This window comes from Lissotriton helveticus, chromosome 4_1, assembly GCF_964261635.1.
Source record: "Lissotriton helveticus chromosome 4_1, aLisHel1.1, whole genome shotgun sequence".
Classification (NCBI taxonomy): Eukaryota; Metazoa; Chordata; class Amphibia; order Caudata; family Salamandridae; genus Lissotriton; species Lissotriton helveticus.
Window position 1 is genome coordinate 625,135,392 of NC_136063.1, and position 72,089 is coordinate 625,207,480.

The following is a 72,089-nucleotide window of genomic DNA, read 5'->3' on the forward strand; positions in this document are numbered from 1 at the left end:
TTTTTTATATATGGTGCCCCTAGTCCCATTCTGTGTTGTGACTTAGAAAAAGTTCAATGAGAAAACGTCAAAGCTGTTGAGCTCCAGCGAGACCAACCTGCTTCAGATATCTGGGTTTCACGGTTGGTGGCTACAGTTTCAGCAGTGCTCTGTTTACTTAAGCCTTTAAAATTCACATCTCCGGTACCCTTAACATATTTTTGTTGATTTGGTGTAATTTTGTTTATTAAATCTTACTCTAGTTTTCCAACTAGAATTGGGATTTTTATTGGTTGGTGTTTTACTTAATTATTGTTTTAGTACTGCATACATATACATTTTCCCAAGTTAAGCCTGTCTACTCTGTGCTATAGCTACCAGGGGTAGAGCTCCAGCCAATTTTGTGACTTTGGTGTTACCCTGTCAAGTTAGTGTTAATATTCCTTGAGGTGGGCGACTACCAACCTCAAATTATATTCCATCTTTTTAAATGTAGCCATTTGATGAAGGTGACCCCACAATAAAATCCAGGGAGCTCATATACATGGTTGTTTTGGTGTGGAAAGTGGTTGCAAAACTCCTGCAACAAGAGCCGAAGGAGCCTTGGCTTTGATGCACACATTGATTAATCTATTCTTTAACTGATGTACATAGATTAGGCCACAAAAAGATTCTACCATCAATTCCATAGTTTTCCTTTTCCCAAGGTGCACTGTAATTGGTGAATTGTGAACTCACTTCAACACAATGGTTTGTGTTTGGTGACAGGGAAGAAGCAATATGTGTCAGTTTCGAAGATAAAGGAAGTAGTTTGTTGGGATGCATTAATATAAGAGTGGAGGTGAAGATGTCTTGGTTGTTTTCCCAGCAAAATGTCACTTCTTTTATCATTAATTGGACTATAGATTGAAATATACTAGAGAAATAATGAATCAACTGCCAATAAAAATCTGTGAAGTCAATAAATTGTTGCACCTCCTTCACAATCTTCAGTGAGGAACATTCCAGAACCACTCTCACCTCTGTTGGATCCTCACTAATGCCGTCTCATGAGATCTCAAAATCTAAGAAAGGTACACTAGGTTACAACAGTTAGTGTAAGTGGAGTCCATCAATGAGGTATTACCCAAAAGAAGGAGAGACAAATCAAAAAACGCACCTGTGATTACATGAACATGCAGCTACTGTAGAGGAATGGCCCACATAAATAGTGACTGCCCTGCAAAAAGGAATACATTTTCCTCATGTGGCAAATACAATCGCTTTGCAAGAGACTGCCGGTCCTCCAAGAACCCCCCAAAAAATGGGGATCGCCATTTGGACATAGAGGAGCCACTGCTTGCCTTGTATCGCTCGTGGGAGGAGATTGCTGCTCGAACCCCACATCTCGCCGCACCCGCTTTGCGGGTGCCGCTTCGCGGGTTCCGCTTCGCGCTGGTGGACACCAGAGGGAGCACCCTTTCCAGCAGGGGACCTGTGTGCAAGTGCTCTAGGGCGTGTGGGCTCTGAAAAGAACTCGCCGAACGCTAGTAGGGACTCCGAGTACCAGGAGTCCCTGCCCGACCTGGTCCAGCTGGTCCCGCATTCGGCGGATAGCCCCGCCCACACCTGCTCGCTATAAACTCCCCTGAGTTGCTTAAGAAGGTGGGATCGCCATTTGGACATAGAGGAGCCACTACTTGCCTTGTATCGCTCGTGGGAGGAGATTCCTGCTCGAACCCCACATCTCGCCGCACCCGCTTCGCGAGTGCCGCTTCGCGGGTGCCGCTTCGCGCTGGTGGACACCAGAGGGAGCACCCTTTCCAGCAGGGGACCTGTGTGCAAGTGCTCTAGGGCATGTGGGCTCTGAAAAGAACTCGCCGAACGCTAGCAGGGACTCCGAGTACCAGGAGTCCCTGCCCGACCTGGTCCAGCTGGTCCCGCGTTCGGCGGATAGCTCCGCCCATGGTCACCTGACGCACTATATCATTGTTTCAGACGCCCGCTGCGCGGGAGCGTCCCGGGAGAAGCCCGGGACAAGGGCGGGGCCGTCTGTGTTCATTGGAGGCCGGAGCAGGCCGGGCTGGGCCACCCCGCTAACATTTTGACTTTTTGGGCTTTCATTTTGACTTGCTAGTACTGTCTATCATTCCTATAGCCCATTGTCTTTGTTGGGGGGTGGTTGGTCTACTCAGGTTGTTTTGTTTCGTTGCCCATGCCCATGTCAACAAGGTCTGGAAAGGTTAGGAGGGTGGGGGGGGGAGTGTAAATGGGACCCTGGATAATTTTATAACTCGAGCATATTCTGTGCTAGAGAAGGAAATCGCTTTTACGGAACGCAGACTGTCAAATGAACTTCTCAATCATAAGCGTTCCTCCCTAGGGGCCCTAGCATTAGTAACATCACCAGCAAGAAACATTGTGTGTGGAGAAGGAGTGCCCCCGGCCCCAGATCGCGATAGTATAGGTGCCATTAGGGCCAGCTTGGATAGGCTGAATGGGGTAGTTGGCTTTAGGTTAGTGCCCCCTTTTCCCTTTGAGTCGCCAGAGCTTCCTCTCTCCTCTGAGCCGTCCGGGGTTCCTGCGGCTGCTATTATCCACCATCATAACTGTAACGCCGCCAGTACCATCCACCCAACAGGGAAGATGGCGGGTGGTGGGGGCCCTAGTTACCCCGCACTCAAAAGGAAAAGATTTACCAACAGATCAAGGGGTGGGCAGGTCAAACCCTCAAAAAAGTTTAAAGCTAAACACTCCAGGGGTGGCGAGGAATTTGTGGAGTCAGGGAGGGTTCAATCATTGATACCTCCTCTAGGAAACACTGTGACCGATCAGCCCAATCTAGCCAAACATCTGGAGGGTCCGGCAGCGTGCACTCCAGCTACCGGCCCACTCTCACCCATTCCCCCCATAGAGCAGATCGAGAAGTTGCTAAGGTCCCTGATCCTCCCTGTGTTGCAAAGGGTCAAGGATGTTGCGGAGAGGCTAGACAGATTTGAGCAGACAACCCTGGACAACTTCTTTTCGCTCAAATCTCTGTTGAAACTACAGGCTAAGAACACCTTGGTAGAGAATGAGCAGGATAGAACTCATGCGAAAGCCTTAGCTCCTGATGCAGTACAGGTGCAGCCAACCCCTGCAGCGGTTTGCACTTCCGGGTCTGAGCAGCAGGCTGTATTACCAGTTGGCTTTTCTGCTGGTATGCTGCCTCCCAGCACCAGTGCCCCGAATTTAATGGGGCAACAGCCAGCCAGCCAGCTCTGCTCCCTTGGCTTCAAACCCAAAGGGGCCCAATAACACGTGGCCGAAGGGCCCGAGACATAGGAAGAATCCTAAAGGGCTCCAAGACCAATCTAGTAGGAACAACATTAATCCAGCACCAATCACCCAGCAGACCCTGCAACCACCCAATGAGGTCCTTAGACCCCCCCCGTAAATCTTCCACCGGACTGTCAGCCTTATGTTGCTGTGCTTATCAATGTCCCGCCCCTGAAGGCTGACCAGTATGAATCTTACCAGGCGCTCAAAAATAAATCCATGCACTGGTTAAGAGAGAATAGACCTCTCCCTAGCGAGCTGGATGGCCAGATACTTACTGTTAGAAGGGTAGGGTGGGTAGGAAATGGACACAAGCAATTCCAGGGGGATTGTGTGGTGGTGAACTTTAAGGATGCTAGGGTTGCCCAATTCATCTGCAACCAGCAGCCAGGTTATGGAGGTACAGGTATTGGCGTAGTAGACTTGAGCTATTTTTATGCTAGACCACTAGGCACATCAAGGGTGGGGAGGGAGGCAAAACTCCCTTTTTACTGAGAATCATTATAACCCTTTATCCTTCTTATCGACTGCATGGCCAGGGAACTACAGGAGGGTGTGTGGTTACTGATATGATACCTGTTCCTGGGACTCATTCTTGTGCTTGAGTCCAGGTGATGTCCCTATGACCTGTGTTCTGGGAGCGAACAGTGCTAACCTTCCACAACAGCTTGATTTAGGTAGTTCCCCCATTTCCAGAAATTTTAGCCCCAGGCAGTTACTGGACTTAGCACCTACTCCTGTTGATACCAGCATTGGGAGGTCTGTGAGGGAGGGCTCACCACTAGCTATACCTGGGAGGGTGGGTACACCCAGGTCCGAGTCCCGCAGGGGGCCGGCTGTGGCGGATCCAGTCCTTAGGATTCTCAGCTGGAACGTTGCGGGTGCTCCAGGAAGTTGGATCTACCCGATTGGAATACCCTAGTGGAGGCTTATTCAATCTGCATCTTCCAAGAAACCTGGAGCAGGGAGCCCTGCCACAAGGTGGGGTATTGATAGTTTTTAATACCAGCAGTTCCCCCCTCCTCAGGGAAGGGTCGCCCTTCAGGAGGCCTTCTCATATGGGTTGATGGCTCGCTTGGGTGCCAAATTGTGCAGCACGAGACCAATTCCCCTGATCTACTTAGAATTTCACTTAAGGGGCCTAGGAGAGGGCTTACCCTGGATATCATCAACATTTATGCTAGGGGCACAAAAGGAGGTGCTCAGTCACCCATAGTTGCAGGTTTGGAGGATCTTCTCAGGCAGTGCCCGGATAGAACACATGTCCTGGTCGCCGGGGACTTTAATTGTACGTTTGAGCCCCTTGCGAAGGAGGACATCCTGGGCACTGCCGACGAAGACGCTAGGAGAGGAATACCCACATTAACCATCCCACCTATTAGGAGGTGGTCCCAACGGGTTGTACAATTTAACTCCCTGGCCCTGGAATTTGGTTTGAGGGCAGTGAATGGGAGGGCGACCTCAGATCCCTATGGAGCCCACACTTACAACAGGGTAAACCACACGTCGAGGATAGATTATATTCTCCTCGACGTTAAGCTCTGGAGCTTTGTGCAGGATATGGAGGTTCTTCCCTCAGTCGATAGCGACCATAACCCCCTCTCTTTGGCTCTGCTCCCCTTGTGGGTTGGGGTGCAGGGTGCGCCCATGCCCCTAAAATCGGTTTCTACTTCAGAAGTACGTACCTCCAACTGTGGGAGGCGCCTGAAGTGGAGCAAGGTTGCTAAGGATGGGGAGAAAATGGTAGCTATAGGGGCTCTTCTAGCAACAGCTCAGTCTATTTTGGATTCGTCCATCCAGACAAATAGTGAAGTGACAGCTCTCTTTTGTAATATAAGCAAGGCTTTGGGTAATCTCTTCCTACTTTCAAGTAGTGATCCTCCAGTGGGGGGAGACAAGAGATCCAAGAGCCAACCAGGCTGGTTCACCAAGAAATGTAGGGGGAAAAAATCTGCTTTGATTGCTGCCGTTAAAGGCAAATCCCCCGTTGAGATCAGCCTTCCCAGGAAGGAGTACACACAGACCATCAATGCAGCTAAGAAAGAATGGGAGGACAGGTACTGGACTGATCTCAAGGAAGCAAGTGCGGGTAGAGACTCTAGAGGGTTCTGGAATTTAATAAGTACTAGGAACAGACCAGATAGTACCCTGATCACGTGCAATATTCCAGCCCAAATTTGGCATAATCATTTCCTGTCCCTCTACACCTCCATTGAGGTACATACCCAGACGTTCGCCTATAGTAGTCTTTTTCCAGTTGAATCCTCGGGGGACATATTGGGTGATCCCTTCACCCCAAGTGAAGTTGAAAGCGTAATAAAATCCCTGGTACCCCTCAAAGCAGCTGGGCCTGATGGGATACCAGGTGATCTATTGCGCGCTGACATCAAGGAGTGGGGGAAGTTGGTCTCATCTCTGCTAAACGCTATTAACAACGGTGCACCAGTCCCCGAATCCTGGAAAGGGGCGGAGGTTGTGCCGATATTCAAAAAGGGGTGTCGGGACGACCCCGCCAATTATAGGCCTATAAGCCTAATTGATTCAACTCAAAAGGTAGCGGGGAAAGTGATCCTGGGGAGGGTGCTCCAGTGGGTGGACGATAATGACATTCTATCGGACTTTCAAGCCGGCTTCCATTCCGGAACAGGGACCATAGAACAGGCCTTCAGACTGGTCCTTCTCTATTGGAAAGTGGTGGTGCTGGGCAAGGGTAGTCTCTATTTGGCCTTTATAGACCTGAAGACTGCCTTTGACCTAGTACCTCGGGAGGGGCTATGGAAGGTCCTGTCTGAGATGGGGTTGCCCCGTACATCTTGTCCCTACTGGTGAGGCTCCACGCTGACAACTTTGCGCAGGTGCGGTGGGGCAAGCACGGTGAAAAAACCAACAGGATCCCAGTGGAAAGGGGCATCCGCCAGGGATGTGTGCTCGCTCCCACTCTGTTCTCTCTTTATGTGAACGGAGTGGTTGAGCATCTGCTAAAAAATCCTGCAGATGCACCATCCCTGGCGGCAAGCGCATCCCCACCTTGCTTTTCGCTGACGACACCCTCCTTATTTCAAAGACCCCGTGGGCTTGCAGAGCCTTCTGAATAGCTTCCAGGAGTTTTGCTCACAAAGGGGTTTGATAATTAACACCAATAAAACTAAGTATTTGGTCTGAACCCGCCCAAAAAAGTGGGCCGCCCCCCGGTGCTGAATTCCGTGCCCCTGGAGAGGGTGTCTGAATTTGATTATTTAGGCATCCGTCTTACGGATTCAACGCACTGGAATTCGCACATTCAAAAGATGCTACTGAGCCAAAAAAGGGTGGGGGCGACCTACTCAAGGAGCAATGCTCCTCTACAACTAAGCCTATTGCCCCAGTCATGGAGATTTATAAAGCAAGAGGGGTCAGCGCTGCTTTGTATGGGGCGGAGCTGTGGGGCACGTGTAACCTCGAAGTATTAGCCAGATCAGAGAGCAAATTTCTGAAGGACCTGATGGCTCTTCTGCAGAGCACCCCAACAGTACCCGTGCTAATGGATTTGGGTTGTAGATCGATCAAGGACCAAGACCAAATGCGCCCCCCTGTTACTTTTGGCACGGCTGTGGCGGGTGCCCGAGCTGGCCTCATATGCAGAGGCTTTGGCAGATGTTATTTCAATGGAGGGCTGGTCTAAGATTAAGTGGCTGAGGGATGTGAAACGGTTGCTAGGGGATCTAGGTCTCGGGGATGCGTGGGAAGCCAGGACCGCCCACCCTAAAGCCGATCTTAAGAAGTTGTACTGGAACTGGATCTTTTGTAAAAACTCCACAGAGTCGAAACATTGCAAATCCTCTGACGACTTTGTGAGGATCAAGGATATGGTGGCTTATGAACCTTATCTCGATATCATTTCTAACCCTATAGATCGGGCTCTGTAATTTAAATTTAGAGTAGGGACGTTACCTGTAGGCGAATTGATTGCCCGCTGGAAATCTTCCCACCAGTCCTCTCCCTTTTGTGCGACATGTCCAACACGTGTAGAGTCGGTGGCCCACATTTTTTTTGAATGCTCGGCTTATGTATCGCCGAGGCGGTGTTGGCTCAAACCTTTATGCAGACAATTAGGCACCCGGCAGTATAAAGTGGCGCTTCGTATTTTAATGTCTGATACACGCACCTTGTTTGTCTGCGGTGTGTCTAAGTTTTTAAAATGGTCCTGGTCAATTCGTTTAAAAAGGCTTTCTTTGTCTATTTAATGCTTGTTTTAACTGCTTACGCAAGATTTTATCTGTGTAATTAGAATGTGATTGTTTTAAATATTGCTTTTAAATTTGTTGTACATTGCTTTTATGATATTTTATATATCGAAATAAAGCCTTCAATCAATCAATCAATCAAAAACAAAACCCCACAGTCAACCCGATACCAGAAGCCACAAAAGACATGGATGATAATGACATTGCGGAGTACACAGTACACTCCATATTCACCATAAATAATCCCACCACGCAAGGCACGCACTTCTACAGTGCAATGTAAAAATGGGGTCCAACGCACTCTAGCCATTGTTGACACGCATGCCTCCAATGACATTATATCAGTGGACACCTACCAAGCAATGACAATAACACCAACCCGGCAGAAGGTCATGATCTGAGTGTTTGCCTATGGCCAGACGAGACCTCTACCCATGCTGGGTATGTTTGAAACTCAGGTAACTCACAGGAGGTAACCATAGATACCCAAGTATATGTGGTTAGAGGAGGCCAAGGCATGTTTCTTAGCTGTCACACCGTGGAAGCACTCAAAATGGTCAATTTTTCACCTGAGGTGCACACGGAAGAGTTGTCCCACATTTGTCTGAATTCTGTGACTTGTTTGATGGCATCACCTGTATGAAGGATACAGTAGTTAAACTCCATATTGACAATTAACAAAGCCTGAACTGCTCCAGCACCCTTGGATTGTGTTTCATCTGAGACCCAAGGTGGCTAGAGAGCTAGAGAAACTCGAGAAAGTCACTGGCCCCACAACATGGGTGTCCCCTATAATGGTCACCAGGAAACCGAAGCAACCTGGCGAGGTCAGCATATGTGTGGACTTGAGACTCCAGAATGTGGCAATCTGAAGAGAGTGGCACTTGACCCCCACCATTATTGACCTGATTGAAAAGCTGAGCGGAGCCAGCTGATTTTCCAAGATAGACTTCCGTTCAGGGTACCACCCAAGTGAGCCGGGCCGAAGAATCGAGGTACTTAGCTAAGTTTTCTAATCATATAGGACTACGGCGTTATAAGCGACTACACTTAGGAATTTTGAGAGCTACAGAAACATTTCAGAACACCATTCAGAAACTGTGGGCGGGAATGCCTGGAGTTGTCGACGTCGGTGACGACATTCTAGTCTACACCACATCAGTCCTAGAGCAGCACAAAAGGTTAAGGGATCCGATACAATGAACAAAAGGACAAATGAGGCCTGACTCCCTTCACACTAGGGGTGGGTGGAAGTCGCAGAAGGGACTATCGCGGGGAGGCACGGAGATTGAACAAATTCGCTTTGCGTGCCCCCCCGCCCGCCTCCCGCTTCCCGCCCGCCTACCGTCCGCCTCTCGCCCGCCTTATTAATTATATTTACAGGGTATAAATAAAGTTAAATAAAAACTTACCTCATTGAGCTGGAAACTTACCAATCGCGGCTTCTTCTTTGAAACTGCGTATGCGTGGGAGCCTGCACATGCGCATTCCAGAATTCAGTTTCAAAGAAGAAGCCCCGATGGGAAACTTTCCAGCTCAATAAGGTAAGTTTTATTTAACTTTATTTATACCCTGTAAATATAATTAATAAGGCGGGTGGGAGGCGGGCGGGAAGCGGGAGGCGGGCAGGAGGCGGGAGGCGGGCAGGAGGCGGGCGGATGCCCATCTTCCGTTCCGCCCGAGAATGTGCGGAAATTTGGCCCGTTTTTCCGCCTTCTTTGCAGCAGGTGCAAATTATCGAATTATCGCACATTCCGTGGGCAGAACGGAAATGTCCGCCCACCCTTACTTTACACAAAGACAAGTGTGAGTTAATGATGGGGGAGATCTGCTTCATTGGGGTCTATTTCTCCACAGAAGGGGTAGCACAGACCCCCGATAAGGTGTGCGACATCAAAGAACCCCCATCACCATCCAACGTTATGGAAGTCAGAAGCTTTTTAGGGCTAGTTAACTATTGTGACAGATCCATGAAAGATCCAACCTCACTTATGCAGACCTCACTAAACCCTCAGGTACCTGGACATGGGGCAAAGAGCAAGAGTGGTTGTTACAGTGATCAAAGATGCTCTCTTGGCCAAAACCAAGTTGGTGTACTTTAAACCCTCCAGACGGATTACCCTGTAAGTGGATGCCAGCCCAAAAGTCCTGGGGGGCACTGAGGACACAACAGCAAGAGTGCGGAAAGTGGTCACCATTCGCTTATGCCAGCTGATCTTTGACACCAACAGAGTAGCGCTACTTGCAGATTGAAAAAAGAGGCACTTTCCATACACTAGGGGTGACACAACTTCCACCTCTATGTACGAGCATCTATCTGTGGTGAAAATAACCACAAACCACTGATTATCCTTTTCAAAGGCACGTCTTCTAAGCCACCACCGATAATCAAGAAGTGAATGTTACAGCTACCGGAATATGACTGCCAAGTTGAATACAGCCCAGGAACCAATAATCCGGCCGATACTTGTCATGACATCTTCGGAGTGCCACACTGGAAGAAGCTGGCAAAGTCGACAAAATGGAGGAGTATGTTCGGCATGTCACTGACTGGTCCGGACCGTCACCTGTGTTCATGGAAATCATACCTCAGAGACACCGACACAGATGAGTGCCAACAACTATCCCTCGCTGCATTCTAGTCCGGGCAGTGGGAAACACTAAGATCCATCAAGCTCACCAGACACCTATGGCCCAGAGAATTTTTGACTCTCTCTATCAAGTACACCATGATCTGGCCGCCGATTGATGCCTACTGTCAGGGCACCGGATTGTCATACCGGCAAGCCTGACCACCAAGATTGTCAAACCTGTACGTGCTGGCCATCAAGATATGGTGAAGACAAAGAGACGGCTCCACAGCAAGGTTTGGTTCCCCTCATGGATGATCTTGTGGCACTAATAGTGCTGTCCTGCCCCTAGTGCCAAGCGACTGGGGCCTTGGACCCCCCTGCACCAGTCTTATCTAAATGTGGGCCACAGAAACCATAGGTCTAGGGAAACCTAGATTTTGGAAGCCTCACCGATGGGCAATACACTCTTGTCCTCATAGACAACTATTTAAAGTATCTAGAGGTAGAGGTCATTAACACTAATGCAACCTTCGAGGTCCTTCCCAAGTTAGAACAAGCATTTGCAATGCAATTGGTCTCGCCTTTTGGACCTTATAAGTATTTATCCATGCAGCAAGAGTGGGGACATAGGTAAGGTAAATTTTATTTGCATGATTAACAAAAATGTTACACTTGCTACAGTCTTAAAAAAAACACAAATTAAAATTAGAGACAAATAATTAACACATTTCTAAAAAAGTCTCAGAATAATTTTCTCAATGAAACCTAAAAAATATTTATAAACATTACTGAGGTCCGTCATCTTTCCAGGACTCAATTTGAATAATATCAGTTATTATTACTATAAACGTATGCAAATTCATAAAAATAGTCCTACATTTTTTCCTGATTGTTTTAGACTTCCAGATTTCCTGTAGTCAACTCACATGTATCTAACTTCTTTTTTACAAGTATTAAAAATTAGTAAAATTGGCGTTCATTTTAGTATCCATTGGTCTAAAACAAACTACCATAGCATGTCCGCAAGTCCGAACACCTCTGTCAATGAAACAGTTATTCAAATATCGTTTTCTTCCCGCCATCATTACTGCACATATACAAACAAAATGCATAATACTTTCATCCCATAGGTTGCACAGTCTGCACATAGTCGGCTTAGATGGTCTCAACCATAGCCAGGTAAGTTGCAGAATCTTGCTTTCATAAAAAGGTTTTTAAATAGTACAGACCATGGTATTTCTACATACAGTTGAACCTTAAGACTAGTATATTCCTGGACCAACATCCATGCGTGGGATCTCTTAATGAACAGTTCTTTGTCTTTCAAAAGGGATAAATGTTTAACTGATTTATTACTTATTTTCTTAAAACTTTGTACTGTTAAGGACATTTCCCAGATCTCAGCCATTGACAATTCCTCAAGAGCTTTTTGCAAATATTTATAGAAAGACAATTGTTGCATTTCTTGCCACAAAAGTTTGCACATTGGGTTATTAACTTAGTTTGGATTTGTTTGCAGGTCTTAACGTACTGACCCATTCTTGCATGTGGTTGATTGCAAAAGCCAAATTCCAGCCTTATCTGTGCAGGCGAAACATTGAATGGAAGCCGAAACAGATGTTTAAATGTATTTGTAATAGCATTGTTTAGTAATGTAACATCCAAACCATGAAGAATTTCACTTCCGTATGTAAGGCTCTGGAGCAGTTTTACTTTTATTACTTTTATTAATGGGGCATAAGTTGGTCCTCCTAAAGAGCTGTAAAGTACACGAAAAGCCCCTCGTAGGCTTTTGGCTCTTTTCTTCATCTCTATTTTATGGCATGAAAAAGATCCGTTCTCGTCAAACAGTATCCCAAGATATTTATAACATTGAACTTTTTCTAGTTCCCGCTTTTGGTGGTACCATTTGTTTGTACAGCACTTCTGTTTCTTGGTGCTGACTTCAATTCCTTTTGTTTTTGTTTCATTTATAGTCATTTCATTCTCAATTGAATACATCGATGTTTTGTTTATTAATCGCTGCAGCCCTATCCTTGTTTGGCTTAGCAGGACAACGTCATCAGCGTACAGTAAATTCAATGTATGTTTCTCAGCCAGCTTTGGTGAGTCTGCTAACTCATTGTTCATTGCAGGCGTAAAATCAGATAAAATAGATTAAATAAATATGGAGCTAAAACACACCCTTGCTCTAGGCCTTGAGTTGTATTGATTTTCCTAGAAAGCTTTGAACCATTACCTAGTTGGACTCTTATCCAAGTATCCGTGTACAGCAATTGTATTGCATTTAAAAGACAGGAACTATCCACACAGTCGAAGGCAGCTTTAAAATCAACAAAACATAAATTTAGTGGCTGTTTTTTTGTTTTCTATTTTTCCATTAGATTTCCCAGTGCCAATACATTCGTTGTTGTACCTTGGCCTTGTACAAAACCCGTTTGGTTCGGTGGAAATAAATGCTTTTCATTAGCCCAATCAATTAACTCCTTAAGCAGAACTGATGCAAGTAGTTTGGCTTCAATATCTTGGAGCGTAATTAATCTATAATTGGATGGAAGGGACCGGTCCCCACTTTTATAAATAGGAGAAATTATAGATCCCTTCCATGAATCAGAGATTGATCTTGATTGAAGGGCGTAGTTAGAAAACTGATGTTAAATAGGACGACCGATATGGTGCTTTTTCCTTATACAGCACTGCGGGAATCACATTTGGGCCAGGGGCACCACTGGATCTCTGATCCTTTATTAATTTACATACCTGATTTTCTGTTATCACTATAGTATTAGTATTCTTTTCTCCTCCTATTCCATTTATAGCCCAGTTAGTAGAATTCATAACCATCTTTGGAGTAGAAGTCAGGTGCATATCTATAAACGGTACCCATTCAGATTCAGTTACTGTTGATGAAGTAGATTTCCCACTAGCTCTATTCAAATTGTTAACTAGAATCCAGAAGTGTCTTGTATTACTCCTTTTGCAGGCATATAAAGTTTTCACCCTCAATAATTATTTTTCTTGCATTTCATCCTTCCAGATCAATTTCCTTACTTCTGTATTTATCCTTTTAAGTTTTACTCTGTAAATTAAATTAACTGGGAACTTTTTACCAATCTCAGGATTCTGTTACTTTTTTTTAATAAATGATTTTTAAAGGATATTTTCACCATTGAACATGATCGTTTTTTCCTCCACTGACCTTTATTAGCATATTTTTGACGGTGACTGGTAATTAATTCCTTTATAAAAAGGGACGATTTTTCAGTAGCATTCGAGTAATCTCCTTCAAAATGTAACTCAACAATTGCCTGTACACTATTTGTAATTGAATCTTTGATACTATCCGACCAATAAAGTTTTTTATAATTTACAGTCATTATTTCCCCTGGAAGTGTCGTTTAGTTTTTAAATCTTGGACCGTTTAAGTTTAGCACAATTATTTGTTGGTCGTGGTCGCTTCTATCTGTTCTCTCTCTCTGATATGACAGAATTTTGTGAAATAGATTCTACAATGCTATGTTATAATCTATTCTGGACCTATGATCTCCTGTTTGAAACGCCCATGCAGGTGGCGAATCTTGCAGAAATCGCCCATTTAGCACTCTTAAGCCTATGGTTTCTAATTCTTTTACAAAAGTCTTACCAATGTTTTCATTCATTAGTTCCCTCATGCCCATTGTTATTTTTTTATTTTTATTTTTTTTTAAAAACAAAAATACAACAACAACAAACAAGGCATTGGTTACATCAGTGACGACCATGTGCTCACGTAGAGTCCACTCCGAGCAGATCAAGAGAATTGTAAAGTTACAGTCAAACTTGTGGGGGGGGCAGTGGGGAAACAATGCAGCACATACAATAATAAACAGCACATGGAAGGTCACTTAGGGGGATAAGGGAACATCAGGTACTAAGTCTTGCGGGGGAATACATATATTCCCGCGATAGGCATTCCACTGGGACCAAACTCTGCTCCATGTCCTAGGTCTACCCCTAGCTAGATAAACCGTTTTCTCCCTAAACATGCACCAATCCATGCCCTCCATCCACACCGAGACCGTGGGCGACCTCTGGGAACCCCACAACTGTGCGATATCTCTCTTGGCTATCATGTTACCAAGGGTTGCCCAACGGATCTGAGCAACAGTGTAATCATTCGGTTCCCACACGTTCAACAGGCAGCGCCTAGCCTCGGGTAGCAAAGACACTCCGGTAACTCTTGCCATCACCGCATGCACTCGGGCCCAGAACTCCGCCACGCCGAACACTCCTACAGAATGTGAAGGAAGGTACCAAACATACCACAACCACGCTTACACAACCCATCCAAAGAGTAGCCCATTCAAACTAGACTCGGACCAGTGACATATATACGTGGAGGATCTTGAGCTGGACAAAGCGAAGACGGGCAGGAATGGCAACCTCCTTAGGCGACAACAACGCTGACTGCCAGTCCTCGTCATCCAACTCCAATCCGTCCTCAGTCCATACCACTCTGAGACACACAAGTAGATCAGATCGATTATTAATCAACTTTTTATAAATCAATGAAATCGTGCTGTCAGGGACATAACCGTCCAGTATGCGATCCTCGAGAGGAGAGGACTCGGGGACGTCAGTGCCCGCGGCGAAAACCGACAGCAAGGCATGGCGCACCTGCATATATCTGAAAAATTCCCTGTCTTCGAGCTCATATTCCATCTTTAGCGCCTCGAAGGTTTTAACGTTCCCCTTGGTCCAGAGGTCACCCACCCTGCTGATACCAATCATATCCCATTTCTCAAAACCTTTCGTTCTCCATCAGCCACCCAATCCTTCAGATGCATACAATGGGGTCGCACGAGTCAATTTATCACCCCATCCCAAAGCCGCATTCGCATCTTGCCAAGCTCGCACGGCAATCCTCGTGGGCCCGGACAGCGTCCTACAGATCCCCTTGGAATAAAGCACCCTGTTATAATTCCCACCCAGTAAAATATGTTTATCCATCTCGAAAGCCGGTAAAGAACCCGGTGCGTAGGTTGCATGGTTAATCGCATTCAGTTGAGAGGCCCAATAATAGCGCTTGATATCTGGGAGAGCGATGCCCCCATCGTACCAAGGGAGCGTAAGCTTGGAGAGAGCAATACGAGCACGCCCGTCCCAGAGCAAACGTCTCTGCAGGCTCTCCACTACCCGAAAAAACCCGGAAGGAATGGGGTCAAACGAATTCTGGAGAGCATACAAAAATCTCGGCAGAGACATCATCTTAAAGAGAGCCGCACGCCCGAGCGGTGAAAGCGGTAACCAACGCCAGCGTGAGACATCAAGTTTCAGTCGCTGGAGGGGGGAAGCAGATTGCGTTTGTAGCGAACCACGGGATCCAGGGAGATATAAATCCCCAAATACTTAAATCCTGACTCGGCGATTTGTATTGGAAGTCTTCGAGGCAGCGGTGGAGACCCTCCTGCCAGTACATAAATACAGGATTTCATCCAATTAATAACAAGACCCGAGTTCTTCCCGAAGGAGTTTAAAACGTCAAAAAGCACATTCAGGGATTTCTGGGGGGATGTGAGGTACAAAAGAATGTCATCCGCATAGAGCGAAATACAATCCTCAAAGTCGGGAGTCCACCTAATGCCCTTTATAGAGGGCTCCCAACAGAGCCATGTGGCCAGTGGCTCCAGCGCAAGGGCGAAGAGCAAGGGAGACAACGGACAGCCCTGTCGAGTGCCACGTCCAAGGGTAAAAGTGCCAGATACCTTCCCATTAACCACCACCCGGGCCAGAGGTTTCTCGTAAAGGAGTTTCACCCATGCAATGAATGCAGGGCCGAATCCAAATTTGGCGAGAGCCGCCCAGCGATAAGGCCATTCAATAGTATCAAAAGCCATTGTGGCATCCAGAGAAGCCAAAATGGCCGGTTCAGTAAGGGTACCGGCTCTCGGGAGAACTCCATGGAGTCGCCGAAGATTAAGGGCAGTATTGCGATGCGGGATAAAACCGGATTGATCCGGATGGATCAAGTCACTGATCACCTTAACCAAACGATTAGCTAACAATTTAGCTAAGATTTTGGGTTCGGCATTTAAAAGGGAGATGGGCCTGTAAGAGGCACAACGGTCACGCGGATTACCCTCCTTATGTATTACCACAATAGAGGCCAGCCGCTGATCTACAGGGAGGGAACCAGAGTCCAACGCCTCAAGGAACATATCTCTCAGATAGGGCGCCATTTTGTCCGGTCGCAATTTGTACAATTCAATGGGCAAGCCATTGGGACCCATGGCCTTACCGGAGCGAAGGGAGCGAATGGCAGTCGCTATTTCGTCTATCGTGAGAGGTGCGTCCATAAGATCCCCATCAGCATCGGAAAGACGGGGTAGTGCAATATCACGCAATAAAAAGTGGGAATCCTCCTCATCCCTATCACAGACTGAGGAATACACAGTACGAAAGTGGTCTACAAAACAGTCAATGATCCTAGCCGGGTCAGTGACACATACCCCATCCAGCCTTTCAATCACAGGGCCAACACGATTCGCTCTTTCCATCTTATCAAGCCACGCAAGCAATTTACCAGCCTTGTCACCCACATCATACAGCCTACCCTGTTGCTCTCTATTTATTACCTTAGCAGCGTCGGTCACCAGGGCCTTATAGTCAGATTGCTTTAAGCTGAGGAAATGGAGTTTGGCACGGGTGACACCAGCCTCGAGTTCACTCTCAAGCACAGTTATTTCAGCTTCGATGTGTACCACTTCCTCACATTTGGCCTTCTTGGCACCAGTAATTAACGACAAAGAATGTCCACGTATAACAGTATTGAAAGCCTCCCACAATGACACAGAAGAAGAAACAGACCCCACATTGTCAAGGAAGTAATGATCAATAGCGGATCTTAGGACTACCGAAATACCAGGGGTTTATGGGAGCAACCCTGCCCTTGCTACACACCCCGGCCTCGAAACAGAGCCACAAGGGGGAATGATCCGAAATACCCCTAGGAAGATGCCGAATTTCTATGATAGAGGAGGATTGAGCGGCTGGCATCAAGAGATAGTCAAGCCTGGAGAGGCTCCCGTGGGCCCCTGAATGGAAGGTATATTGTGACTGCACAGGATGCATCAACCTCCAACTATCTATCAGCCCGAAAGTTTCCAAAAACCCACTCATCCACAGCTGAGATCCAGTTAACTCTCTGGGAGGGCAGCGATCCAAGGTACCAGAAACAACTGAGTTAAAGTCCCCACCCAGGATTAAAAGACCTTCAGGGAGCCCTAGAACAAGCCGACCAATATCAGCAAAAGTGGGAGTCTGCAGGCCTGGGGGGACATAGATCGTAAGTATGGAGAGTGTCTTCCCCTCCCATCTACCAGTGAGCGCGGTGTAGCGCCCCCTGTCATCAAGTATGACATCATCAATCTCAAAGGGGAGAGAAGACCGGACCAAAATCCCCACCCCCCTAGAGCCAGAAGTAAATCCGGAATGAGCTGCTAAGCGATAGCCTCGTCTATTCATGGCTTGACATGCGTTACCAATTAGATGTGTTTCTTGCAGAAGGACAAAATCAGGAGAATGACGTCTCAAGAACTGTAGCACAACCCCTCGTTTTATCCTGTCCCCCAACCCGTTGACATTCCAAGACAGCAGTCTCAACTCACTACCCCCCATTTCCAGAAAGACCGCAGAGCACACCCCACAAAGAGCACAATGATCGAAGCGATAAAGAATACGATACGATGCCTTGCAAAAATAACAAACGAACAAACACCCCACCAACCACCCCCCAACTTAAACCCGTTACAACTCCCCCCACCCTGCACCCCTGCGTAAGACTCAATAGCCACCCCAACTTGCAGTGTGCCTGTCGCCCAGTCATTAAACTAATCTAAACAAAGAAACCCAGGAGGAGGAAAGAGTCCCATTCTACCCCCCGCCACCCCGGGCCAATATAGAACAGAACGTAAGAAGACTTATATATTCGGACTCAGCTGAAATAAGATGGAAAAGTTCAGACATCAGGAACCACAGAGTCACTCTTGCTCCAATAAGCCACCCTCAACACCGCCAGGGCGTCCGTAACGATCATCCCTTTTAGGCAAAGAGTCAAGCCAGTCACTGACACTGTCCGGACGATCAAAGAAAAATGTCCGATCTTCGTATTCGATCCGAAGTCTAGTTGGGAACAGCATGGCGTACTTAAGGCCCAAGTCACGTAGTCTCCGTTTCACTCCCTGAAAACTCATTCTCTGCCTTTGAACCAACTGAGTAAAATCCGAGTAAAAGTGGACGGACGTGTTCTCAAACTTCACCGGGCTGCCCACCCGAGAGGCCTGCAGGATAGCGTCTCTGCCACGGAAGTGAAAAAGTCTCGCAATGATAGGTCTCGGGGGGCACCCTGTTTTGGCTTTCCACCCGGCACTCGATGGGCTCGCTCAATGCCGAAGAATTTGCTGAGCCCGGAGGGGGCGAGATGATTTAAAACAAGATCCTCCACCAGGAGATCGGTCGAAGAATAATCGTGGTTCTCAGGGACTCCAATGATGCGTACGTTATTACGCCGTGCCCTATTTTCAAAATCCTCAAGCTTGTGTGCCATCGAGTCGTTTGAGGAACGTAGGTTGCCGACTTCAGTCTGTAAGTCGGAGACGTCGGAAGTCAGGCTGGAGGTCTTCAAATCCAGTGACTTGACCCTTTCATTAGTTTTCGCCAGGTCCGCTCTAATTAAGGTGACATCGATGGCCACTGTGACGATCTTCGAGGCAAGAGCCTCATATTGTTGCCCCATCAAAGCCTTCATGCTGGCAATGGCGCTCATGACATCCTGCAGAGAGGGTTCAGGAGGAACAGCAGGGTCAGCGCTCGGATCTTCAGGAGTACGGCTGGTACCACCGGGGGATCCCTTAGGATGGGTGTAACGATCCACGACATTAGTTTGAGTCTGCACCCCTCGGAGAGGCGTCTTGGTCTTACGCCTCTCAGGGTCGGGTCTGGCGGCCATATTGAAAAGGGTGCCCCGAAGGGGCCCGCGAGACCTGGTGAAAATGGCCGTGTATGTCGAGGCAAAAAGTCAGCAAAAGTGAACCACAGTGGTATAAATGCCGAAAAAGTTGGAGATAGGATGTTCACCGATGAGCCACGTAGCGGAGGGGCAAAGCCGAACCAAATCAAGGGCAGACCCGAGCCATCGTCCAAACGAATAAGCCCGGAGTAGGAAAGCGAAACTGAAAGTTAAGTCGAGGCCGCCTGGGGGAGAACCCCTCCGGCCGATGTTATTCAACTACTCCACGGCTTGCCAACTAATAGCTCCCCCGGATAAATCCTGGAGCAGGCCGCAAAGATAGAAGTCAATGTAGCAGCGGCTCCCGACGTCCAAACGAGTCCATCAAAAAACTATTGAGATCAGCCAAGGTGCGTCTTCAAAAGCCCATCGTCGAAATCAGGATACAGTTCAGGATAGTGATGAAAGGCGGCGAGGGTCTCGGGAGCTCTGTGCTCACGCGACCATCTTGGATGCCCGCGAAGCTCCTCCTCTCCTCATGCCCATTGTTAATGAGAAACTGGGAATTGCCATAAGTAATTTTGCTGTTGTATATCAACGTCTCTGACGTAAGGCCACAACATATTCATGTTAAAATCTCCAGTAATAATGACCTCGGGTTGGATATTATTGTCCAGTTACGGCAATAACATAATTATCAGACTGTTAGCCATATTTCTTCGTGAATTAATATCGGGGTGAATATATACGTTGATTATTACAAGAGATTTGATTGTATTTTGTTCCTTTTATCGTATTTTGACATTTAGATAATCCTTTTGACTTTGGACATCCATTTCATTTTCCATTTTTAGCTCTATTGATTTAAAACTAGCTAAACCCCCACAAGGTCTGCCGTAATTACTTGTTTTCTTAGCCAAAGAATAATAGCCATTATAACCTTCTAACATGAAAGGAACTAAAGCCCAAGGGGCAGATGTATCATCCGTTATTTTTGTCGCAAACGCTGCGATTCCCAAAATAGCAGCGTTTGCGACAAAAAAACGGGATTTGGAAAGTATCATGCAAAAAGCCTCGCAATATTAAGGAATCGCAAATTTTGCGATTCCTTAATATTGCGAGGCTTTTAAGAAATGGCAAATTGCGATTTCTTATTTGAAATGTATGAAGCATTTCAGTGTTGCGATTTTTGACTAAGAATTCGCAAATTACCACCAACTTGTAGTTGGTGGTAATTGGCGAATTCTTTTCAAAATGCACTTTTTTTAAATTCTAAAGGTGCCATATGACGCTCATACATGCCCTTAGGGCATGTATGTGCGCCATATGCGCACACATGTCACATTCAGGGGTGCAGCAGGGTGTCCTTAAGACACCCTTGAAATTATTCTCAATTTGCGATTAGCAAATTGCTAATCGCAAATTGAGAATAATTTCACATTCAATCCTATGGGCCTCCTGGCCCATAGAAATGAATGGGAAATTATTCCTTAATTGCGATTAGCAATTTGCTAATCGCAATTAAGGAATGTTAAGAAATCGCTAAAAAATAGCGAATTTCTACATACATACCATTTTGCACTTCTCAAATAGCGATTCCTTATGAATCGCTATTTGAGAATTGCAAAATGGTATCTTGATACATCTGCCCCCAAGTTTCTTGTAAAGAAATGATTTGAAAACAGCACAGGGTGGCTAGTTGCTTGTTCTGGATCTTTGCTTGAACCCTATTTATATTCCACAAACATATTCTAACCCTTTCATTCATGATTGTTGGCCCCCTTAAAGAAACTTCGGTTGGTGGATGTCAATCGTGCCTGACAATATGGAGAGCTGCTGTTAGCCAACCTAATTTTGAAGGTTAAAATAATAAGCCTCCTTTTTTCTTCTCTAATGACCTTAAGAGAAGCCCATTGGTCATACCTATTTTTTTTTAATATTGAGTATTTCTTTTTATTCTCGGTCCTTATTTGGTTATGTTTTTGTAATGTTGATGAAATAAAAGGGCTAGGATAGGAAGGTTGAGGAGGAGTTGTTATTTTTATTCCCCAATCCTGAAAAAGATTATGTTCTTGCATAATAAGGCTAGATGCAGTAGATTTTGTCCAAGTTACTAATGTCGATTCTTGATTATTATTCTTGATTGTGAGAAATTCAATTGATCCTATATCTGTAAATTTAATTTTCTTCAGTGAAGGTACTGCATTACCCAATTTTAATATATTTCCACGATTCAAAATATCGGTATTACCCCTAGATTTATATTCAGGCGTAAAAATTACCTGTACAACTTCCTCTTTCTGACCTGGGTTACTTATTTTAATTTGTTTCAGGCTATTTTCATCTTGAACATGCTCAGTTAACTTCCCATTATGATTACTAACAGTTTGAGACCAAGATTGCTGATGTTTATGTAACTGCTTCCTTTCGGTTCCCAGATCTTGTGGTAATTCAATATCCCTCAAGGTTTTTAGCAAATGTCTATTTGTTTCATCCCCTCTAGCAATCTCGCTCTTTGCACTTTTTATTTCCAATTGTGAGTGCTTATTTTCCACCTGTTCGTTACTTCCTTCCACTTGCAGCGTTTCTGAGGACTGTTTTTTTCCATTCTCTATCATTTTAATACTATCAGTTTACTTGTTTAAACATTTGTTTTTCATAACTGTTTGTGCTTCCGATAGATCTTTATTAAATAAAGGGTAAAAGGGTTTTGTTGGTAACATTTGTTTACCTTCAACTTCACAATATATTATTTGGTCATAGTTGTTTCCAATGTTAGATCTCACTACATTTAAGACATTTGTATTTTTTATACTTTTAGAAACTTTATTTCTTGCTTTCTGTTTCATTGTATCTTTAGAGGGGCAGTCCATCTTGCTGGGTTGAATTCCAACATTAGAAAAATTCTGCCAATTATTGTTTTTAAAACATCGGGAATGGTAGCCAGTTTGTTAATTAGTGGGGCACAACTACACTCTGCATACGTAGATATTGGTTGAGATTGTGCCCTTATTATTAAATTGTTTAGTGTTTTTATCTTCTGTTCTATTCCGGCTACAGAGGATGCCATAGCGCTCAAGAGGTCTATTTGTACCTCCATTTTGTTGGACTGATATGTTAAAGCTTCCAGAATTAATTGGGCGGTTTTAAAGAATAGATCCCAAATTGCTCCTGGGTTCCAACTTCCTGATACCTGAAAATCTAGGCTATGGTATTGCCCATTTATAGATGATTGATCCTTATACTCATCTTTTTGTGCTCCAACGCTGCAGAGTCTCTGGGTTGCTGTTATATATTCATCCATATTAGTTTGAGATCTAATGTTTTGGTTACATTTCAACTGGTCCAGCTTTTGGGCATAATTTGTTATAGACAGATTAAGATCCGATTTCAGTGAGGTGTTGGCTTCCCTTATAATTTTCACCCCATCAGTTAGTTCTTTTAGTGCTTCTTGCTCAGGTTGATTTATTTGGAACCAAATTAAGTGGGTCCAAATTAGGTGGGTCCCCTATACCATTAGCTTTTCTGATTTTGACTTGCTCTTCTATTGGCATTGGCTGCCTCGTTGGTAATAATTGTTGAGTATCTCCCATCGTTGGACTCGTGTAGTTTGGGTCCCCTTGTTGTAAATGATCAGTAAGTGGTATGGTTAACATCTCTAACAGCCGGATTCATCATTGAAAAATGGGCTCGCAAAGGGCCATATTCTGAGAATCTGGCCCTTTGCGAGCGCAATTTTTGCATTTGGGATTCATCATCCCAAATGCAAAAATCGCTAATAGCGAAATCGCAAAATTGCGAGAATTACATTTAAGGAATCTCTATTTGAGATTCCTTAAATGCAATTCATTAACCATTTTAAAATTGCGAATTCGCTATTTTTGGCCGCTATTTACCGCAAAGTCTGACTTCGTGGTAAATAGCGAAAACTTTAGTGCATTTTTCTAAGTTGGATGTTACACACACACATGTCATTTGGACATGTGTGTGCGCAACATCAGTCTACATTGACATTTCAGGGGTGCTACAGTGTGTCCTTTGGACACCCCTGGCACCCTTGAAATCGCATCCTTATTTGCGAATAGCAATTTGCTAATCACAAACAAGGAAGCTGTAGAAATCGCAAATAATATTGTGATTTCTACATGAATCCCGTTTTGCGAGTCCTTAATAGCGATTCCTTAATAATCGCTATTAAGGACTCGCAAATCGGGACAATGATGAATCTGGGGGTAAGTCCGTTATTCGACCCCAATGGTTGCCTTGGTCCTTAGTAGAAACTGACATTCGCTCCACTTCCCCGACTATCCCAGGGTGGCCTGGGTCACCTGCTCCTTGCTTAGGGGATTTGTTTTACTGGTTTAATTGGAGTTTGAAGACCACATGAGTTAGTTAGCTATGTTAGCATGGCCCCAGTTGGATCTTTTATAAAGTCAAACTTTGACAGCGACTTTTCCAGTTTCCCAAATGTGTGGACCTTAGATGATTTGAGGGACTGTATATTACCTGCTTGTTTTATTTTGAACGTATCTAATATTGATGTTTGTTGTATTTTTCTTTTCTTTTTAATAGGGGGGGGGAATGGTGGCAGCTCCTTTCCTGACCTCATAATACATCCTCTATGGGCTGCAGATAACTTTCCTCCTTTAAAGAATCAAATGGGCCAGTGAAGAGACCAACGGGCGCTTTAGTTGATCTCCAAAAGACACCACCAAAACACACCACAGTTCAGGATCCGCTGGTGATGCTGATTAATTATTAATAAATAAGTTAATCAATTGATTGATTAATATCCAGGCTGCGGGTAGCGCTGTGGGCCGTAGGCATGCAGGGTAATCAGGGGTAGGAGGGTGCTCAAAAAGATTGAACTCTCTTGGCTCTTGCTCCTTAACAGAGTTATTACAGATTTTTATTGTCACGGATTTTATTGTTACAGATTCTAGTGGCTGTGGCTCCGTGGATTACTAACCAATCAACCAACCTCAACTGCTGCTCGCCACTCGCCTCTTGCCATTCACCACTCACTGTTCACTGTTGAACTCTCTGCTGCACTCAGTCGTCCACGAACCCGCAGCGATCGGACCCCCGCAGCAGCCCCAGCACCGGCAGCCACCCAGCGCCTTAGCACCATGGCAGCGGCCGCCCCACAGCTGGATAGGTAGCAGAAGACAAAAAATGCTGAGGCGCCAAGGCGCCAATATGGCAGGAGGCCGGGAAAACCTTCAGAAGCGAGGGCGGGAGCCGGTCACACAACAGCAGCAGATCTAGTCTCCTCCGTTCCTCAACTCCTCGGCTCTGCTCGATGTAGAAGTAAAAACCAAGGCGAGCGGCAGAGCAAGGCCCCTCTGACCCCCGCAGCAGCCGCTGCACCAGCAGCACCGCAGGAGGCCGGAAAACCTTCTGGAGTGAGAGCGGGAGCCAATCACACAACAGATCTAGGTTCCTCTGCTCCTCCCCTGCTCGGCTCTACTCTATGTGGATATAGAAACCAAACCAACAAGCACTGGCGTTGCCAATAGGTCTCGCAGTAGGAAAGTTTGAGCTATTTGTTTTGTAAAAGTATTAATTTTTTATGTTCTGTAGACCTTTTTCAAGTAGCAAAATTATGTTTTTTTTTTATAATCACAATCCCCCAGATTCATTATGCTCCTGTTTTGCAAGTCCTTAATAGCGATTATTAAGGAATCGCTATTAAATATTTGCAAAACGGAATGCATGTATAAATTGTAACATTTATAGTGATTTGTACATCTTCCTTAATTGTGATTCGCTAATTGCTAATCGCAATAAAGGAATGACTCCATAGGCACATAGGAATGAATGGTGAGTCAATCCTTATTTGCGATTAGCAATTATCGAATCGCAAATAAGAAAGTAATTTAAGGGTGTCAGGGTGTCCAAAGGACAACCTGTAGCACCCCTGAAATGTAGATTTACACTGGTGTTGCGCACACACATGTCCAAAGGACATGTGTGTGTGTAACATCCAACTCTAATTTTTCGCTTTTTACCACAAAGTCAGACTTCGCGTTAAATAGTGTCCAAAAATTGTGAATTCCTAATTTTAAATGGGTTAATGAATTGCATTTAAGGAATCTCAAATAGAGATTAATTAAATGCAATTTTTCGCAATTTTGCGATTTTTGATTTTGCGAATATTGCATTTTGGATGATGAATCCCAAATGCAATGAAAGTGCTCGCAAAGAGCCAGATTTTCCCAATCTGTCCCTTTGCAAGCCGATTTTACCTTTATGAATGTGGCTGTCCGGCTTTTAAATTTTAAAAGTAATTAATACTTCCCTAATAGTTATTGTAATTTATAAAGGCACTATATTAAACGTTTGTAATCGGATTTTGTGAAGATTATGTTTTTTTTTTGGTTTAAAAATCAATATCAAAAGTGTAATAATTCTTTTTTTTTTACTTTAGTAATAAAGCTTTAAATATTGAGACATTGCATCTTTGCTGAGAACTGGGACTTAAAGAATGAAGTTCAGGAATAGATCATCAGATTAGTACGGGTGAAGACAGGTGAAGACAGGTAAACATGTAATTATAGAAGGCGTTAGAGTGATTTAGGCTGGTATAGCGAGTTATGTTGGTATAGTGTTAGAGAGAGGGTCTTGTAGTAGTGTTGTGTGTCTGTGTATGCCGATAGATTGAGTGAGTGTAGATTTTGATGCTGATGTTTGAGTTAGGATTTTGAGTGTGAATTTGTAGAGGTGAAGTGGATTTTGAGGTAGTAGTTGGAGATTGTATTTTGAGGGTGGATTTGTAGTGTTGTGTTATATTGTTTATGTCAATTATTATTTGAGTGTTGCCTTTGATTTGTATTGTAATTTTTGTTTTTGTGAGTTTATAGTTAGCTGAATTGTGGTGGTGCTGAATTTTGCTCTTGTTGTTGTTACTGATGCTGCCTTTCTTTTTAGTGGTGCAGTGGTGTTGTAGATTTAATTTGTTATTCTTTGTATTAATATTGTTGTTGTGGAGAGTGTTTTTGTGGTATTTGTGTGTTGTTGAGTGGTACTGTGCTTGTGTTCATTGTTGCTGTGGTGGTGCTTAGTGGTGTTGTGGTGGTGCTTGGGTATGCTGTAGTGGCGCAGAGTGGTGCTGTGGTGTTGCCGAGTGATGGTGGTGCGGTGCTGAGTGTTGATGGTCTTTGCTTTGAGTGATGTTGTGGTGGTGTTGAGTTGTGTTGTTGTGATGTTGAGTGGTGCTGTGGTGGTGCTGGTTTTGTGCTGAGTGTTAATGTGTTGCTGCTGAGTGATAATGTGGTGGCGCTGAGTGGTGCTGCGTTGGTGCTGAATGATGCTGGGGTGACGCTAATGTTTATTTCTGGGTGTTGCTGACTGATGCTGTGTTGGTGCTGACTGATGCTGTTGTTGAATTGAGTGATGGTGGTGTGTCGCGGAGTGATTCTGGTGTTGCGCTGAGTGATGGTGGGGTGGTGGTGATTTCTGCTGTGCTGTTGCTCAGTGGTGCTGTGGTGGTGTAGAGTGATGCTAGTTTGTTAGTTATTGATGCTGGTGTGGTGCTGAGTAGTGCTGTGGTGGTGCTGAGTGTTGCTGTTGTTGTGCTGACTTATGCTGGGGTGGTGCTGAGTAATGGATTGTTTTTGTTGAGTGGTGCTGTGTTGGTGTACAGTGTTGCTTTTGTGGTGTTGAGTGGTGCTGTGCTGTTTGTTTGTTGGTGCTTAGTGATGCAGTGGTGGTGCTGAGTGTTGTTGTGGTGGTGTTGAGTGGTGGTGTGGTGGTGCTGTTGTGGCGCTGAGTGTTAATGTTGGGCTGCTGATTGATAATGTGGTGGTGCTGAGCATTGCTGGTGTGTTGCTGAGTGATGATGGTGTTGTGCTGATTTTTTTTTTGGTGGAGATGAGTGATGCTGTGGTGGTGCTGAGTGTTGCTAGTGTTGCGCTGAGTGATGGCGGGGTGTTGCAAAGTGATGCTCGTCTGGTGCTGAGTAGTGCTGTGGTGGTGTGAAGTGATGTTGTAGTTGCATTTAGTGATGCTGTTGTTTTGCTGAGTGGTGCTCTGTTGGAGCTGAGTGGTGCTGTTGTTGTGCTGACTTATGGTGTATTGTGTTGTGTAATGCTGTGGTGGTGCAGAGTGGTGCTGTGGTGTTCCTGAGTGTATTTGTGTTGTTGCTGAGTGTTGCTTTGGTGGTGCAGAATTGTGCTGTTGTGTTGCTGTGGTGGTGTGTAATAGTGTTGTGGTGTTGAAGTGTAATGCTTTATTTAACATTATGAGTTTATTGTATGTTGTTGCGTTATACTTATTGTGTGATGTTTGTATGTGATGTAGCAGATTTGATGTTGTGTGAGTGTTTTGCATGTTTTAATTTTATGTTTTTATGTAATTTGAGTGTGTATGTGTGTATTTTTATTTGTATGATATGTGTGCTGTTAATGTATTATAACTGTATTCCTTTTTTTTATTTTCAAAATGGCGGACGCTATGTATTCCCTTTACGTTCCTTACGTAATGGAATCTAGCGTTCTAGTCTTTTGTTAGTTTTTATTTTAGTTTTCCCGTGACGTAATTTTCAGCCAATCGCAGCGCTACGTTTGGTGACGTAGCGTTGCGTTTGACGTGCGTCAACGGGGAATTTCCAAGATTGGCGTGAATCTTCGCGTGGGAAAGGCGTGTACTTCTTCCAGTCTTGTTGCTGCGTCGTTTGACAGGTAAGACTAAATTTTTATAATATTTCCTACATTATGATGAATGTATTATCGCTTGTGTTTATATTTTTACTAATTTGATTAATGTTTTGGATGTATTCTTGACTATTTTGTATGGCGACTGTTTTATTTGTTACCGTATGTACTTAAAATATAGTTCTGTAAGGTTATTAACTGTGGATGTGCTATTAATTTTAATGTTTTGAAATGTAATATATAGCAATGTAATTTTTTGATGTGTTGTGTATCTGAAATTTTTTGTACCTTGTTATATTTTGTGTATGTACTTTGTGATTAGCTCTCGAATTTCCTTAATTATTTGAAGTGCCATGTTTTTATTTCTTTCTTATTTAATATATTGCTATGTTTATATCATTTGTTATGTACTTTTGATATTTATGGACAGTATTTTCCGTTGCGTATGTAGAGTATTGTTTTTAATTTTATAAAGTATTGGTCTTATTTTGATAAATGTATTATTGTTTTATGTGCGTTGTGTTTTGATGCATATTTCTTTGTGAAGTTGTTTATTAGGATGTACTTTGTGATTCATTTTGCATAAATAATTTGAATGGAATAATAGACTGCAATATTGCATGCATGTTGTGCTTCAGATATGCGGGTATTTCGCAGTGTCAGGTAAGTTTTGTTTTTATTGAATTTAATGTAATGTTTTTGCTTTTGATGTAATTTTTTTTGTATACTTTTTATTAAGTATTCCTTCTCTGTGTTCTGTTTAGACCGTCTGTGGCTTTTCGACACTTCTCCGTCTCTGCTGCTGTGACATCAGTTACCGATATGTTCCGCAAATTTTTACAGGTAAGAGTAAGTTTTGTCTGTTAATGTAAAGTGTTTTTCTGATGTTTGTATATGATTTTTAATTTTTTTTTTTTATTTCCAACTGTTCACTGTCCGAGTTCTTTTTGGCTACCGCTTGTGACATTTAGGTAAGTGTTACATTTTTATGTTGTGTGATATTGCGTTTCTGTTTAATGTAAGAATGTTATTTTTCCTGAGGTATGTTTGATATTTCTAACATTTGTAAGTATGTAATATTTTTTTATTCTTTGTGCTATTTCTACACTTTAATGCCCGAGTTGCTGCGACATACAGGTAATTTTTTTTTTTTAATTATTTTTCTCGACTATTTTATTATATTGTGTATTATTTATTGTGTTGCCTTATAGCTGTAATTTCATTTGTTATAATTTTGTTGCGATATTTCTACTTTATTTGTTTGACGAAAGTGCGATCCATAATTGAATACGGGGAGTACTTGATTTTAATACGGCACGGGTGGGGCACGTGTTTCACGTAAACGTCAGTTACCGATATGTTTTGGGAAGTTCTGCAGGTAAGACCAACTTTTGTCTATTGATATAATGTATTTTTATTTCTTTTATAGATGTTATTTATTTTAATTTTTTTGCATTTACAGCTTTTTACTGTCCGGGTCCTGTTTTGCTCCGTAAATGTCACTTACCGATGTTTTCTGCCAAAATCGACCGGTAAGCGAAAATTAGGTTTGTTACAATTAATGTAATAATGTTTTTGTTTGTGATCTACTTTTAATGTTTTAGAAATGTGTAAGTGTTTAATGTTTGTGTACTCATTGTGATATTTCTCAACTTCAATGGGCGAGTTGCTGCAACATACAGGTAATTTTTTTTAAAAATACATTTGTATATAGATTTCCAATATATTGTGTATTACTTTGTGTCTTCCTTTTTAGCTGTAATTTTATTAGTTAAAAATGTTTTCTGATATTAGTAGTTTATTTATTTGACGAAAGTGCTAATCATAATTTTATTCTGGGAGTATTTGAATGTAATACGTCACGGGTGGGGCACGTTTTTTACGTAAACGTTATCTTCTGCAAACTTCTACAGGTAAGAACAACTTTTGTCTGTTGATGTAATGTATTGTATTTTTTTTTGTAGATGTACTTTATTGATTTTTTTTGTCCTTTCCAGCTATTCACTGTCTGGGTCCGGTTTGGCTACGTAAACGTCAGTTACCGATGTCTTCCGGCAAGTTCTACAGGTAAGAGAATTTTTTGTGCGTTACAATTAATGAAATAATGATTTTGTTTCTGATGTATTTTTCTTTATTTTGTAAATTTGTAAGTATTTAATGTTTGTGTACAGTTTCTGATATATTTATCCTTTAATGGCCGAGTTGCTGCAACATACAGGAAAGTTATTTTCCAAAATATATTTAAATCTTTTTTTTAAATATATTGTGTATTCCTTTTTCTCTTGCTATATAGCTGTAATCTTATTTTGTTTAAATATTTGTCGATATTTCTTTTTTTTTTATGTGCCGAAAGTGCGATTTATAATTTAATACGGGGAATACTTGATTTAAATACGGCACGGGTGGGGCACGTTTTTCACGTAAACGTCAGTTACGTATATCTTTTCTGAAGTTCTGCAGGTAAGACCAACTTTTGTCTGTTGATGTAATGTATTTAATTTTTTTTTGTAGATGTTTTTACATTTATTTATTTGCATTTACAGCTATTCACTTTCCGGGTCCTGTTTGGCTACTGCTTGTGACATTTCTATACTTCACTGACGGTTTTGAAGCGACATACAGGTAAGTCTCCTTATTTCTTTATATCTTTTCATATTGCGTTCTTGGTGTTGTTCTACTTTATTGTATCTAGTTTTTTTTGTGAAATGTGGATTTAATAATGTACATGACTACTATTTGCCTTTTGTGCATTGTGTACAATTTATTGCGATGTTCGTGTTTGTGTATGTTTTCCTATTTAAAAAAAAAAAAAAATTGTATCTTGTGTTTAGCTGGTATCGTCGGCATGCATTGACTGATGTTTGCGCGTGTCGTCTTTGTATCCGGGTCCTGTACTCTAGTTTTGCCTTAACTTGCACCCTGTTTTTTTTGTTATCTTGCACTTGGCTCGTGTTTGGCTCGTGTCTGGCCCGTATCTGGCTCGTGTCGCCAATATGCATTGCCCTTTTTATTTTGTGATGTTTTCTTGTTTTTGTAAAACTTCGTATGTATGCACTGTCTATGTTCTCTTTGTGTGACGTTTGTCTGATCTCTACACTTCACAGACTGAGCTGCTACGATCGACAGGTAATTGCTATTTTTTTTAATATAATGAAAGAGTGCCTTTGTGATTTTGTACACTAAATTGTATACAGTTCCTTTGTGTGATGTTAATGTAATCATGGACTTGGCTCGTTTTTGGCTCGCACTTGGCTTGTGTCCGGCTCGTCTCTGCTTAGTGTCCTTTTCCATGCTATCACTGGCTCGTCTTTAGCTCGTACCTTCGTTATGCATTGACTCATGTTTGCACGTGTCGTCCTGGTATGCGGGTCCTGTAGTCTAGTTTTGCCTGAGCTCGCACCCTGTTTTTTTTTATCTCGTAAATGGCTCGTGTTTGGCTCGTGTCTGGCCCGTATCTGGCTCGTGTCGCCGCTATGCATTGCCCTGTTTTTTGTGATGTTTTCTTGTTTTTGTAAAACTTATTATGTATGCACTGTATATGTTCTCTTTGTGTGTTGTTTGTCTGATCTCTACACTTCACTGACTGAGCTGCTACGATCGACAGGTAATTGCTATTTATTTCAATATAATTAAAGAGTGCCTTTGTGATTTTGTACACTAAATTGTATACAGTTCCTTTGTGTGATGTTAATGTAATCATGGACTTGGCTAGTTTTTGGCTCGCACTTGGCTTGTGTCAGGCTCGTCTCTGATTATTGTCCTTTTCCATGCTATCACTGGCTCATCTTTAGCTCGTATCTTGGCCTTGCATTGACTGACGTTTGCGCGTGTCGTCCTTGTATCCGGGTTCTGTACTTTAGTTTTGCTTTATCTGGTACCCTTTTTTTTGTTTTATCTCGCACCTGGCTTGTGTTTGTCTCGTGTCTGGCCCGTATCTGGCTAGTGTCGCCGCTATGCATTGGCCTTTGTTTTGTGATATATATATTTTTTTAAACTTAGTATGTATGCACTGTCCATGTTCTCTTTGTGTGACGTTTGTCTGCTGAGTAATGCTGTTGTGGTGATGAGTGGTGCTGTGGTGGTGATGAGTGCTGCTGTGTCAGTGCAGAGTGATATTGTGTTGTTGCTGAATGATGCTGTTGTGGTGGTGTGGTGTGATGCTGGTGTGTAGCCGAGTGATGTTAGTGTGGTGCTGAGTAATGGTGTTGTGGTGATGAGTGGTGCTGTGCTGGTGATGAGTGCTGCTGTGTTGGTGTTCACTGATTACCACCCCAGCATAACTCAGCACCACAACAGTAGCACTTGTCACAACAACTGCATCACTGAGCCCCACCAATGCAACACGCGGCAACACCACATTATCACTCAGCACCCCCACAGTACCACTGATGAACAACACAGCATCACTCTGCACCACCACAGCCGTACTTAGCACAACAACAGCCTCATTCATCCACACTACTGCACTACTCAACAGCAACAAAGCATGCTTTGATACCTGTTATTGTGTGTCCCACGTTAAAACATGTTGTGAAAGCGTGCACTTACGGCCGGTGGTGTGTATGCCTGTTGAAAGCGTGCACTGATGGCTGTTGGTGTGTGTGTATGCCTGGTGAAAGCGCGCATTGATAGCTGTTGGTGTGTGTGCCTGGTGAAAGCGTGCACTGATGGCTGGTGGTGTGTGTGTGTGTGCCTGATGTAATGTATTGTAAAACTGTGCACTGAGCTCACTTGACACACAACTCTAAATGGTGCAATGCTGCTGACTGTATTCTGTATTGTAGGGAAGCTTGCAATGGTGTTGTGTGGCCTCTATATCCGAAAGAAGCTTGCAATAGTGCTGAGTTGTTCTGTGTAATTTTAGACTGGTGGTGAGTGGTGCCTATTGTCAATATGTTGCTTGTGAATGATGTTGTGTTGGTGCAAAGTGATGATGTGGTGGTGTTGTTGAGTGATGCTTGTGGTGGTGCTGCGTGCTGCTGTGTCGGTGCAGAGTGATATTGTGGTGCTGCTGAATGATGCTCTTGTGGTGGTGTTGAGTGATGCTTGTGTGTTGCCGAGTGATGTTAGTGTGGTGCTGAGTAATGCTGTTGTGGTGATGAGTGGTGCTGTTCTGGTGATGAGTGCTGCTAAGTTGGTGTTCACTGATTACCACCACAGCATAACTCAGCACCACAACAGTAGCACTTATCACAACAACTGCATCACTGAGCCCCACCAATGCACCACGCAGCAACACCACATTATCACTCTGCACCCCCACAGTACCACTGAGCACCAACACAGCATCACTCTGCAGCACCACAGCCATACTTAGCCCAACAACAGCCTCATTCATCAACACTACTGCACTACTCAACAGCAAAAAAACATGCTTTTATACCTGTTATTGTGTGTGCCACGTTAAAACATGTGGTGAAAGTGTGCACTTACGGCCGGTGGTGTGTATGCCTGGTGAAAGCGTTCACTGATGTCTGTTGGTGTGTGTGTGTATGCCTGGTGAAAGCGTGCATTGATGGCTGTTGGTGTGTGTGCCTGGTGAAAGCATGCACTGATGGCTGGTGGTGTGTGTGTGCCTGGTGTAATGTATTGTCAAAAAGTGCACTGAGCTCACTTGACACACAACTGTAAATGGTGCAATGCTGCTGACTGTATTCTGTATTGTAGGGAAGCTTGCAATGGTGTTATGTGGCCTCTATATACGAAAGAAGCTTGCAATAGTGCTGAGTTGTTCTGTCTAATTTTAGACGGGTGGTGAGTGGTGCCTATTGTTAATATGTCGCTTGTGAATGGTGTTGTGTTAGTGCAAAGTGATGCTGTGGTGGTGTTGTAGAGTGGTGCTTGTGGTGGTGCTGTGTGCTGCTGTGTGGGTGCAGAGTGATATTGTGGTGGTGCTGAATGATGCTGTTGTGGTGGTGTGGAGTGATGCTGGTGTGTTGCCGAGTGATGTTAGTGTGGTGCTGAGTAATGCTGTTGTGGTGATGAGTGGTGCTGTGGTGGTGATGAGTGCTGCTGTGTTGGTGTTCACTGATTACCACCACAGCATAACTCAGCACCACAACAGTAGCACTTCTCACAACAACTGCATCACTGAGCCCCACCAATGCACCACGCAGCAACACCACATTATCACTCTGCACCCCCACAGTACCACTGAGCACCAACACAGCATCACTCTGCACCACCACAGCCGTACTTAGCCCAACAACAGCCTCATTCATCAACACTACTGCACTACTCCACGGCAAAAAAACATGCTTTTATACCTGTTATTGTGTGTGCCACGTTAAAACATGTGGTGAAAGCGTGCACTGATGTCTGTTGGTGTGTGTGTATGCCTGGTGAAAGCGTGTACTGATGTCTGTTGGTGTGTGTGTGTATGCCTGGTGAAAGCGTGCATTGATGGCTGTTGGTGTGTGTGTATGCCTGGTGAAAGCGTGCATTGATAGCTGTTGGTGTGTGTGCCTGGTGAAAGCGTGCACTGATGGCTTGTGGTGTGTGTGCCTGGTGTAATGTATTGTAAAACTGTGCACTGAGCTCACTTGATACACAACTCTAAATGGTGCAATGCTGCTGACTGTATTCTGTATTGTAGGGAAGCTTGCAATGGTGTTGTTTGGCCTCTATATACGAAAGAAGCTTGCAATAGTGCTGAGTTGTTCTGTGTAATTTTAGACTGTTGGTGAGTGGTGCCTATTGTCAATATGTTGCTTGTGAATGATGTTGTGTTGGTGCAAAGTGATGGTGTGGTATTGTTGCTGAGTGGTGCTTGTGGTGGTGCTGCGTGCTGCTGTGTCGGTGCAGAGTGATTATGTGGTGGTGCTGAATGATGCTGTTGTGGTGGTGTGGAGTGATGCTGGTGTGTTGCCGAGTGATGTTAGTGTGGTGCGGAGTAATGCTGTTGTGGTGATGAGTGGTGCTGTGCTGGTGATGAGTGCTGTATGCAAGGTCAAGCGCACACAACCTAAGTAAATTCAATAGTTAGTTGTGTATCTTTTAATGAAAGGATAAGATCAGACTTCACGTTTGTTGTTTCTTTTCTTATTTATTTTATCCATTGACAGTGTTTGTTTTTACACGAAAACCAGCCGACACGTGTTTCGTCAATAGCGGGGTGAAACCGTGACTCTTCAGGGCTGTCGTAGTTTGAGCTGCGGGCAGTGTCGTCAGACCGGTGATAATTCCAACCCGGTCCTAATCAGGTGTCGGAAAATGTAAACGGACGTGGAGGGGGTTCCTCCTTCGTGTCCAGTGGGTTTGTCAAGATAGGAGTGTGCCGCCGTCGGGTGTGCGGTTGGTCACAAAGGGGCAAGCCGATCCGCTTGTCCCATACTCTCAGCTTATTGCCGAGACGAGAAAGAATGGAGTAGTCTGTCGGTTTCTCCGCGTATGTGACTGCTGTGTTGGTGTTCACTGAATACCACCACAGCATAACTCAGCACCACAACAGTAGCACTTATCACAACAACAGCATCACTGAGCCCCACCAATGCACCACGCAGCAACACCACATTATCACTCTGCACCCCCACAGTACCACTGAGCACCAAAACAGCATGACTCTGCACCACCACAGCCGTACTTAGCACCACAACAGCCTCATTCATCAACACTACTGCACTACTGAACAGCAACAAAGCATGCTTTTATACCTGTTATTGTGTGTGCCACGTTGAAACATGTAGTGATGTCAGACAACTATTGTATAGTTAGTGTTTTGTACAGTATGCACTGAGTGCGGACTGTATGCAGTGTGATAAAAGGCTGAGTGCACTGAGTGAGGCCTGTGTGCAGTGTGAGTGAGGGCTGTGTGCAGTGAGTGAGGGCTGCTTGCACTGAGTAACGCCTGTTTGCAGTGTGAGTGAGGCCTGTGTGCAGGGTGAGTGAGAGCTGTGTGCACTGAGTGAGAGCTGTGTGCACTGAGTGAGAGCTGTGTGCACTGAGTGAGAGCTGTGTGCACTGAGTGAGAGCTGGGTGCACTGAGTGAGTGCTGTGTGCTCTGTGAGTTATGTCTGTGTGCACTGAGTGTGTGCAGTATGCACTGATTGCGGACTGTATGCAGTGTGATTGAAGGCTGTGTACACTGAGTTAGGCCGGTGTGCAGTGTGAGTGAGGACTGTATGCAGTGTGATAGAAGGCTGAGTGCAGTGAGTGAGGCCTGTGTGCAGTGTGAGTGAAGCCTGTGTGCAGTGTGAGTTAGGGATGTGTGCACTGAGTGGCGGCTGTATGCAGTGAGTGAGGCCTGTATGCAGTGCGATCGAAGACTTTGTGCATTGTGATTGAAGGCTGTGTGCACTGAGTGAGGCCTGTGTGCAGTGGGAGTGAGGGCTCTGGATAGTCCCAGAATATTTTAATGATTGAGGTTTTTCAAAATATGGCTATAAAAAGTGTGATTAAGTGTTAAAGCAGCACTCACAACACTATTATACAAATACAAAAGTGTTTCGCGTAATCCTAGTACTATTTGTTTTGCATCATACTGAATGTGGTATTTTTCTTAGTCCGCACACGTAAAATGTCTAGGCATTTGCAGTGTTGGTGTGTGTGAATGGCCTAAGCAGGCAGTTACGACTGGTGCTATGCATGTTTGTTGTGTAAACTTGCACGAACAAACGTAAGAATAACAAAATACCATTTGACCTGCATGTAATAGATTGTGTAAAAGAACGTGTTGCTTTCCACAGTGTTTCTAAAGTTGCTTCCCGTGTATTTTATGGTATTCGGTGAGAAGGCGAGTTTCGCTCCCTTTAGTTTATATTTGCATTTACACGTAAAAATTCTAGGCATTTGCAGTGTTGGTGTGTGTGCATGGCCTAAGCAGGCACTTACGGATGGTGCTATGCGTGTTTGGTGTGTAACTTTGCACTAACAAACGTACAAATTAACAAAATACCATTTTACCTGCATGTAATAGAATGTGTAAAAGAACGTGGGGCTTTACACAGTGTTTCTAAAGTTGCTTCCCTTGTATTTTATGCTTTTCGGTGAGAAGGCGACTTTCGGTCCCTTTAGTTTACATTTGCATTTCACAGCGGATGGCCGACAACAGATTAGAATCTTTACGACTGTGATGAAAGCAATCCAGTCTCCTGGGGTGGTTAGGCCCCAGACGTTTTGCTCTCGCCCCCTCCCCACCTTAGAGAGGGGAGAAGGAAGAAGCACATGGCGTGCATGAATGTGAAACAGTCTGGGGACTGTTGGTTGTGTTTTAAAATGTTTTCAGAGAAAAGCGGGCATAAAAGTAGAAGGTGGGGTGGGAGAACGTGCAGCTGAATGAGAGAGAAGCTATGGTGTGCGTGTTTCCGTGCGTAAATGGGAGAGCGTGTGGGAGGGGGGGAAAACGTGCAGATGAATGAGAAAGAAGCTATGGTGTGCGTGTTTCCGTGCGTGAATGGGAGAGAGTCTGTGTTCTGTGTGAGCTGTTTGTTGTGCGTGTTACCGTGCGTGAATGGGATAGAGAGAGAGTCTGTGGGCTGTTTGTGTTTGTTGTGCGTGTTGCCGGGCGTGAATGGGATAAGATAAGCAAGAGGCACGCGCGTGTGCGTGTTGCCGTGCGTGAATGGAACAGAGAGAGAGTCTGTGGGCTGTTTGTGTTTGTTGTGCGTGTTGCCGTGCGTGAATGGGAGGGTGATTGAGAGCTGTGTGCACTGAGTGAGAGCTGTGTGCACTGAGTGAGAGCTGTGTGCACTGAGTGAGAGCTGTGTGCACTGAGTGAGAGCTGTGGGCACTGAGTGAGAGCTGTGGGCACTGAGTGAGAGCTGTGTGCACTGAGTGAGAGCTGTGTGCACTGAGTGAGAGCTGTGTGCACTGAGTGAGAGCTGTGGGCACTGAATGAGAGCTGTGGGCACTGAATGAGAGCTATGGGCACTGAGTGAGAGCTGTGTGCACTGAGTAAGAGCTGTGTGCACTGAGTGAGTGCTGTGTGCACTGTGAGTTATGTCTGTGTGCACTGAGTGTGTGCAGTATGCACTGATTGCGGACTGTATGCAGTGTGATTGAAGGCTGTGTACACTGAGTGAGGCCTGTGTGCAGTTTGAGTGAGGCCTGTGTGCAGTGTGAGTGAGTGCTGTGTGCACTGAGTGAGGGCTGCTTGCACTGAGTAACGCCTGTTTGCAGTGTGAGTGATCCCTGTGTGCAGTGCGAGTGAGTGCTGTGTGCAGTGAGTGAGTGCTGTGTTCACTGTGAGTTAGGGCAGTGTGCACTGAGTGTGTGCAGTATGCACTGAGTGTGTACAGTATGCACTGTGTGCGGACTGTATGCAGTGTGATAGAAGGCTGAGTGCACTGAGTGAGGCCTGTGTGCAGTGTGAGTGAGGCCTGTGTGCAGTGAGTGAGGGCTGCTTGCACTGAGTAACGCCTGTTTGCAGTGTGAGTGAGGCCTGTGTGCAGGGTGAGTGAGAGCTGTGTGCACTGAGTGAGAACTGTGTGCACTGAGTGAGAACTGTGTGCACTGAGTGAGAGCTGTGTGCACTGAGTGAGAGCTGGGTGCACTGAGTGAGTGCTGTGTGCTCTGTGAGTTATGTCTGTGTGCACTGAGTGTGTGCAGTATACACTGATTGCGGACTGTATGCAGTGTGATTGTAGGCTGTGTACACTGAGGGAGGCCGGTGTGCAGTGTGAGTGAGGCCTGTGTGCAGTGTGAGGGAGTGCTGTGTGCACTGAGTGAGGGCTGCTTGCACTGAGTAACGCCTGTGTGCAGTGTAAGTTAGGGATGTGTACACTAAGTGAGGGCTGTATGCACAGACTGAGGCCTGTACTTGCAACACTAATATCTCAAAGTAATTGTAACTTTAGAATCTATCCATCAGTTCTGTTTAATACAAAACGATGTATATTGTTAGTGTGTGTGCATGTGCTAAGCAGATATTGAGGGATGGTGTTATATGTAGATGGTTAGTAACTGCACAAACAACTAGCGGACTGAGGGCTGTGTGCACTGAGTGAGGGCTGTGTGCACTGAGAGTGATGGCTGTGTGCGCAGAGTGAGGGCTGTGTGTGTGTAAGTGAGGGCTGTATGCAGTGCAAGTGAGGCCTTGGTGCAGTGTGACTGAGGGCTGTGTGCACTGTGAGTTAGGGGCTGTGTGCACTGAGTGTGTGCTGTATGCACTGAGTGAGGCCTGTGTGGATTGTGAGTGAGGCCTGTGTGCAGTGTGAGTGAGTGCTGTGTGCAGTGAGTGAGGGTTGCTTGCACTGAGTAACGCCTGTTTGCAATGTGAGTAAGGCCTGTGTGCAGGGTGAGTGAGAGCTGTGTACACTGAGTGAGTGCTGTGTACACTGTGAGTTATGTCTGTGTGCAGTATGCACTGATTGCGGACTGTATGCAGTGTGATTGAAGGCGGTGTACACTGAGTGAGGCCTGTGTGCAGTGTGAGTGAGGCCTGTGTGCAGTGTGAGTGAGTGCTGTGTGCACTGAGTGAGGGCTGCTTGCACTGAGTAACACCTGTGTGCAGTGCGAGTGATCCCTGTGTGCAGTGCGAGTGAGTGCTGTGTGCAGTGAGTGAGTGCTGTGTGCACTGTGAGTTAGGGCAGTATGCACTGAGTGTGTGCAGTATGCACTGAGTGTGTACCGTATGCACTGAGTGCGGACTGTATGCAGTGTGATAGAAGGCAGAGTGCACTGAATGAGGCCTGTGTGCAGTGTGAGTGAGGGCTGTGTGCAGTGAGTGATGGCTGCTTGCACTGAGTAACGCCTGTTTGTAGTGTGAGTGAGGCCTGTGTGCAGGGTGATTGAGAGCTGAGTGAGAGCTGTGTGCACTGAGTGAGAGCTGTGTGCACTGAGTGAGAGCTGTGTGCACTGAGTGAGAGCTGTGTGCACTGAGTGAGAGCTGTGGGCACTGAATGAGAGCTGTGTGCACTATGAGTTATGTCTGTGTGCACTGAGTGTGTGCAGTATGCACTGATTGCGGACTGTATGCAGTGTGATTGAAGGCTGTGTACACTGAGTGAGGCCTGTGTGCAGTTTGAGTGAGGCCTGTGTGCATTGTGAGTGAGTGCTGTGTGCACTGAGTGAGGGCTGCTTGCACTGAGTAACGCCTGTTTGCAGTGTGAGTGATCCCTGTGTGCAGTTCGAGTGAGTGCTGTGTGCAGTGAGTGAGTGCTGTGTGCAGTGCACTGAGTGTGTACAGTATGCACTGAGTGAGGACTGTATGCAGTGTGATAGAAGGCTGAGTGCACTGAGTAAGGCCTGTGTGCAGTGTGAGTGAAGCCTGTGTGCAGTGTGAGTTAGGGATGTATGCACTGAGTGACGGATGTATGCAGTGAGTGAGGCCTGTATGCAGTGCGATCGAAGACTTGGTGCAGTGTGATTGAAGGCTGTGTGCACTGAGTGAGGCCTGTGTGCAGTGGGAGTGACGGCTGTGGATAGTCCCAGAATATTTGCATGATTGAGGTTTCTCAAAATATGGCGATAAAAAGTGTGATTAAGTGTTAAAGCAGCACTCACAACACTATTATACAAATACAAAAGTGTTTCGCGTAATCCTAGTACTTTTTTTTTGGTTCATACTTAATGTGGTATTTTTCTTATTCCGCATACGTAAAAAAATGTCTAGCCATTTGCAGTGTTGGTGTATGTGAATGGCCTAAGCAGGCACTTACGGCTGGTACTATGCAGGTTTGTTGTGTAACATTGCACGAACAAACGTAAGAATAACAAAATACCATTTGACCTCCATGTAATAGATTGTGTAAAAAACCGTGTTGCTTTCCACAGTCTTTCTAAAGTTGCTTCCCGTGTATTTTATGGTATTCGGTGAGAAGGCGAGTTTCGCTCCCTTTAGTTTATATTTGCATTTACACGTAAAAATTCTAGGCTGTTGCAGTGTTGGTGTGTGTGCATGGCCTAAGCAGGCACTTACGGATGGTGCTATGCGTGTTTGGTGTGTAACTTTGCACTAACAAACGTACAAATTAACAAAATACCATTTTACCTGCATGTAATAGAATGTGCAAAAGAACGTGGTGCTTTACACAGTGTTTCTAAAGTTGCTTCCCTTGTATTTTATGCTTTTCGGTGAGAAGGCGACTTTCGGTCCCTTTAGTTTACATTTGCATTTCACAGCGGATGGCCGACAACAGATTAGAATCTTTACGACTGTGATGAAAGCAATCCAGTCTCCTGGGGTGGTTAGGCCCCAGACGTTTTGCTCTCGCCCCCTCCCCACCTTAGAGAGGGGAGAAGGAAGAAGCACATGGCGTGCATGAATGTGAAACAGTCTGGGGACTGTTGGTTGTGTTTTAAAATGTTTTCAGAGAAAAGCGGGCATAAAAGTAGAAGGTGGGGTGGGAGAACGTGCAGCTGAATGAGAGAGAAGCTATGGTGTGCGTGTTTCCGTGCGTAAATGGGAGAGCGTGTGGGAGGGGGGGAAACGTACAGATGAATGAGAAAGAAGCTATGGTGTGCGTGTTTACGTGCGTGAATGGGAGAGAGTCTGTGTTCTGTGTGAGCTGTTTGTTGTGCGTGTTGCCGTGCGTGAATGGGATAGAGAGAGAGTCTGTTGGCTGTTTGTGTTTGTTGTGCGTGTTGCCGCGCGTGAATGGGATAAGATAAGCAAGAGGCACGCGCGTGTGCGTGTTGCCGTGCGTGAATGGAACAGAGAGAGTCTGTGGGCTGTTTGTTTTGGTGTACGTGTTTCTGCAAGTGAAAGACAGGGTGGTATGCTTACAAAGAGTGCACGTCTGAATGTTGTCAAGCAGGCACGCGCAGGACAGAGAGAAGGTGGGCGGAGGGAGCAGCTTCAATGAGGCGTGGACAAAGTGAAGAGCCAATGAAAAAAAAACAAAGCTCGGGAAAAAAGTTTATGGCACAAAAGCGCGTGCCTGTGCCCACGTGAACTCGAAGAAAACCGCACGGAAAAAAGCGGTAGTTTCACTTGTATTTTGAGCACTTGAATTCTCTCCATTTCCCATTCCTGCAGAATGGAAAGGCGAGACCTAAAAACCAAGATAAGCGGCGAGCGGCAGATGCTCCTCTGAACCCCTCAAACAGCCGCAGCAAGCCGCCGCACCAGCAGCACTGCGGCACCACAGGTACCACGGCAGCGGCCGCCTCGGCTGGATAAATCGCCGGAGTAAAAAAAAACGCTGCAGGGCCATGCTGCAAGAGTGAGAAAAATAGGCAAACTTATTCATAGCTACTGTTACAAAACGCCACGGAAATACGAAGACATGCCCAGGACCACACATTGTCTGCAGCGCATTTAAGAAACTTTTCATGAGAGACAGAAGTGGGGTAGCGGCAAGCAGTTCGGATAGTGCAGCAATCATCAACAGGCTTTCTTATTTAATGGCACGTGGCTAATTAAAACAAAACAAAAACCTGAATGTAATGTAATTGATGCTCTTGTAAAGCGCTCAAGTTAAGTTATAACACTGCCAAACAAGCACTGAATAGAGAGAAGATAGGAGACCACCGGAGAGGCTTTCTTAAAACTGCAGGAGTCATCTCAAAGTGAAGTCTATGAAAATGGGGTGTGGGAGTGGGCATATTCTGTGTGATGAAAACGGAGATAACACAAGGAGCAATTACTTGTCTGGATACTTACAAAAGTCACAAAAGATTAAGCGGTCAATCACAGGCTGCAGGGGTAAACAGTTAAAAAACAAAACAAAAAAACCTGCTTCTTTCCCTGGATACCCTATTCAAAAATATAAACCACAAAAAAGGACATTCTCAAAACAGCTTATTTATTCACTCGGCACTCACCCCTACATGTTCCTTTTTGTCGAAAACAGACATTGTGGGAAACAGGCACTTTGGAATGCTTCAAAAGTATTGGGGATACAAAAAGCCACGAAAGGGATTTGGGGTGTGGGTGGCAAGACAAAGGATACAGTGGAATAGAAAGCATTGCACATTACATCAGGCCAAGCCGGTCTCTTGCATATAGTTTATAAACTAATAAGGCACTTCAAAGTACTAATGGAAACAGAAGAGGGAGGACGAAGTCAGACAAGAGAAATTCCCACACCAATCAAAGCAAAAACCCTGAGAAGTCTGGAGAATGTATCTGATAGAGGAGACCGGGTATTGGGAACCCTTGAAAAGATTAGGACACGCTATGATCTGCAGCGAAGCTAAGAGATTAGAGTTCAAATCCCAGCTTCCATAGACACAGTGTTTGATTGTAGGCAAATCAATTCAACTGCAATTGTGGTGGGTTATTTAGCTAAGTCTAGGGCACTCATACTTTACTGTCCTAACATGATGGTGTAATTGGTTTAGCATTGTTTATATGTGTGCTGCATTCTAAGTTCCACCGCACTGATGCAAAGTAGAACATTTCCCAGATGGCAACAAAGTGGTGTAAAAAGCACTTGAGGCCCCTGGGCTTGTAATGGGCTAAGGGTTGTAGGATGGGTTGGGGTTAAAAGGGCGGTAGATGGGCCCTGAGGCAGAGGGTAGGGGAGACAACGGAGCACAGAAGCTACACGAGGGCTGCAGGGAGGCTTGGGTTGCAGGTGAGGCCAGCAGAGAAGCGCAGAAGCTACAGCGAGGCTTGCAAGAGAACTGAGGATAGAAAAGGTTCAACACGCCACAGTACCACCAGGCGGTATCCAGATGACTGAGGCTGGGGAAGGGTTTCAAAGCAGCACTGAGGCTGGGTGAGTCTGTGGAGCACTGGGAGGACTCAGCAGCAACGAGGCGGCAGGGGGTGCAGTTAAAGGGGCACTGAGGCAGGGTTGTGTTTTCATCTAGGACCCTAATTCGATATTCCCGATTTATGCCCTTATGTGGTTATAATAAAGAATATCCTTATAAAGGCATAAGAATCATATCCATATTTAGTCATAGCCCATGCAGTCCAAATTAGGCAAGGCTACTTCCCTAGACTCCTAGAAAGTACAATGCGTTCTTTAAACAAACCAAACCTCCAGCAACCTGGGAATTCCCCATGCCGTTGTTTTGATTTGTCCTAGAACTCCTGCGAGCACTGAAAGAACGGCCAGTTCTTAGTGACATCTATTATTGACATCTTATGTCCAACCTTACATCAAACCCGGCACCTTTCAGGTATAAATATACCAACGTACCCTTAAGCAAACACACGGTGGTTTGGAGCAGAGCAGCTATCTACTTGCCCGAGAGCCCAGCTGATGCGAGAGCCCACGGAGGCCGCCCCTCCCCTTTGACGCACTGAGAGAGAAGCTGTCTTTTCTCCTGCCGAGAAAATCCAGCTCCGGTGTTTCCAGATACCCTTGCGGGTTGCTGGGATATCGAGTCCTGAGAGAGAGATACCAGACCTCCTGCATTCTATTACCCAGGTACGGAGCTGACTAAACCCTTGAGAGAATTCTTGATTCAGATTCCTTGGCAAAAACCAACTTAACTTAAAACTGCTACTTACTTACAAATGCCATTCCTAAAGACTATGTCATCATCAGAAAGGACAGGGCCTTAGGCAGAGGTGGCGGGATCGCTTTGGTAGTTGACAAGCGTTTCCCTTGCGCTACCCTCCCCACTGAAAATATCTCGGGCTGCGAGTCTCTAGGCTTTACTCTCTCTCTGTCCCCACGCCAAGCCTGTGTGGGGCTTTTAATTTATAGACCTCCAGGCCCTATAGGCCTCTTTTTCGAGGAGTTGCAGGCTGTCCTTTCTGTACTCTGTTTAAAATCCAAACATTGCATATTGTTGGGTGACTTTAATTTACATATGGACATAGGTAGTGATTTGGATGCTGTTAAGTTGTGGGACATTACAGCTCCCTTAGGGCTGGCACCGTATGTTTCTGTTCCCACACACAACAAAGGCCACACTTTAGATCAAATTTTTTCTACAGTCGCGATCTGCATATCCCCCCTGACCCCCGTCCTATGGTCAGACCACTTTTTAATAAATTTTACTATTTCCCCTGTCATCACTACCTCCTCCAGACCATTGGACTAGAGGGACTGCTAGGGCTTTTCACCGGGTGTCCCCTGAAATGCTGGTATCTGCACTCTCCATACACCCTTGTCAACTCTCTCGTAGTCTAGAGGAGGATTTGGATCTGCTACATGGGTGGCTAGTTGATAGATTTGAAGAATTAGCTCCTACGGCGATTTCTAGAAAATCCTGCAGCCGCGCCTCTGCACCGTGGTTCACTCCTTTTCTTGGTGAACTGCGCCGAGAGTGTAAAAAGCGGAAAGGGCCTGGCGTCGTATGTATGATCCCAGTGATAAAAATAAATACAGGGCACTCACGAAACTCTATCACCGCCATATTTTGGCTGGGAAAAAAGCTTACTTTGACAAAAGAATAAAGGATGCGGCGAACAAGAGCAAAGAAATATTCTGCATCGTAAAAGATTTTATCTCCCCAACTTCGTTATTGCCATCCCACTCCCATACGGAAGCATGGGTCCGTCAACTTGCAATCTTTATCACCTCTAAAATTAAAGCTATTCAAGATACTTTTTCCCCTTTGAGTTCAGTATCTCCACCAGAGTACAGGCTCTTTTGGTCCTCATCCCTGGTAGTGGACGGCCCCTCTCTCTCTGAGTTTCCACCTCTGTCTCTACCTGCCTCTCTTGATCTCCTCACCCAGCTCAAGTCTGGCTCCCCGCAGGACCCTTGTCCCGAAAAATCCTTGGAAAAGTAGCACCGGCCTTAAACTCCTTGCTCAACCCGGTGCTTAACATGTCCCTAAGCACGGGAGTGGTTCCCCAGGCCTGGAAGCATGCCTTGATCCTGCCGCTTGTCAAGAAGCCCAATTTGGACCATTTAATCCACGCTAACTATAGGCTGATCTCCCTTCTCCCGGCCTTGGCAAAGGTGGTGGAGAAGCATGTTCACATCTCCCTCTCTGACTTCATTGAGAGTAATGACATTCTTCACGATACTCAGCCGGATTTTCGCACCAACATGAGTACGGAGACTGCTCTCCTTGAAGTCACTGATGCCATCTGGGAAGTTCTTGATCTAGGTGGAAAGGCCATATTAGTTATGCTGGATTTGTCGGCGGCTTTCGACACCGGTTCCCATGACGGTCTCCTTTTAAGACTCCGGGAGATCGGATTGCGTGGAGTGGTGTTGAAGTGGTTTGAGTCATTCTTGGCCGGCCGCCAGCAAACGGTCTGGGCGCCACCTTTCTCCGCCGACATGCCGCCATTGGAGGTGGGGGTACCTCAGGGTTCTATCCTGAGCCCCACCCTTTTTAATATCTATTTGGCCCCTCTGGCGGCAGTGGCGGAGTCGATTGGTGCCCAGATCGTATCCTACGCTGATGACACCCAGCTTCTTTTTACCTGCACTAAGGGCTCTGACTTTGACGGCATGCGGATCAGAGACTGTCTGGGAGCGGTCTTTGACTGGTTTAAACAGCACAGTCTGAAATGTAATTCCGATAAATCGGAATTGCTTTTCTTTGGCTGCTCTCCTGATCCGAGATGGAAGGCCTGGTGGCCTCCTGACATGTACCCTCCGGCAGATGCTTCTTCCAAGGCGAAGAATCTTGGCTTCCAGATTGATGATGGCCTTTCCTTTGGGCCTCAGATTCGTGAGCTCACAGGGAAATGCTTTGGCATTTTAAAAATGCTAAGGAAATTTTTTCCGATCCTATTCCTGGAGCATAGAAAGACCACTGTACAGGCCTTGATAGGCTCTTGCCTAGATTATGCGAATGTGCTCTATCTGGGATTGCCAACATTTCTTCTGGCGCGCCTTCAGCTAGTGCAGAATTCCGCTGCAAGGGCCATTTATGGCCTTCACCGAAGAGCGAGCGCATCGGAGCTGCTTAAAAAGCTTCACTGGCTCCCTGTCGCAAGACGGATTACTTTTAAGGCACTGACTCTCGCCTTTAAGGCGCTCCATTCTGCAGGGGCCAGATACATCCGGAGGCGCCTTGCCTTTTATCTGCCCTCTAGAACTTTGAGATCGGCATCCTTGGCCCTGGCTTCTGTGCCTCCCATCAGGCGGGCTAGAATTGGAGGTCGCTCTTTTCGATACTTGGCACCACGATGCTGGAACTCCTTGCCTGTTTCTCTTAGGAAAAGCACCAATCTACTGGTTTTCAGGAAGGAGCTGAAGACATGGCTTTTTATTCAGTAATCTTTCCGTTGCCCCGTACTCTGCCCTGGATTTTCCCTCTCTCGGGTCTTTGTCAAAGCGCCGGGACACTCTAAGGAGTAGCCGTGCGCTATAAAAGAGCCGTACTAACATAACATAACATAACTTACTCCTTCCCACGTATTAGGCTTAGGTCAGGTACACCGGGATAGGTGTAGATTAGAAGCACCAGTTGAGTACGTTAGTTAATGTTTTTATGTATGTATATATTTTATCCATTTTAAAGTATCATATGGCTAAGAAACCATATCAATGCTTTTACAGTATTATTTCATAATACTCCTTTTACTGTACGCACTTTACTTTATGATAAGTATTGCAATTATGGCAATTCATTTCTCCTGCATGAGAAAGAAGACTGCTCAATAAATAACACCTTTTATTGAAAATGCCCGTCTCTCTATTTTTCTGCACTCTGGTGAAACTAAGTATGCACGATTGACTGAGTGAAATAGCTGTCTATTGTTTTCACACGACTCTAGAGATACACTCTTTATTCTGAGGGAGAAAAGTTGTCATGTTTATGCGGTTGTCAGAAGCTAATCCCTTCTTGTCTAAATCAGGAGAGTTAACTCTTTCCTGAACATTCGAGAAAGTTTCTAGTGACCTCTGAGCTAGCTGGCAAAACTAATTAAGTCTAATATAGTCATTAGAGACCTAGTCGACCTCTGTCCTACGTCTACACTGCTGTTTATATTATTCCAATGCGCAGAGCCTATTGGGAATATAGGAACTACACTACAGCAGTATGGAGTTCGGACCCTGGTACTACCAGTTCATACTAGGATAAGGGTAAACCCACAGTTGCAGCACACTCGGAGCACTACTGAAGTTGTTGGAGAGGGGGCACATACCGGCACATGGGATGAGAGGCTGAAAGACAAGCAGCTGCTAACCAGAACTGGTGGCTGTGAAGTTTTCCAACTCTGGCCCAAGTATGTGAAGCAGTTAAAGGGAAACAGGCATGGACATAGAACGAGGACACTTCATTACCAAATAAAAGGGATAATTTCCAGATGGCGGCGGGCTCCATTGTTCCAGGGAGGCGGCCAAGCTTCCTGAGGAGAGCAGCGTCCCCAAGGTCACCAAGGGGGTTCTGGCAAAGATGCCCTGTTCTCCCCTGCAAAACCCCCATGCCTGCTGTGTGGTGCCCAAGCAGTAACCAATAAAGCCTAAATATATATATTGTGGTTGTGGCATGTGCGGTCATTGGCAGCACAGGAGCCGTCTCAGGGAGCTAACCTCTCCTGCAAAGCTGTGTGCAATCTGAAAACCTCTGGCTTAGGAGTGGATTAATAAATTCAGTTTACCGGCAATGTAACTAGCATGGAGAAAAGCGCTATCCACATCGCCACATGCACCTCTCTGTAATCAAAGGAGTGCCCTTCCCATGAACTCATGGGGAGCGCTCAAAGTAACGAAAGGAAGGAATGGGTTAAGGAGTCAAGCTAGCCGGGCTGAAGAGAGGTGTTACCTCGAAACCGGTCCGGTCCTCGGATGCTTGATTCCGTTCTGGGAAGGACATGGCTTTTGTAGTTCGGACTGGACTGTTCCCATGGGGCAACAGGGTCAGAGCTGATTTGCATATCGCCATTGTCTAACCCAGGGTGGTGTGGAGTGCAAAAAAACGATGGATTTGGGCCCAGATCTTTTGACTGGGGGAGTGTGTGACATTGATCCACATTCAGTCCATCACTTGTTGTTTTTGCAATTGCCGCCCTAAGTGCGCTGGGGATGCCCAGACGTGGGTCCCAGGCACTCCACACCACTTGGAGTCAAGCTAGCCGGGCTGAAGAGAGGTGTTACCTCGAAACCGGTCCGGTCCTCGGATGCTTGATTCCGTTCTGGGAAGGACATGGCTTTTGTAGTTCGGACTGGACTGTTCCCATGGGGCAACAGGGTCAGAGCTGATTTGCATATCGCCATTGTCTAACCCAGGGTGGTGTGGAGTGCAAAAAAACGATGGATTTGGGCCAAGATCTTTTGACTGGGGGAGTGTGTGACATTGATCCACATTCAGTCCATCACTTGTTGTTTTTGCAATTGCCGCCCTAAGTGCGCTGGGGATGCCCAGACGTGGGTCCCAGGCACTCCACACCACTTGGAGTCAAGCTAGCCGGGCTGAAGAGAGGTGTTACCTCGAAACCGGTCCGGTCCTCGGATGCTTGATTCCGTTCTGGGAAGGACATGGCTTTTGTAGTTCGGACTGGACTGTTCCCATGGGGCAACAGGGTCAGAGCTGATTTGCATATCGCCATTGTCTAACCCAGGGTGGTGTGGAGTGCAAAAAAACGATGGATTTGGGCCCAGATCTTTTGACTGGGGGAGTGTGTGACATTGATCCACATTCAGTCCATCACTTGTTGTTTTTGTTGTTGGAGAGGGGGCACATACCGGCACATGGGATGAGAGGCTGAAAGACAAGCAGCTGCTAACCAGAACTGGTGGCTGTGAAGTTTTCCAACTCTGGCCCAAGTATGTGAAGCAGTTAAAGGGAAACAGGCATGGACATAGAACGAGGACACTTCATTACCAAATAAAAGGGATAATTTCCAGATGGCGGCGGGCTCCATTGTTCCAGGGAGGCGGCCAAGCTTCCTGAGGAGAGCAGCGTCCCCAAGGTCAGCCAGTGTGTTCTGGCAAAGATGCCCTGTTCTCCCCTGCAAAACCCCCATGCCTGCTGTGTGGTGCCCAAGCAGTAACCAATAAAGCCTAAATATATATATTGTGGTTGTGGCATGTGCGGTCATTGGCAGCACAGGAGCCGTCTCAGGGAGCTAACCTCTCCTGCAAAGCTGTGTGCAATCTGAAAACCTCTGGCTTAGGAGTGGATTAATAAATTCAGTTTACCGGCAATGTAACTAGCATGGAGAAAAGCGCTATCCACATCGCCACATGCACCTCTCTGTAATCAAAGGAGTGCCCTTCCCATGAACTCATGGGGAGCGCTCAAAGTAACGAAAGGAAGGAATGGGTTAAGGGTGGGTGCATGGTGGGAGTGTGACTGAAACAAGCACAACCCCTTTGAAAAGTAGTCCAAGTACCGTCAGGGACTACTTAAAAAGCCCAAAAGAAGCCCAAGCCCGATAATTTATCTGTAAAAGGTTTTAAAAGAAGGATATGTGATGTACATCATAAACAATCAAAAACTGAATGCACATTTAGTTATTTCATTGTAGGCAGAACATCGTCCAGCGGACTCAGACAGGGTCATACAGGGATGGAGGAGGGGGCGTGATGTCTACAAGTATCCTCATGCATGGAAAGAGGTGCCGTGTGTGAAGAAATCGGTGGGGGTCTGATTAGCACCGCCACACTGAGGAAAAGAAAGGCTCACTTTGGCAGAGTGCCGAAGTAGCCTCACGCACGGAAAGAGGTGCTATGTGTAAAGAAATTGGTGGGGGTCGGATGAGCTCTCCCTTGCTGGATAAAAGAAAGGCTCATGTTGGCAGAGTGCCAGTTAAAAAAACAAGAAAAGAAGTCCTCGGACGAAGATATCAACACCTAAGGCGGAACAATATAGTACTTAGGCAGTGCTTCATCAGGCCGAGCACCAGTGTCGTATGAAGGCAGGAAAATTGAGCTAGAAGGGTTCATTGAGGATGGTTTAGAATTTAAGGAGTGCAGGATTAAAGGCAAAATCTATGTTGCAGTGAGAGGATTGAATATCTTGGGATGGTTCCACCAAGGCTTTTTTGGTATGGTACTCAAGCCGGGCACTAGTGAACAGGGTCTAGTTATCAAAGATGCACTGTCATCTTTTGCTTGTGAGGATGAACTCCCCAAAGTCTTTTCTGCTGCTCTAGGAAAGGTTGTGGGTTTTAAGTACAGAATAAGAGTAAAGCAGAGCTATTCCTGTCAAACACAAATTAGGTCTGTTCTATTCAGCCTTAGAGAGTACCTCATATGTGAACTGGATTAACTCTAAAATAATGGAGATATTGAACCCATTGAATCTAGTCTATGGCTTTCCCCTTTGGTTGTTGCACGTAAACGCAATGGTACCATGTGTTTGTGCATTGATTTGAGAAGCTTAAACAGAGAAATCTCGGTAGACTACTATCCTCTACCCAAGATTAATGATCTCTTGGAGGAAATTAGAGGGGCTGAGTAAGTCTCCAAAATTGATTTGGCCTTTGCGTATTGCCAGGCGGTGTCGGAAGATACATCCGGCCATTACACAGCATTCAATTCACCGTGTGTCACTTTCCAGATTGTTAGAAAGCCATTTGGCTTGGCATCCGTGGCCTCGGTATTCCAGCGCATAATGCACCAAATGTTGGAGAAAGTTAATGGTGCCTTAGCTTTCCAAGATGATGTGCTGAATTTTGCTAGGCACTTAGAAGATCATGACAAGATTCTTAGATCAGTTCTATACACCTTTGAGACTGATGGGGTGGTGGTAAGGAAGGAAAAGTGTGAGTTCTGGAAAAGAGACATAACATTTTTGGGACATTCTGTCTCAAGTAAAAGCATTTCCCCAAGACTTGCATTGGTTAAAGTAGTAGTAGAATGTCCCAAACCCAAAACAAGGAGGAGATGCGCTCGTTGATTGGAATGCATGAAGTTTATGCTAGGTTTATTCCTGACTATGCCACTAAGATGATGGTCCTTTCAAATATGTTGAAAAACAAGTTTCCATTTATATGGGATAGTCCATGTCAAGGCACATTTGATCTGGTTAAGCATGAAATGATGAATGCTAGAGCATTAGGTGTGTATGATCCTTCTTTGTCTTGAAGGAAATGTGTAATGCACTCCCTATTTTTTGCCTGAATAACAATGACTAATCATTCTCTACATTTTTGTGCAAAACTGGAATACATGCTGTCTGACATGCTGCTTAATTATGTGTATCATTAATTCAAGTAAATCTGCTTGAAACCAATGTGCACAATTCACAAGAAAAACAATGTCACCAAATTCTTTCAATGTCATCAATTTGATTTGTATTTATACTTGTTTCTTTTCAATTATCTCTGTACATTTCAAATTGCTGGCTTGACATACAAGTTTCTTTCTGATGCCAATACATTACGGGACTAAGTCCCTTCCTCAGGGGGCAATCTGTAGAAACACAAAAATAATAACATACAGGGATATTTTTAAACAACATTGCTTATTGCAAAGTATGTAATGTTAGTAAAGTTGGTGAGTGAGTGCAATACCAGTTTTGGTGGTTTGGCCCAAAGTCTCGAATGCCACAACGTAATATAAATGTAATCTCCCACGATACAACAAATGTCACCTTGTGTACCTGCTACCTCTGCAAAGTGTGCTACATTTATTATTATCACTCATTTAGAGACTAAGTAAGAGGAAGACACCCTTCTCACCCAAGAAGTACCTAATTTATTTAATTAACTGTGACTTTGTTTGAAATGGGGGTCTCTAGTTGGCAGAGGTAGGTACCTTTGTCCAAATAGGGACCCTTGTTTCTAGTCAGGGTAAGGGGGATGCACTCTTTAGATAACCCCTGCTCACCCCCTCGGTAGCTTGGCATGAGCAGAAAGGCTTATCCCAAAAGCAATGTGTAAAGTATTTGTACCAACACTCACAGTAACACAATGAATACAATACAAATGGACACCACACTAGTTTAGAAAAGTAAAACATATTTATCAAAACTGAAGAAGACCAAAATGACAAAAATCCAACATACACAATTAAAAATATGTCTTTCAAAAGGTTTCAAGAACTTGTACCGTAGAAAACTATGAATGCATGACTTTTACACAAAGTACCATAAGATGCGTCAAAATTCACAAGGCCAAACAGCCGCGGGGAAAGGAAGTGTTGGAAAACACAGTGATGAGTCCGTTCCTGAGTCCTTGGGGAGGCGAGGCGACAGTTCTGCTGCACACAGGAGAAGTGATGCGTCGAATCCGGACTGTAGAGGGAAGTGAGGCATCAAAATCCAAGATGGTTCTGGTCTGCTGGTCATGCGTGGAAAACTTGGTGCACAGGTACGATGTGCGGCACACCAGAGGTGATGCGATGCTTTGCGAGGCTTCACGCCGTCCGGTGTTGATGCTGGGGGCTGTGCGGCGAGACTTTGCGTCACCTGGCGAGACTCAGTGAGGCTTCGAGTCGGGTGCTGGTTCCGAGAGACTTTGCGCGGCTTCGCGATGCTTCGAGCCGGTTCTTGCAGGGATTAACTGCAAAATACACTCTGAGGTCCTGTAACTGGAAGGATGTTCCTCAGGCAAGGGTAGGACTCACAGATGACAGACTCCAGCAGCACCAGCAGATTTGCAAGCAGTCTTTTGTGTCCCTGAGACTTCAGAACAGGAGGCCAGCACAATTCAGGCCCTTGCAGATCTCCTTCAAGCAGGGGACACAGCACACAGCAAAGTCCTTCTCCTTTCCTTGGCAGAAACAGCAACTGTAGGCCAACCCCAGACACACAGCAAGGGCAGTACTTCTCCTCAGTCTCTCTAGCTCTTTTCCTTGGCAAAGGCTCCTCTTGAATTCCAGGAATGATCCAAAAGTCTGGGGTTTTGGGTCTGATTAGAGGAGCCCCTTATACACCCAATGGGACTAGGGCACTTCTACAGTGAAACAAGAAAAATCCCATTGGTAATGTTCTATACAAATATTGGATACCATACACCACTTTGCACCCTCATCAACTACACTCTTTCTGCTTTTTCTCTTTACACACCTAAAGATTGCACCATATATAACGGGGAAACCACTATGAAAAGTAAGATATGCACAACATTTTATTGATTACATACAAATAAAACTAATAAAATTGAAAGACCTAACTACGAACTAGACATCTCAAAGTTTTAAAAAATACAATACATATCAATTTGAATTCCACCTAATTAAAAAACATACTAGAGAGTAAAAAAGCCAGACAGGTATACTAAGTCTTGACAGGCTACACATCCATTGCTACACGGTATCACTGGCCTTGAAAATTACAATTCACACTTTTCTTTGTTTAGACAATGCCGGGTAAATGGATTGTGTATTGATTTGGCGTCGACGCATTTCGATGGCTCAATAAATCATTCCATCTTTTTCAAGACCAGTTAATAACTCTCTGTGCTTGTTATATTTTTTTTCTCCAAGCATTCACCTTTGATGAGATGATAGACTGCCTGGTCTTCATTAGGCTCGTCTATCCCTTCGAAATATAGACAGTGATCCACACACAAATAAAATGTCTCAATATAAAAGACTTAGGATTGTGTCAGGTATTTTTAGTTCGGAACTCTGTATGCAGTTCCAGATAGTGGTATTTTAGTAAAAGTCACCCCTTGATCGTGGAAGATAATGTAACCACTGGGTAGCAGGTTATTTTATTGGTCTCACTTCTTGCGGGTTACTTAGTTTCCATAAGCTTGGATCATGCTCAATATTCCTTTTTGCAATTAGGATCAGTAATCCGTCAATGCGGTCTATTCAGGCGCGGCATACGTCCGCTGCAGTCTTTGGAGATTTAAAAAAATCTCCAAAGACTGCATCGGACGTATGCGATTTGCAAAAGGGAATATTGAGCATGATCCAAGCTTATAGAAACTAAGTGACTTTTACAAAAATACCACTATCTGGAACTGCATATAGAGTGCCGAAGTAAAAATACCTGATACAATCCTAAGTCTTTCACATTGAGACACTACATTTTTTGCTGCCACCAACTGAGCTGGACTCCACTACCAACCCAGCCAAGCTCACTTCATGAGCTGCACACATTTCCTTTTCAGTTAAGACACTCATGGCCTCAAGCCTCTCTAGCTCCCTCCATCTTAATTCATGTGCCGAGGTCAATTACATTTCTTCCAAAGCATACATCTTCTTGCTCTCCTCTGCCATCTTTTCTCTATCTATGGTAGCTTTTTGGTTCTCCATTTCCACTATTATCATCTCGAGCCTCATGACTTCTAACTCATGAGCTCTAACCCTTTGGTTTTCCTCCAACTCCTCTGGGGAAAAACTTCTAACGGAATGATTGCTGCCAGCCCTGGAGGCGGCTCTTCCCACATGCAGATCCTGTGATCTGAAACCATCCCCTTGTGCATCCTCATCCACCTCTGCATCATCCGTCTCCCCAGCTTCTTCGGTCTCATACCAGGCCCTTAAAGCCTTCTGTAGCTCCTTCTTCCTGGAGCTGCTTTTCATGGGACATCCAAAGGTCCTGCAGAACTGCTTGAGTTGACCTACTTTGTAACCACTTAACATTTCAATATCAAACTCCAGTTCTGCAACATCACTTTCTGGTTTACCCTTTTGAGACAAGATGTGTGGATACTTAAAGGGTCTTTCAAAAATAGAACTAAAAACCAAACACACTACGTGCTTGCGTAGTAGTCTGCATTAAACTAGTGATGTACACCAATCACTGTGGGTCAAGTACAAATACAGGTTCAAATCCTCAACCTGACCACCAATGTTAGAAATGGGGGTCTCTAGTTGGCAGAGGTAGGTACCTTTGTCCAAATAGGGACCCTTGCTTCTAGTCAGTGTAAGGGAGATACACTCTTTAGATAACCCCTGCTTATCCCCTCGGTAGCTTGGCACAAGCAGACAGGCTTATCCCAAGGGCAATGTGTAAAGTTTTTGTGCTAACACTCACAGTAACACAGTGAAAACACCACAAATGGACACCACACTAGTTTAGAAAAATAAAATATCTTTATCCAAACTAAACAAGAAAAAATGACAAAAATCCAACATACAGAGTTAAAAATATTACTTTCAAAAGGTTTCAAGAACTTGTACAATAGAAATTATAGATGCATGGCTTTTACACAATGTACCTGAAGATACATCAAAATTCACAAGGCCAAACAGCCGCAGAGAAAGGAAGCATTGGAAAACACAGTAATGCGTCAGTTCCTGAGTCCTTGAGGTGGCGAGGGGACAGTTGTGTTGCATCGAGGAGAATTGATGCGTCGAATCCCATCTGTAGGGGGAAGTGAGGTGTCGGAATCCAAGATGGTTATGGTCTGCTGGTGATGCGTGGAAAACTTGGTGCACAGGTACGATGTGTGACACACCGGAGGTGATGCATCGCTTTGCGCCATCCGGAGTCAGCGCTGGGGGCTGCGCGGTCAGACTCCACGTCGCCCGGTGAGACTCGGCGAGGCGTTGCGTCGACTGGCGCCGGTTCCGAGAGACTTTCCACGGCTTTGCGATGCTTCCCGACGGTTCTTGCAGATATTGGCTGCAAAACCCACCTCTGAGGTCCTGTAACCGGAAGGAGGCACCTCAGGCAAGGGTAGGGCTCACAGATGGCAGACACCAGCAGCACCAGCAGATTTGCAGGAAGTCTTTAGTGTCCCTGAGACTTCAGAACAGGAGGCCAGCACAATTCAGGCCCTTGGAGATCTCCTTCAAGCAGGGGACACAGCACACAGTAAAGTCCTTCTCCTTTCCTTGGCAGAAACAGCAACTGCAGGCCAACCCCAGACACACAGCAAGGACAATACTTCTCCTCAGTCTCTCCCGCTCTTCTCCTTGGTAAAGGTTCCTCTTGAATTCCAGGAATGATCTAAAAGTCTGGGGTTTTGGGTCTGATACTTATACCCCAACATGTCTTTGTTCTCTTTGTTCAAGGGGCTCTGAACCCAGTTCAAACCAGGTCTGGGGGGCACTTTGCAACATGCATTTTCAGTGTGAGCCTTGGCTCCAGATACACGCCATGGGGGCTGAGCCAGCATTGTGGAAGGCAGGCACAGCCCTATTCAGGTACAGGTGCTACTCCTTCCACCATTCCAAATGCACATCAAGCCTATTCAGCCTAGTGCTGACTCATCCAGACTCCTTGAGCCACTGCACCTCCCCAGCCCCTGTCACTCCAAAGCCAGACAGTCAGTTCACAGACAGGCAGAGGCACACAGGATGGTTGACCAAGAAAATAGTCACTTTTAAAGTGGTATTTTCAAACACAATTTAAAAACCATCTTTACTAAAAGATGTTTTAGTAAATCCTGAGTTCAGGGATACCAAACTCCATTTTTCCATCTTATCCCTACGGAAAGATATGCAAAAGAGCCATAGCATCACAAAATGGATACTGCAGCCACAGACACGCGTCTGACCTCCTTCTGCTGGATGAAACTCTAGCAGGGGAGGCTGTGACAATAGGTTTCCTGTCACAAGGAGGTGTAACTACCTCCAAGACAAGCTTTAGTGTATTAGGCTGTGTGGGTGCACTCCAGCAGTGCTTTGAAAGTCTGCACTGAGGGCACATTTGGTGTCCCTGTGCTTAGCCCAGTTCAAACCGATTGCGGGGGCTACCAGACCCTGCTCTGGCGTGAAACTGGACAAAGGAAATGGGTGTAAACACCCCTCTTTTCAGACCCTCCTATTGGTGGCTCCCCAGAGTATGTCCAACCCCTTTTCTTTGTATAAGTAAGGGACCCCTGGCAACAGGACTTTAGATTAAACCTGGACTAAACTCTGAAACTGAATCCTGGAACTTCGACGCTCTATTAAAGACTAGAGGACGGAATAATCTCCCTTGGGCTCAAGGAGTGACTCCCCTGCTCAAGCAGGCACCAACAAAGCATTTGCCGATCTGCATCTTCGAAGCACCCACCGGACTATGAAGTACCTGCAGCTAAGGAAGAGGATTTCCAGACTTCTCTAAGGCTGACCCGAGTACCCAGCAAAGCTGAGACCTGCAGCCCTCACGAGTGACGTGGAATCGGAGCCCCTGGAGATAGTGCACATTTACCAAGTGCATTAACTTACCGAACTTTCCTGAAGTTGTGCTTTAGGTTACTTGTAGCCCAAGCCCCGAGCATTATCTGCACTGAAGATTGTGGGCCTACACTCCACGAGTGGTCCGTGAGCCCGCTGCTTGCATTTCCACTTGAGGCTCCTCCACGATCCCTGGGTCGTCGATTTATCGACTGGTGGGTCCCCTTGAAGCTAACTCTACTTTTCCTTGAGCTTTCCTGGTTGCTCCAGATGTGCTCTGACTCTCCTCCACGTGGCGAGTCCCTCAGACCTTGCTGGTTTGCACCAAAGCATTTCTTTGATTCCTGCATGGGTTGCTGTTGCCAAGGCTTGTTGGGTCTAATCCGGGCACCGACACCGCAGCACTCGACATCCTTTGTGGTTCAGCTCGAATCCAGATCCTGGTTGTCGTGGACACCTCCTGGTCCTCGTGGCTGAAGAGTCAAGCTTCACCTTCTTCACCTGAAATCACTCAACATCGGTGGGCATTCGACTATCGTGCCTCTGGTCACTGGCAAGTGACCCAGACTCTGTACCCTCTGCTTTCAGGTTCTTCTCATCGTTGATACAGGCTTTGATCATGCCGGACACTTTACACTTGGACCCCAGCATTACTTTGCAGTAGGTCACCATTGAAAACGACGCCGAAACCCGCCACCAAAAGACATCTATGCACCCGGCTTCCCTGGGTGAGCTAACTCGAGTACTCCAGTGCTCCCGTGGGTGTTGGCTCTAGAACTCCCTAGTTCTAAAGGGGTTTGCTCAAAGTCCCCTGTGTCACTACCTTGGGTGGTTCCTGGTGGCTCTAGCGATTCTACAGGGTCTAGGCCTTATCTCTATGCAAATCGTGGTTCTTATACCACTTTCTTGATATATGGTTTGGTACGCCCATAGGGCTCAACATATATCGTGCTAATTTACTTTTGTGTTATTAAGTTTACTGAATGTACTTTTGCCTCTGGCCTCATAAACTGACTAAAGGGATGTGTGCAGAATAAATACATATATTTTATATACATGTACCTGGTGTGGTTCTCCTTTCATTTGGTCATTTACAAGATTATAGAATGGTAAAACAAGCTGCTTTACATTCCTCCAAGACTTAGCCTGAAGGCTGCTCTCCACAGCTACCACTAGGATAGCTTTCTATTAAGATTGTCTTTAACCTACCATCAATAAGGGTTGTTTGGACTTGTGCAAGGTGTCCACTAGAATAGTGGACAGCATATGCCAGGCAAACTTCTCACAATAACACTTTACACAGAGAACATATGCACCTTAGCACTGATCAGCAGTGGTAGAGTGCCAAGAGTCCTATAGCCAACAAATACAGGTCAGGAAAAAATAGGAGGAAGAACCAATAAGTTTGAGGATAACCCTGCAAAAACGGTCATTTCCAAAACTTACTGAGTGTCAGCCTTAAGGAACCACTCTCCGTGCGATATATTTGCCAGTCACTTCTAGAAACCATCAGTTCACTGAAGTCACGCTATACATCAGCTGCCTATTTTACTATGGTAAGACTAACCTTCTAATATTCTGTGACCTATTTCCTCCTGTGCATGATGTCACTTCTACATGTTTCTGTGAAAAAACAAAGTTTCCTTTAATACATCAATTATGTGACTGTTTATCCTTTGTAGATACTCAACGTAAACGTAAACCGCCTGCCAATCAAACTAACATGAGTATTTTCATTTAAATAACTTGTAAATTCCTCACATATTTTTCCATGTACAAGCTGTCACCCGCTCACCTCGGAATAGTAAATTCTGCTCACAATGGAAGGTCAAGTCAAGTCAGGATATTTGTATTGCGCGCATATCACATCCAAAGAGTCTCATGGCGCATGCAGACGGTTCTGACAGAGAGGTGAGCAGTTGGATTTTAGCAGAAAAGCCAGGTTTTCAATTTTGTTCGGAAACTAATATGATCAGAGATTGTACGGAGGCTCAGGGGCATCTTATTCCAGAGGGATGGCGCCAGAAAAGAAAAGGCACGCCCTCCATTTCTGGCAGTTTGAGTTCTAAATGGCGTCAGCAGTAGCTCAATGCTCGATCTCAACTGCCTGCTTGGCACGGAAAGTAAACGCTGATCGCGATCCTGTAACCCGTGACCCTTCTTATTTGAATGTACCTGGCCATACACTAACAACAACCATGGACTCACGCGTGACAATTCAGAAAATCCCAATAATAACAGTCGCCATCTCAAAATTATACATATTCTACACACTATTCCTATAAAACATAATTTGTGGCTCCCATCAGAAAAGCAACAATGTTCAACCACCATATTGTTCATTTGCTTACTACAAATGCACAATAAACCTATCGCAACCCGTCCAATTTCTACAATAACCCAAATGAGGCTCTACAGTTTTATTAAATCCTAACACATCATCCTGTGATTATATTCACGTGTAGCTAAACACTGACTAGTTCAACTCTTTTCCTAACCCTCAGTCATTGGTCACAATGCTTCCTTCACGTTCTTCAATAGTGTGTATTAGTGAATGTATTCTGGGTGATGTTCCTTGTATGCAGTGTATTGATTCTCACAATATCTTGGTTTCTCACAGTAAATTATTTCACAATAAATCATGTTCACAGACATTGAAAGAAGATTTATAAACATATGCATTTTTTCTTTGACCTTCATGTGTGAGGTGATCATGAGTGACTTTATATATATAGGCTTAAGGTCTTATGTCTACTTCTGTCTCATGCCCAGTCTCGCTCATTATAAAAAGCAACTCATATCAACCTTATCATTAAGGCCTCTTGGATGTTGTATATCTAACCTCTTCTTCCAATAAATTTCCATTTGTAATAGTGTTAGAACTGGGGGTCTCTAGTTTGCAGAGGTAGGTACCTTTGACCAAATATGGTCCCTTGCTTCTAGTCAGGGTAAGGGGGTACACTTCTAAAATAACCCCTGCTCACCCCCTTGGTAGCTTGACACGAGCAGACAGGCTTATCTCAGAGGCAGTGTGTAAAGCATTTGTGAACACATACAGAAATACAGTGAAAACACTACAAATGGACACCACACCAGTTTAGAAAAATATGTAATCTTTACTAGACTTAACACAAGACCAAACGACAAAAAAACACAATACTGTAATCAAAAATAGACTTTAAAATGGTAGAAATATTGCAGTTCAATGTAGATGGTAAATGCAACACTTTACTCTCAAAGTAGGTAGAATGCTTCACGCAATACAAACAAAAGGGTCACAGGGAGGTGATGTGTCGGTTCCTTGCTTCAGGGGAGGTGATGCGTCGGTTCCTTAGCGCAGCGCAGGGGAGGTAATGCACCAGTTTCTTACTGTGATCCAGTGAGATGTGACAAGATGGTGCCTCGATGCGATGATCCGGTGCGATGCACGAAAATGGCGTCTTGATGCGATGCGATACCGTTGGATGTGATGCGTGCATGCCCAATGGCCGTGCGGCGAACTCAGTAACTTCTGAAGCAGGACAGGCCCTGCGACATGCTTCTCTAGTGATGCGACAGCAACCTCTGCGGCGGCCACACGCTTCTCTGGTGATCCAACATGCTTCGTCGATGATGCGACGGCGAACAACTGCAGCGGAGGCACGCTTCTTCGGCGATGCGCTGGCAACTGCTATGGCGGTGACACGCTTATCCTCGTTGTGTTGCACTTCCAACTCCCAGCAACTCGCAGTCTTCTCAGAGATCCCAAACAACAGTAGGTACCTCTCTGCAGGCAGAATTCCACAGCAAGGGAATTCAGGGGAGCTGGTGGTGAAGTCTTGTATCTCTGAGACTTCAGGCAGGAGGCAAGCTCAGCTCAAGCCCTTGGAGATTCTTCTTCAAGATTGCAAAAGTACACACAAAGTTCCTTTTCTCCTTTCCTTGGAAATAAAGTAACTACTGCAGGCCAACCCCAAAAGCACAGCACAGGGACAGTCTACTCCTTCAACTTCATTATTTCCTCTCCTTGGCAAAGGTTTGTCTTGATTCCCAGAAGTGATCTAAAGGTCTGTGGTCAGGGTCCCCCCTTTTATACAGCAAAATCCTTTGTCTCTGAAGGCAGAGAGTGTCTGTACCTAGTCCAAACCAGTTCTGTGCAGTCCTGGAGCACTTTTTTTTTACAGGACTCTTTCTTTCCTTTGACAGTGTGGGCCAAGGTCATCAGACACACCACAGGAGGTGGAGCCAGCATTGTGGAAGCAGGCACAGCCCTATTCAGGCCCAGGTACTACTCCTCCCACCCCATCTCATGTAGATAGGTCTATTCAGCCTTGTGCTGACTCACCCTGTCTCCTGGAGCCAACTCAGCCCCTGTCACTTACAAACCAGACGTGGATACAGAACCTAGCAGAGACAGGCTTGGATGGTTAGGCAAGAAAATACCTACTTTCTAAAAGTGGTATTTTCAAATATAGAATGTTAAAACCAACTTCACTAAAAGATGTATTTTATCATTCTGAGTTCAGGCATACTAAACTCAAATGTCTAACTAGTTCCCTGAGCCAGTTAGGATTATAAGATTTTATAATCAAACTGCCCATTCTGGGAACAGGTAGCCTTGCAATAGTGAAAAACAAAATTGGCTGTAATTCACTATCAGGACATGCTACACACATCAGGGCATGTCCTACCTTTTACATATACTGCACCCTGCCCTTGGGCCTACCTGAGGGGTGGCTAACATGTACAAAAGGGACGGTTGAGGGACTGGCAAGTGGGTGCACTTGCCAAGTCGACATGGCAGCGACAGGCTGCACACAGGCTCTGCAATGGCAGGTTTGAGTCACATTTTACAAGCTGCTTCTGTGGGTGGCACAACCAGTGCCGCAAGCCCACCAGCAGCCTTTAATTTACAGGCCCTGGGCACACATGGTGCACTGTACTAGGGTCTGATAACTAAATCAAATGAACCAATCATGGAGTCACTAATACAATACAGTACTTAACAATAGGGAGCACTTGCACTGTGTCACTGAATAGCAGTGGCACAGTGCCCAAAACATCTGGGCCAGCAAAACACCTAGCAAAAGCTCAGGAGGCTACAGCAAAAAATGGAAGGGAGACCCACACCAATGGTGCCAGGTCTAACAAATAGGGATCTCGTTAGATCTTTACAAGGAGCTGGTTTTCATGTCTCTATCACCTGAAAACATAACTGTGAAATGGAATGTCTGGTGGTTAACCAATGTACTGCCAAATTTGAGGTTTTGTTTTTAATATGAAAGGTACTTTATGTTCTGTTATTCATGTTTTTATTTTTCTCTTCGTCTTGCCTATATATAATAATGCGCATGGGCATTTGATGCTGTAGATTACATTCTTTGAGTTGCAGTGCGTGGTGTGTGTTAGTTTGATTATTTACCCAGTTCTAGGGTGGATGATGTTTGTTCCAGTTATCACATTATTGCAATGTGTGCAATTATTAAATTTTTTTGTCCCTTGTGGTGTGGATTTGTCTTCATAGTTATATGCAGTCAACAGTTCTTTTAGATTCTTTGATCTCGTATATGCATGTAATGGTTTGTACATGAATATATCTTTGAACTCAGGTTCGTTTTGAAGCAGATCCCATCTTGAATTAATGATTTTTCTGAGGGCTGTAGAACTGGTTGAATATCTGTAAACAAACACTTGTTGTTGTGCTGTGGTCTTAGGTTCTTTCCTCAGCAACTTGTCTCTATTCATGGTTGCTGTCTTCTTTTTTATGGCCTCCTCTAGTATGTTAATCGGGTATCCCCTTGTTAGATACTTCTGTTTCTGTGCTGTTATGTTCTCTTCCAAAGTTCCTTTATCTGAACAAATTATTTTAATCCTTAGGAATTGTGAGTATGGTATAATGTGTATTAGATTCTTCGGATGGATACTCATGTATAGTAAAGCATTGTTTTTATTTATAGGTTTTCCTATGTACCTAAGTCTGTAGACCAGTTTCAGTTTTGCTAATAGATACATCTAGGAAGAAAATCTTGGTATCATCAATCATGTGAGTAAACTGTATCTGTGAATCATATGTGTTCAACTGTTGGACGTATAGCTTAAGTTTTTCTTTTGATTCAGTCCAGATAAGAAAAATATCATCTATGAATCTGCAGTATAATTTTAGGTTCTCTTTCCACTCTGGATCCTTGAAAACATAATCATCTTCCAATTTGGCCATAAAGATATTCGCATAACCCGTGGCTCCTGCATAACCCGGGGCTCCTGCAAAACCCATTGATATGCCGGTCAGTTGCAAATAAAACTGTTAATTCCCCTGGAAGTAACTGTGGTGTAGGCAAAAGTGTAGTAACTCCAACAAAAATATTTTATCTGCCTTGATGTTTGACTGTTGCAGTATTGCCCACTCAACAACCTCCATTCCTTCACTATGAGGGATTGAGGTATATAACACTGCTACATCTATTGTACATAATGCACAGCAAACATCTTTTAAACCTGTCAGCAATTGTAATTTCAACAAGAAATCTGTTGTATCTTTCACGTATGACCATCATACTTGAACAAAGGGCAGTAAGGAGAAATCAAGGTTTTTTCCTAGTGGTTCAAATAATGAACCACATCCTGCCACAATGGGGCGAAAAAAGGAATCTTGTATGTTTTTGTGAATCTTTGGTAACCTATATAGAACCGGTCTATGCGAATTGGCAACTGTCAAAAATGATTTAGTAGGTGCACTGATCCATCCTGTTTCAAGCGCTGTTTCCAATATCTTGTTTAATGTCAACACCAATGTGTTGGTTGGATCTTGTTCCAACATCAGATATGTTGATGTCTCAGAGACATATTGATAGACTTTAGTCTGATAAAATTCAGTGTTCATTATCACCAATGCCCCCCCTTTGCCCACACTTTAAATGGTGATGTCTGAATTTTTTGATAATGATCTTAATATGTTTTTTTCCGACCGTGTCATGTTTTGTCTTTTCCCTGCTTTGAAATTCAGTTTCTGTATGTCGTTTTTTATTAAGATCTCGAATGTATCCAGCATCTTATGAGAGACTGGAGCTTGAAAATAACCATTGATTTTGAACTTGAGGAATTATGGTTCTTGTGAGTGGTCTTTTGGTGGAAGTACATTAGATAAAGAGTCTCAATCTAAGATTACTCATAAATTTGTACAACGATATCTCACATTCTAGTTCATTGGTGTTATATGTTGGTACAAACCCCATCCGTGTATTAAAAACTTTCTCCTGCAAAGGTGGAAGAGTTATTGATGATATGTTGACAAGTAAACCTTGTTCTGACCTCTTAAGTTTTTGCATGTCTTTTCCTTTTCCTCTCCTTGTATTCCGACGGTTGAAGATGTTTTTGCGCTGTGTTGTCCTGGCGGTTGGCCTATGTCCAGAGTTTGGGATAAAAAAAGGAGTTGGTGCTATGGATTGTGTTGATTCTTCACATTCTATATCTGTATCTTGAGTGGAGACAAGATTAAGTACACCACCTCTCGTATTGATCCTTTGACAACCAAACTGCTTCAATATGATTTTGAATAGAGATACATTCCGGGCAGAGAGACTGTCACAGCAGATTTCCTTTCTAGGTAATCTGTTAGTGATCAGGACATTATAAAACCGGAGGATGACAAAGAAGATTGCTTTATAGCACTAGTCGATGTTCATGAGTGTAAAGCTTGTACTGAAATTGATTGAAAGACAGCTGGTGAGAATGATGTTGTTTTGAAAAAGGTAAAAGAGTTTATTGTTGGTGGTTGCCCAAAAGAAAGGGACTTATGTACAGAAATACAACCATTTCAAAAGTCTGGAAGAGCTTTCTATTGAGGATGGGGTGGTGAAGATGAATGATAAATGTGTTCCCCAGATATCATTTGTCCTGTTGTCCTGTTAGTTAACAATGCTCATGAAGGACATCTTGGTTGCACAATGATGAAGAGAAGAATTAGAGTCCATTATTTGTGGCCTTCTACGGACAGGGATGTGTACATGGTGGTAATGTAGCAGAGCTGAGAAAGGGTTCAAGGTGTTGACTCCTCCTCTACTACCCACATCTTTGCCTGAAAGACCATGGAAGAATGTGGGCATTAATACGGTGGGACATTTTCATTTTCTTCCATATCATTTAAGTTATGTTTTTGTGTTGATGGACTACAATAGTAAATGGCAAGAAGTACGTTTCTTCTCAGTCTCCACGGCTAGCAATGCGGTATGTTTCTTGAAAGACAAAGGAAGGTTTTCCAGAGTCTATCATTTCTGATAATGGGATTCATTTAGTGAATCAACAGAAGAAATTGTTTCTGGAAGAATCTGGTCTGAAGTACTTGAGGGGTTCACTTTACTACCCACAAACCAATGGCTTGGTGGAAAGAATGAATAGAATTGTAGTTGAATGCATAAAGTGGGCTAAGAACAATAATTATGACTTGGATGAAGTCATTTGGGGCCAGATGTAGGTAGCCAAATACCGATCGCAAACGCCAGGTTCCATGATGAAATATCGATTACTAAAACATCGACCTACAAAAATATCGCCACAAATACATCGTCTACAAAAATATCGTCACCATATACTTAAACAAGAAATTACACAAATATCGATATTTTTTTATCGACTACTCTAATATCGTTAACAATTATATCGACTACATAAATATCGACTACTACATTATCGACTATCTTTAAAATAACATTACCTTCTACACTAATATCGACTACACAAATATCGACTACCTTTCTACTTATATTAATATACAAAAAATATCGTCATTTTCTTTATAACCTTATATACACATTACCTTTCTATTATTCACTTTTTCATAATAATTAAAAATCAAAATAAGCTTTTCTAACATATATGTATATACACTATGTATGTTTTATTTATATATAATAATAAAAAGATACATTAGTAATATAAAGGATGTATGACGTTACAACGCATACTTTTACAACGCATACCTTTGCAACGAAATTTTTACAACACAAATACTAATACAACGCATGAATTTACAACGCATGTTTTTACAACGCAGGTACCTTTACATCGCATACCATTACAACGTAAGTATTGGTAAGTATATATTAATTTTGTTAATATAAATTAATTGAAAAAAATAAATTGTAAATTAATTTAATATAAATTCATTTCATTTAATTTTTTTTTAATTTATATATAATTTTATTATTTTCTATCCAGTACCCCTGTACCCCAAAAACTCAAAACTGACCCTGAACCCTAAAAATACCCCTTTACCCAAAAACTGAAAACTGACCCTGAACCCTAAAAATAGCCCTTTACCCAAAAACTGAAAACTGACCCTGAAGCCTAAAAATACCCCTTTACCCAAAAACTGATAACTGACCCTGAAGCCTAAAAATACCCCTTTACCCAAAAACTGAAAACTGACACTGAACCCTAAAAATACCCCTTTACCCAAAAACTGAAAACTGACCCTGAAGCCTAAAAATACCCCTTTACCCAAAAACTGAAAACTGACCCTGAACCCTAAAAATACCCCTTTACCCAAAAACTGAAAACTGACCCTGAACCCTAAAAATACCCCTTTACCCAAAAACTGAAAACTGACCCTGAACCCTAAAAATACCCCTTTACCCAAAAACTAAAAACTGACCCTGAACACTAAAAATACCCCTTTACCCAAAAACATAAAACTGACCCTGAAGCCTAAAAATAGCCCTTTACCCAAAAACTGAAAACCGACCCTGAACCCGAAAAATACCCCTTTACCCAAAAACAGAAAACTGACCCTGAAGCCTAAAAATAGCCCTTTACCCAAAAACTGAAAACTGACCCTGAACCCTAAAAATACCCCTTTACCCAAAAACTGAAAACTGACCCTGAACCCTAAAAATACCCCTTTACCCAAAAACTGAAAACTGACCCTGAACACTAAAAATACCCCTTTACCCAAAAACTGAAAACTGACCCTGAACACCAAAAATACCCCTTTACCCAAAAAATTAAAACTGACCCTGAACCCTAAAAATACCCCTTTACCCAAAAACTGAAAACTGACCCTGAACACTAAAAATACCCCTTTACCCAAAAACTAAAAACTGACCCTGAACACCAAAAATACCCCTTTACCCAAAAAATTAAAACTAACCCTGAACACTAAAAATACCCCTTCACCCAAAAACGCTAAACTGACCCTGAACCCTAAATATACCCCTTAAAAAAACCCAAACATATTACATTTTAAATATAATTATATACTTACAAATACTTACGTTGTAATGGTATGCGTTGTAAAGGTACCTACGTTGTAAAAACATGCGTTGTAAATACATACGTTGTAATGGTTTTAGCGTTGTAAAAGTTAAGTTGTAAAGGTGGTAAACCAATATAAACATTACCAAACACTATCATACACTCTTATCGGATTACTTTAAATAACATTTCACTAATTTTAACATTGTAATAAATATTTACCATTAAAATAAAACACATATAATACATTTTGTAATTAAAATCGAAAACAATTATTGATGCTACAAACTCTTTACAAATTAACGGCTTTCAAATTCAAACTAATGTTCTCAGCCAATGAATTTAAAATATATGTAATTGAACCAATCAAATATAACAATTAATTAACTCACTACTATAAAGACAATTACAGACTTAACTTAATTTACCATTTTTTGGCCAAACTTGGATGAAAACGGTTACTTTGCTGAAAACAAGAGAATACACACCTACTACAACGACTACAACACAGCATACTAAAAATCAAGTAAGTGAAGTCCCATTTCATTAATCATACAAACCTGTCGATAACTAGCTAAACTCCCTAAACTAAAAAGATGGTCTTTTTATTTGTTTAAATACAACTACAACATCCTATCAACAACTACCACAAGATAATAATTAAAAGAAATTATGAACTGCCTTATCCATGTGTACTTAGAAAGCTTTTAAATAAATTTAAAAAGTCACAAAGTAAACTTGCTAAAGACTTGATATGTTATTACCTACTAATAGATCCTAATACAATAAATAACACAATTTAACTTTCTTTTACAGATTATAGAAAATTCATCTACCAATCTACAACTAAACTAACAACATCTTCTACTACATTAAGTAAGTATACCCACTGTGTCTATTAATAATCAGAAAGTAAAAACAAACAACTATAAAACTAAATCATTTTTTTGTATTATTCTTTACCACAACTACAGAACATTAAAGAGTGAAAATCTACATATAAGAACAGAAAACATATAATTAGCAGGAAAACAACATTGGAAGTAAGTTTTTGCACTTTTTCCTTTTAACGTACACATGTCAAGAAATGTTTATCACTTTTACTAAAAAAATATATATGTCTTCACAGATCTACCTTAGACATGGCAACAGGAGCTACTTTTATTACTTCTCAAAAAGGGAAAATAATGCTGAGCTACATGGGTTACACCTACACCCAAGAAAGAATCAAAGGGAATAAAACGTATTGGAAATGTAGTAAATATTACTCAACTGCATGCTATGGTAGAGCACAGACTGTTGATAACAATGTTGTAAATGTACATGAGCATAACCACCCACCCAATGTAACAGAAGTCGAAGTAAGAGAAGCACTAGAGACATTGAGAGAAGCTAGTACAGGCTCACAAGAAACAAGCACCACTATTTTGAAAAATGTTTTAAGCAAGGTGCCAGAACATGTCACAGGACAGTTACCTTCAATACCCAACTTGAAAAGATTAATTGCAAAAACAAAACGAGCTTCTGATCCAACTCCACCAGCACCTAAAACTTTTCAAGACATTATAATTTATCCTGAATATACTATTACACACAATGAAGACAAATTCTTAATGTATGATAACCACAGTCATGATAAAAGAATTTTACTTTTTGCAACAAATAGCAATTTGCAAAAACTAAAATCGTGTGAAACCTGGATGATGGACGGAACTTTTAAAGTATGTCCCAAACCTTTCTATCAACTTTACACCATCCATGGTGAGTACCAAGAAACAAATATCCCTTTAATTTATACACTGCTGCCAAATAAAACAAATGCTACCTACATAGAAATTTTAACAACTATCAAAGAATTTACTGATAATTACTATCCACAAAGAATAATAATAGACTTTGAAATAGCCATGATTCAAGCTATACTTAAAATATATCCTCACACATCAATACAAGGGTGTTATTATCACTACAACCAAAGTATATGGAGACACTTACAAAAATCTACTTTAAGCATTGAATATTCAACAAACAGTAACTTTGCTTATCAGATTAAAAAGTTAATAGCATTGGCATTTGTACCAACAACAGAAGTTGCTAACTATTACAATTTACTACTTGACAGCCCTTTCTACCGCACCAATGAGACAAAATTAACTTCCTTCTTAGACTATTTTGAAGATACCTGGGTGGGAAGATTACATCGTTCGGGCCACCGCAGACAACCTAAATTCCAAATTCCATGGTGGAATGTGTATGCTAGTACTATGGCACAGAAAGCCAAAACCAACAACGCGGTTGAAGGATGGCATAATGCCTTCCAAGCCACAATAGGAAGAACACAACCCACACTTCATAAACTAATCCAAAGCATCAAAAAAGAGCAAAGCTACCAAGAACTAAGAATAGAGCAATCTCCATCTAAAATCGGCCCTAAACTAAGTAAACAAACATTAAATATGTACGAATACCTACAGCAAAAAGTCAGAATATACCCAAGTATTGAAGGTATTGAATACTTAGAACTAATAGCAAAATCTATCCTTTAACAAGCAACACATAAAAACATTTCAAACAATAAATAAAACAAACCTTTTTATTTAATGTAGTTACATTATGTCATGTAAAAATAAATGTAATCTATTATTACAAGACATAATAAAACGACATTAAACAAAATTGCACAATATAGCTCAATCCACCCCAATCTAAAATATATTAATAACTTAAGTGTTGTGCAGCTGTAGAATGTGTTCCAAAAAGATGGTTTCAAGACGAATAGAACATAAATAAATCCACATGGTTTAAAAAAATCCCCACAAAATGGAAAAAAACAACTGTTTTATAAGGGTCCCACGTAGCAATCCTCTCGAGAACGGAACCATAAAAAACGAGAAAAATAATGACGATAAAAACGCTCCAAAACCCCGAAAAATCAAGAAATGTAGTTAAACATTTAGCTGTATTTAACCAAAATTACGTGATAAAATCCCTCAGCTCACCAAAACGAACACCTGTAAATAAATACAAACAAAACTCACCCACAATAAATACGAAAGCCACTAAGCCTAAACATAACATATAAAACATAGGAAAACACCTAAATTAATTCATTTACACAATACATAAACCTTAATTTCATAATAAATATCTTACAAAGTACGTTATCAATAAAGACCTTAAATAATACGTATTTTTCACATAAACTGTAAAGTACAACACATACCAACACTTACACAATACAACTAACTCTATAATGTCTTAAAATGTAGTTAAAAATAATGTAAAATAAACTTACATTCACCAACACGAAGCAGCTCCCAACCGCGAGGTTCCGTTTTCTGAATTGACCCAAACAACGATGTAGATAGACAAAAAAGTGAAGTTCAAAAATTAAAATGGCAGCACAATAAAAACTAAAATAGGACTAAATCCCCATAATTTAAACAAAAATAGAGATGAATAGCATTATTTTTTCCATGTATTGTAATAAATGTATTATTGTTTGTAAAGAACCTTTTGATTAATGTAAAATATACAATAATATTTTTAATATAATTATATATTAAATAATTATAGTATATGAAAAATATGTTTTTGATTGTTAATTTTTTTTATATGTATAACACTGAACACAATTTTATGTACATACTGTAGAAAAATACAATTACATGTAAATTAATTAACATATTAAATTTTAATTTAAAAATGTAAAATTTAATATACTAATTAATGTAATATAACAATGTATATATGATAAAAATTGCAATGTAGAATATAAACAAATATTTGAAAAAAGTGTATTAAAAAATATGAAAATGTTTGCATCAACAACTGAAAAGTATGAATAAAAAAAGTGTCCAAAACTATATTACCATTGTACTTAATAAATGTTGACACTTGTGATATATATGTAAAAATGTACAAAATAATCATATTTGTTTATTATTAAAAAAATATAGCAAAATTATATATCATAATAATTGTAAAATATAAAAAAAAAATTACATTAATTTTTTTATAAAATATAAAATATAAAACATAACACATAGAAAATACTTAACAGTAAGCAAAAATAAATCACAATTTTAACTCCAATCCTACATAAGTCAGGTAAAGTGCTGGACAGGAAACAATAATATTTGTGATATTATAACACATAAACATCACTATATATATTAATAACCACTCTTATCTATTATACTACAAAATAGACTATTAAATTACAATCACACAATATTTTATTTAGAACATAACAATACCAAATTTTTTAACCAAAATTTAAAATTTCAAAAATCTAAATTTTTTAACAATTTTAAAAAAGTTTTAAAATTTTTAAAAATGTAACCCAAACTTTGTATATTTGTATTTTGACTCATTCTTAGCATATATTATAACAAATCCACAAACATAAAATATTACACACTTGACTTATAATAATATAATTTAAA